The sequence below is a fragment of the Corvus cornix genome, chromosome 11, assembly GCF_000738735.6.
Source record: "Corvus cornix cornix isolate S_Up_H32 chromosome 11, ASM73873v5, whole genome shotgun sequence".
NCBI classification, from domain to species: domain Eukaryota; kingdom Metazoa; phylum Chordata; class Aves; order Passeriformes; family Corvidae; genus Corvus; species Corvus cornix.
Genome location: NC_046341.1, coordinates 14580718 through 14650696, shown reverse-complemented (window position 1 = coordinate 14650696; position 69979 = coordinate 14580718). Strand labels below are relative to the sequence as shown.

The following is a 69979-nucleotide window of genomic DNA, read 5'->3' as shown; positions in this document are numbered from 1 at the left end:
AAAAGGTTTCGCCTTAAGTACCACAGTGACATAAATTGGTGAAGTGCAAATTTATTTATTTAAAAGGTTTATTCTTTTAACTGATAGGGTAACTGTTACACATCCATTGTTGGGTTTGGGTGGGGAGGGCTTTTATTAATGTATCAGATTTAATTTTGCAGCAGATGTTTATGGAGAAAGGTCTCACTCCTTACAGGACTTGTAGCAATTGATATGCGTGTGTAATTTATTCTCATTACAGGTTTATTCTTAACTGGTGTTCAGGGGGTCTTCACTGTATCTCCAGTAGATCCTTGAGAATTAAATAGTTTAACGAATGTAATGAGCAAACCTGAAAGAAGTACACATAAAGCAGAATATGGACTTGGATATTACCTCTCCAAATTTGCAAATAACGTAAGTACGGTATTAAAAGGGAGTGAGAAATTGCCAAAAATAAATGTCTTCAAGTAATAAGTGCCCCGGATGGTATTTTGGCAAAGCAAAGATTAAAAAAAATTGATCTTTTCATCATTCTCATGTAAACTTGCTCATCTTTGTAAGTCATGCTTGTAGCTCTCAGGGGTGTCAAACCTAAAGCAGACAAGCCCAGCTGGTGGAAGCCTGGGAGTGAAATGATGAATTTTTTAGCAGATCTGAGTTTATTTTTAGGCTTTATAGAATTATGTTTCATTTCCCTGTGAGTGAAATTGTAGGAAGTAACTTAGAAGAAAAACAAATTAAGAAACTTCACTAGAACAGCAAAAAAATAGCAAAACACTGGACCCTAACTACAACTGAGCAAAACATATCCTGATTGCATTTGAAATTGTGGCTACAGTTTAGTCCTGCAAATATTTACATACATGTTCAGTTTAATGCATATGAGGATTCTTGAAACAAGCAGTAAGTCTGAAGAGACAGCAGACTACAAGTTAGGTTATGGCATGGGGAACTGAACAAAATTTCTAGTGTGAATATATTTCCTGTGGATGTATTTTCCATGGTGCTGAATGCAGGAGTAAAATTGCAGGTGTCTGGATTTTATTAGTTTATGCAGTAAAAGAAGTGCAGAAACATTTTTGGGGAGAGGAGGGTTCATAGGAAGGTTTTGGGTCTGGAATCTTGTTTGGTTAGTGAAGATAATTTCATTAACACAATCAACCTATTCAACCCTATAATTTCACACTATCCATTTTTTGCTGGCATTACAGAGCTGTTGACTCTTTCCTACAGTTAGAAAAGAAAAACTGCATTAGTACCTAAGGCAAATCTGGAAAAATGCCATGGACCTGGGATGAGAAGATGCATATGATAGTTACAGATCTAGCAAGGGCTGTTTTTTTGCAGGAAGTTTATTACATGCAGCTACACATCCCATGTCCACTAAGGTCACTCTTTTGAGATTTTGTTTTAAGTGGATTTGGCTTTTTGGGCTCTTTTCTGCTCCGTGGAATAAATAAGAGGCTGGCAACTGTCCTTGTTTATCAGAATTGGTGGTGGTGTTGCCGTGTGGTTGCCTGTGATAGAAACTGGATTAGTAAGTGACAAAGATGCCTCTTTGAATCCCATGTCCTAGAATGTGCTCCTGGGAGTGCTGGGGACTGCAGCCCTCCCCACTGAAACAGCCTCTCCTCTGTTCTGCTGTTGGAAACCAAAGGAGCCACCTTAAAGGATGAGAGAGTACCTCAGCTTCCAAACTGGCTCAATCTTTGTCTTCCCATGCTGTTTGCATCGATGCTAATCAATGTTAATTATGGTAGTGGGGCTTGTGATGTACTCATTATAAAAGCCATCCTATTTTTCTGTGCTTGTACAGTCTGTCACACAATAGAGCCCTGATTGGGGTTCCCTAGATGCTACAAATAGTAATACAATTTGTTATAATAATGAATCTGTGGTTCATGGTGTAAGACTACCAAGCTCAGTTCATGGAGCTTGGAAGCATCACTTGATAATTCTGTTTGCTGTTACCACTGCCTGTGGCATTCTGGATATGTCTTGACAGTTGGGGCCTCAGCAGTAAAGCAGTAAAGCTTTTGTTTGTATTTCAATAGGTGCTTCTTTTTAAATTTGCATCTGAGTCTCTGGGGTTTCAAGCATAAATATATGCTTGAGGTTAACTGTGCTTGAAAACTCTTCTGATTCAGCATCCTCACTGTGCTGGGTTCATGATCCCACCACCACTCCATTACTATACTGGGAGCTGGTGGGTGCTGAAGGATGGGGAGCCAGGGTGTTTCTTTCCTAGGCTGAGGTTTAGACGTGCAAGAGTGGGAAGGTGCTTCCTCCCAGGTGCTGAGCAGCTGCTGGGTGTAGTTTGCAGCAAGGATTCCCAGCTGCTGCAGGGGCTGGAAGTGGGTAGAAGCCCAGAGCTGGGAGCTGATGCTTTCCTTCCTCCCGAGGCTGCGACCCCCTTTTGGTGTCTGGGCCCCCTTGAGCCCCCCCTAAGAGCTGATGCCTGAGAGGTGCAGTCTCCTGTGATGAATTTGGTTCAGTCCTACTGTTACCCTCACTGGAAATTTCAGTACCATTGTTTATATTAATTAATTTGTATAAATACAATTAATCCCCTCACTCTGCACCCCCAGGCCTTAACTTTTGTGAGTTTTGGTGAGTTATATAGACTCTTTTTTCTTTTTTCTTTTTTTTTTTTTTCCAGAGCAAGTTTTCCATAATGTTATTGCTTGTTACCTGGTTTGCTATGGATATTGGTTCTAGTCCCATATTTTGAATTCCCACCAGACTGCATGATTGAATTCTAGTTACCTATGTGCAGTTCAGGTGTGTGATTATCTGCCTGACTCTAGTTTTCTGCTGGAGTGCTGACCAAGCCTGTGTACAAAAATATTTTAAATTGTTGCTACATTGTCTCTTGAGTGTGCATGTTGATTTAAGAGGAATTCAAGTCAGTGTAGAGCTGCTTCTCTGTTTGTAATTAATTTAAAATATTTATTATAGCAGCTAGATTTTTCCCTGTTAATGGTGCTTTACTGAAATTTCATGATCTACAGCACACCCTAGTGATATCTGGAAATCATGAAGTTACACCCACTCAATTTTATTTCCTTTGTGGTGAAACACATCTTAGGACTCCAATAAGCAAAGTCCAGGAAAGTAAATGCCTAAATGCCTTTGTATCCAGGATGGGAAGTGGGTTTATAAAGCAAAAAACAGCCTTAGAAATTGAGACTACAGGCTACTCCTCTGTGAAAAGAACATCTGTATAATGAGTTCATCTGGCTTGCAATCTATAATGTTTGACATATTTAACAACATGGGGAAAAGCAGCCCAAGGTTATGTAAGAAGAGTGAGGAATATCTGTTGGGTTCCCATTTAGACTGGAGAGAGCAACAAGATATAAATACAAGCATTGTGGAAGAAACCTGCAGGCAGATTTCATAGGTCAGAAGCACGAATCATCATTTACTCTCTTATAGCCAGAATATTAAAATTTATGCTATGTATTAAATTCCTCCTTTTGCAGAATGTTAGGCCTTGTGGTTTTTCAGGTGGTGGTAGCTGTATTTAGTTTTGACTGCCATCAGGCTCTGTATGATCCTGCAGAGCTGTGTGCACCTTCCTAACTTTTTAGGCTATCGTCCACTCAGTTTTTCCTGGATTTCCATATTTCAGTCATTTGATTTGTCTAAGCACACAGACTGTCAAGAGTTCTGAACTGGCTGGTGTTGACCCCATGATGGGGTGAGAGGAGAAAGCAGGTTTGAGAAGGAATCTGACAAAGAAGTGTAATTAAATAGTCAAGAAGGAAGGCAAATATTTATCAGAGGTGAAATCAAATTGGTGATGTGTGGATAACACTGAAAGAAAGTGAAACCAATGAGCTGCAGCTTGGCTCAACTGGAAGATCTGATCCCGTATCTGTGTCATATACAGAGCATTCCTTGCTTATGTAAGGCAAAGCTGAATATAGGGTCCTGCTTTCTGGTTCTCTCATGCATGAGAAATCTGTAATACTTTAGGGAGAGACAAGTTTCCTCTCAGATCTCTGCATTTCACTCTTGTCAGGTAATCCAAACAATAATGGAAATGAGTATTTTGTTTTATGTAAATAAAAACAAAAAGTTTGCAATAATTTATGGTATTTATTTAAATGACATGCAAATTACTTTGTGAAACTTAGGGGGGAAAGCAGCACAACTGAAACAGCACAATTGTTTCCAAGAACATTCATTTCAAATCCACATACAATATTTCATTCATGCTTAATTATTTCCCCAATGCTAGTCTAAGCATTACTAGTTTCCTTTGTCTTTTTGCTTTTGCATGCAGCATGATTAGCAAAATTGCTTGTGCTCTACCAACTCCTGCACATATGGGGTTTAGCCTCATTGTTCAATAGGTGGAGCAACAAGCAGTATGAACACTCATGCTGCCAAATTTGGCACATGTGAGCCCTCCAAAGTATACAGATATCACCTGTTTCATTTAAATCCCTGTCTATATTTTGCATTGCTACCATAATGGCAACTCCATTGTCTGGGTGTATTATTTGAAGCAGCTTTTCTCCCATTGTTTGTGCACTGTAATCCTGGAGGTTTTTGTAGTCATCGTGAGCAGCTTACGTGAAAGAAACCACTCAGCTCGCAGTGAACCTGCTGGCAAAGGAACAGGCCATGACTAAAGCATGAGACCTGTGATCTTTCTGAAGAAAATCTCTTCAATAGATTGCATAATTTCTTGCTTTCATGACACTCTGGTCTCAGGTTTGGACTCAGTATTTCCTTTCGTCACCTCTGAGGTATGATGGGAATATTGGCTGAAAAAAGAGAGTAATGATGATGGCTGTGGATGTATCCTTAACATTTTACACACATCTCAAATGCTAGCAAAGAGACACAGCTACTGTTTGACAGAAATTTTGGACAGTTGTTCATTCTAACTGCAGCAAAGTCTTGGCCTTTTATTGTTCCATGGTATTGACTGAATTGGCACATCCTGCTGTGAGTCTTTCCAACAGACTTTGAGAACTTAATGCTTGTCTGCTTAGGGAAGAATAAAGAATCTTCTGTAACTTACCTCAGAGAAAGGGCTGCCCAGTTCTTTCCCTTTGTAACATTCAGTCATCTGCCTGGACAGTGCCCTCTCCTCCAGCGGCACTTGCCTCCTGTGATTGTGTGTACGCACACTGTGGTCGGTACAGCCATTCAGCATTAGCTGTTCATGCCCTTTACTGGTTTTGCATGCACATCATTTTACTCCTGACACAGTCATTTGTGACATCTTTAAGGCAGTGGTTCCCAAGATGAGGGCTGCAGACAGCCAGCAAAAGGTCCCTTTGTAGTTTGCAAAGAGTTTCCAGTTCATTTTGTTTCCAAAGTCTAGCTCGTGTTAAAGGACAATATAAATGTTACATAAACACTGCCCTACTCTTCATTTAGCTTAGTTCTTCAGAGAACCCTGTTGCAGCTACATAGGCATTATGTGATCCCAAAGGGTGACACCTTTGTGGTTGCAAGTGATACTGAGAGGTGACCCAAGAGACAGTATTAAAATGTGCTTAACTGTGTAAGTTTGAAAATCCCATTTTAACTTGTTTGAGTATTTGCAGTTACTTCTGGAAGCTTCAAATCTGGTCCATCATTGTAGAGAATGATTCAAACTCGCCTTTTCATCTTTTTGCCTCCAACTTAGCACATGAGAAAAGATAATCAGGTAATGTAATCTGTACAAGCTGGCCTCTTCCACTCTACTACCCAGCTGACTGCAAGTTCCCCTCCTGCCTGCCACATTATCAGAACTCATCTCCAGGAATGCTGGAGAGAATTATTCTGTGTTCCTTTGTGAAACTGGGGCTCTCATTCAGCACCTGTGGAGTTGGGTGTAAGGTTGGAAGTGAAGTCAGCCAAGGGCCCTTGGCTCTCATGGGACTGAAATCAGCTTCTTTGCACTTACTGTGTGTCTCCAAAAGTAATGTGTGTTGGGGGCCAGAATTACACACAGCTGAACCCTTAGTATTCTCAGACTCCAGAAGCACCAGGACACATCTTGCACACCACTGAATAGTACCAAGTATGGAAATTTATCACTGATGTTGTTCTAGGCACCTTCAAATACTCAAATGTTTTGTTCCTTAACTGAATTTGCAATATGCATTTTAGATCTGATTTTGACATTTGTCTACTTTATGTATGCCCTTTAATTGGAGTTTTGACAAAACCTCAGATGCACTATTTTAGATACATTCTGCAAAAGAGTGGCTGTAGGAAATGGGGGGGGTTTTTTGCTCCTCTCTGGGAATCCTGCAGGTATTTTGTGTAGCTATTTTTTACCCAGGTTTTTATTTCCACATCAGTGTTCATCCATGCTATAACATATAAACATGTTAGCTAATTTCAGGACACTGACTTTTACATTCAGATTGCTGTAGGTTTTTTCTGAAAAGGTCACAAAATGACTACTCTGTACCAGTAAACACAATTAGTGAATTAGATTGCTGAGGAAGTAAAAAACAAGCATAAATGACTACTGTAAAAGAGGCTAAAAGAGCAGGAGATAGGTTATTCCATTTGCAGGTATGATCGTGCCTAAAGTACCTTTAGCAGCTTGCTTGGATAGTGCTAGCTAGCTCTGTTCCAAAGCACCAGCCTGTATTTTTGGATCATCTTTCAAGACTGAGATGATAAAAGGCAATTAATAGTGTTTTGTGACCTTCTGCACTAGTAGTCCATCTTTTTGGCATTGAAACTGATTTTGCCCAACTTGGCATTTTATCACCTAGGAGTACATGGGGAGATCAAAGAGACACCTTTTACAGCAGCAGTAGAATGATTTAGTTCTGCCACACTGTTCTTCAAATTCACTGTTTCTTACAAGCTGATGAGGAAAACCTCTTCTTTGCTTAATATCACATAAGGTACATTGGAAGGCTGTGAAGAGGCAGATGTTCTATAGCTTCACTTCATATGCAAAAACCTGTTATTCTTTATTTGCATTCAATTAGAAGTCAGACCCCGATGAATATCTAATGTAGGAAATGGGGAAAAGATTTGCCATCAAGCATATGCTTTGCTTGTAGTGGATCTCAGTAACCTGCTATTGCATCTTCCTGCAGTCATTTGGTCATTCCTACTGTATTATTTACACCTTCCAGCTCAGAGGTAAAGAGTGTTAATAGGTGACAACTGGAGTAACGTTCCTGCTTTTAGAAATGTTGCCTTTTCTTGTTCCTTTTAAAAAGCCATTCTGCAGTTGCAAGATTTCCCTTACTGAGTAGCTCTGTTTAAGGATTTAAATGCTGTAGCATTACTTTCATATTCATTTTCTTTTTTGGTATAGTTGTGCCTTGTTTGATCTTGTGAAGGCTCCCCATTCTCCTGGCAATCCTGATATAATATGAGGAGCTCAGAAGTTACAAAACTGTTGTGTTGTCAAGAATGGAAGGTTCAAATGATCACTGTATTATGAAGCAGAAGTGGCAGACTCTTCCAGAACAGCTGCTGTGATTGCTGTGACCCTGTAAGAGCACACATACCGGGGTATTACAGTACCAAGGGAGAGACGGAAGTTGTGTGGAGCCTGAGACATTAGACAGGGATAAGCAAAGCAGCTTTGCATCACTGCAGCACAAGATTTTCCAGACTTCAGGGGAAAACAACAGGAATCTTACACCCTCCTAAACTGGGATGTGATTAGAAACTTGCTTTGTTACATCTTCCGTCCCCTTTCTTTGTGGACCACTCCCACCACATGTTCTGGAGAACACATGAGATTTCTTCATCTTTCCTCTTTTCTCTTTGCTTTGATCTAACACTGTAAATTAAACCATCCTCACCCATATCCAAGCAATGCAGTGACACAAAAGAGAAACCTTGAGAATATTTTTAGGTGCTTTGCAAAGTTAAGCAAATAGGTCAATATTACTTCAAGCATGCCTCAGGTTTGGAATGGATTTTTGTCCTGCCATTGTGATAATAAATTTAAAGATTTTTAAGTAAAAAAAAAGGTGCAGCTAAATGACATCATGAAACTAATTCTGTCACATACAGTTGCCTAATTCTCATGTTTTCTCCAGGAATCTCTAGCACAGAATAAAATGTAGAGAAACAACTTTTTTTCTGTGCAACAAGATTAAGTGTCTAATCTTAAAAAAAAAGAAAAATCTGTCATGGTTTCCTGTGAAGGTAATAGGTATTTCAGATAATTGGATCAGGTGTTTCTGAACAGTTTCTCTAGAATGAGCTCGCTTCTGATGAGCATTTTCTCAAGATGCAGTAAAGGACAGGCTGAAAGCCAGAATGAATCATTGTTTTGGTAGCAACAGCCCATCTGCAGCTGAAATCATTCATGGTGCCCCCTTGGCCTATCTCTTAGTATGTCAAAAGCTGTGAAAACATGGGGCTGAGGACAGACTGAAGGGGCTTGCAGTCATTTTGGGTTCTGCTGCATGTTAGGGAAGCACTTGACAGAAATCTGCCAAGTGGCTCATCAAGACCAGAATGCGAGTGCACCACTGCTGTGGTTGATTTCTGATGCCTGCTTTTGACAGATAATGAGGTTTTGGGGGGGGTAAAAGGGAATGTAGTTTTTATCTTGATTTTTAAAAGCATGGAGTTCCTCATAACCTGAAGAGGAAAAATATGTAAAACATGCTGATACAGGAAATGAAATAGTGAATCAATGCTGATAAAAGGGGATGGGGGAAGAGCAATGACATCTAGTATTTATTAAGAGCCCAGCTCACTGCAGTGAATATGGAATCACAGAATGGGTCAGGTTGGAAGGGAATACAGTGGGTCTTCTGGCCCCACCTCCCTGCTTAAGCAGGGTCATCCCAGAGCTCATGGCACAGGATTGTGTCCAGAAGTTCTGGAATATCCACAGTGAGGGAGACTCCACACCCTCTCTGGACAGCCTGTTCAGTGCTTGGTCACTGCACAGCAAATAAATCCTCATGTTCAGGTGGAACTTCCTGGGCATCAGTTCCTGCCTATAGCCTCTTGTCCCACTGCTGGGCTCCACGGAGCAGAGCCTGGTCCCTGCTCTGACACCTCCCTTTGGACACTGACAGACAAGGATGAGGTCCCCTCTCAGTCATCTCTTCTCGAGGCTGAGCAAGCCCAGCTCCCTCAGCCTTTCCTCAGATGCTCCAGTCCCTAAATATAGAGAGAATACAGTGAGATTATTGACAGGATCGGATTTGCAGACACTGCCTTGAACTGCTCTCAGTCCACCAGCTCCTAGAATGAAAAAACACATGAATGTCTGTACCCGGAGCAAAGCTGTCCCTGCTTGTGTTCAGGAGGCTTTTCCCGAGGTGCAGGTGTGGAGGTGCGGGTTTTCCTCACATCCATGAGAGGAGGTGCGGGCTCTGCCGAGGCGCGGCTGCCGCCAGATGGAGCCGCCGGGCAGCGGGACCTGGGTGCGCCAAAACCCATCGCGGGGGTCCCGAAACAGCGTCGGGATCCTGCCCAAACCCACCGAGTGAGAGCTGTGCTGATACGCGAGCATCGGTGAGTGCTCACCCAGGAGAGGAACAGGCGTATTCCACCGGATACTGGCTGGGAACCACGGACCCAATCGAATCTTTAGCCAGCTGATGCAAGAACCAGATTCCCGGAAGAACCACATTCCCCTAAGAACCAGATTCCTGTTGACTGCAGCTGAGTTAAAGAGTGTAGTGCGATTGCAAGAGCAGGTACAGCATTAAAGGATACACCCTGCACAGTTTTCTTACATTTTGATTTTAGTAATTTCTACCATACTAAAAAGCAGACCTGATGAATACCTATTCATGTAGCCCTAATAACCCATGTGTATTTTTAACTGCAGTAGTGAAGTAATGATTCGGTTTGGCATAGTGATAAAAATTCCCTCTTTTGATGGTTGGCAGACTTCATTGCATTTAATTTTGCCCCTTGGAAAGCTGCTTGCAGCTGGAATTTGGGGTGTTACTTTTTAAAATGTACGTGGCATTTAGGTTCTTCGCTCATTTTAGGAATTACATTTGTGTTTTACATTCAAGTCATAAAAATCAAGAGCATCAGTAGACCTGTAACATTTTGAGTTGTTACACAGAGAGTTATTTTATGTGATCATATAAAGCATGGGGAGGTTAAGAAGTCCCCAGTGCAGCCACAGGAAAGGGACAAAAATTGTGAGTTATATTTCTCCTTCAGTTTCTCATCCTGCATTTTCATCTTCTGAACAAGGGACTGAGGGGAGATGGCTTATCTTAAATCAGAAATGAAATCATAATAAAGGCTTAGTTTACAAAGCCAAAAACCTCTGTTATTAAACCATTCTTGAGGAAATGGCAGCGTTTTTAACATGTGGCAGTAACTTTTCCAAGACTGTACTGGTATTATGAAGCAGTGTGATATTTCAGGAGCCATATGTGACACAGCTGTTTTAATGCTCGTTTGATTACTCCTGGTGCTCTATCAGACTAGCACACTGCATTTTACTGAGCTGGTGACTGAAACAAACCTGGATGACAAGAATGCAAAAATATTCTGACATTAAATTCTCAGAGTAGGCCGAGGCATGTCCTAACATGGTTCTGTGGCAGGCAGCCCTTTCCTCCTCCTTTATCCTAGCTCAGATGGGATTGGGATGTGCTGTTCCACAACCACATTCCTAAAACCATAGCATCATAGAATGGTTTGGCTTAGAAGGAGACCTTGAGGAACCTCTTGTTCCAACCCCCTGCAACAGGCAGGGACACCTTCCACTATCCCAGGTTGCTCCAAGCCCTGTGCAACCTGGCCTTGAACACTTCCAGGGATAGGGCAGCCACGATGCCTGTCCTTCCCTATTCCAATGCCTCACCACAATCAAAAAACTTTTTCCTAATGAAAGGAATGAGGAGGTGTCTTTACAAACTGTGGGCCTGCTGGTAGATAAAGCCAGATACTGATAGGTCAAAGAAGCAACGGGAGGAACCATCAATTCCAGAGAAATTCCACTAACTGACACAGACTATTGCTCACCCAAGGCCATGCTAAATTCCTGGACTTAGAGAAAAAGAACAGGGGTACACATTAGAAGAGAGTCTGTATTAGGCGATTTGGGAAGTCTGTACCTCTTAAGTACCTCAGCCAGTGGGGAAAGAGAGGGAAATGCGGCCAGGAAATTAGGATAAAAAGGAGGCTGCATCCTTTAGCAATTTGAGAGACCCCAAGTGACATGCCCCATGGCCTCTCTCTTGATTCGAATGAAGTTACAGAATTCCTCTGTTTCCTTTTTGGACATAAACCTCTGACATAATGAATTAATTTTACTGACACTAATACTTAATCTAAACATACTCTCTCTCAAGTGTGAACCATTCCCCCTTGTCCTGTCACTACATGCTCCGGTAAACAGTATTTCCTCTTAAGTTCCCTTCGTGTGCAGGAAAGCCACAGCTAGGTCACCCCAAAGCTTCTCTTCTCCAGGCTGAACAATCTCAGTTCTCCCAGCCTTTCCTCACAGGAGAGGCGCTCCATCGTTCCGACCACCTCGGTGCCTGCTCTGGGCCCGCCACAGCGTGTGACGCCCCGCACAGAGGCCGTTCCCAGCCACGCTCCGGGCGCCAGGAGCGGGCCGGGCGCGGGGCCGGGCGGAGGCGGTGGCGGCAGCAGGCGGCGGAGCAGGCGCGGAGGGCCCGAGGCCGCAGCGGAGAGTGCGGGCGCGGCTGCCCAGGCCCACCGCTCCGCGGCCGGCAGAGCTGAGGGCGGGCCGGGCGCTCCACGGGCTGCCCCTCCTCCGGCGCCACAGCTGTTTCCTGCCCGGCCGGCGGCGAGCCGGGCTCTCGTGGAGGAGGTAGGCGGGGGAAGAGGGGAAGGAAGGAAGGGCGCTGCGGAGCGCGGCGCTGGCTCTGTCCATGAGGGCCTCGCTGCCGCGGGGAGGGAGCGCCGGGAGCCGCCCCAGCGCCTGCGGCCGGCCCCGGACCTGGGGCCATCGTTCGGGTGCGGCGCTAATGGCCCTAAAGGCCTTCAGGCCCCACTGAACCCCCCTCTAGCTGCACGGAATCCCAGAGGCATTAGGGTGGGAAGGGAGCTCTGGAGATCATCCAGCCCAACCCTCCTGCCCAGGCAGGGTCACCGCGAGCAGGTGACACAGGAACGCGTCTGGGTGGGTTTTGAATGAACGTCTCATTCCTCATTTCTGCAAGTCACATTGTTGCTGGAGCGATGCTTCAGCAATAGTAAACCTGAAATTGGCAGGAAAATAAATAAAGAAATAGCAATAGTGTAATTAAATTTGGGCTATTTGAAAGGATTTATAATTACATTTTATGCTCAGCCTATTTTAGTCATAACATTTTTAATAAATTTTAAAACATTCAGAACATGTTGATTAATTTTAATGAGATGAAGTCTTATGTTTTTGCAATGAGTCAGGGAAAACATCTTTAATTTTCAGGCTTAGTTCAGATTTTGAAGATACCACTGCAGTGTGCTGCACTAAGTACCTCTACAGGGGAACAGCTCTGCTATTTGTGTTTCTGAGTGTCAGCTCTTTTCTCTTTCTTAAATGAATGAATGGTTATTGGCTTCAGTATCAGCTGGCTGATGAAAGCGACCTGTAACTTTTTTGAGTACAGCCTTCAAGAGGGAGAAACTGGCTAGGAAATGGGGAAAAAAAAAAAATCACTCCTGGTTTATAATTAGAAGGACAATGAGTAGGCCTATAAAAATTCAAGGGTAGAAGGAATTACAGCCATTCTTTCAGAGATACTTTGTAATTTAGCAGACCAGGTAAGCTGGGTATCCTAAGTGCCTAGACACGTTAGGTGCCAAATTTCCTTTTATCTCAGTGGAATTAATCACTCCCACTGAATATTTACCTGCATTTTTAGGCATCCAAGAGCCTTGTAAAATCAGTTTCTAGGTTCCTAGAAGGAGTTTGCTCATCTAATGAGTAAATTTGTTACCTCTTGTGTTAAATAAATGAATTAAGTGCTTTGATTATATTACATGCTTTGATAAATACACAGAAGAGCAATGCTATTACAGTCTCAGTTCTTACAAAACAATATTAAAGTGCTGTTTTATGCATTTCAATTGAACTCAGATTGTGTAGCAAATACAAGAGTTTCTTACCATCTCCTAATATAATTGAAACTAAAAGAAATCTGAGTAAATATGTAGTCAGTAACATATTACAGTAAATACTTGTAGGTACAGTGAATCCTCATGGTTAGGAAAGAAGAGTGCCAAATGCTGAGGTGATAATGGCAGTGAGCGTATTTTAACCTTTATGCCACCAAGCAGGAGTAAACCCTTTGTTAGGAAAGTAAATGAAAATTACAAGTGCAGAGCAGGTTCAAAACTGGTACATTTACTGGCTGCTGATGCCAGTCATCATTTATATCAGACAGACCACCTGCTTTGCAGGTTTCAAGTACTAGACCAGGCTCTAAAGGTAGGATTTTCAGAAAGGGATTATTTAGGAGCCAGATGCTGCTTGTGCTTAGAGGATATGTATGGACCGGTGATGAGATAGTCCTCCTTTGCAGATGGGAATATCTTGAGTCCCTGTCTGTCCAGCTGTTATTGAAATAATTGATGGAGTTCTGGCCTGTTTAATCAATCAGGTGACATCTTTTTGCACACTGTTGTTTGTAAAGTCATGTTCTTTAGTCTGTCTCAGTTGCTCAGTACCTTGTGCTTGGATTTGCTCCAGTGGTGTTCTCATATTTCTTATAAAAGGTTGCAGTACGTACAGAGCTGTTGCTGTACAGTTGGGACAGAAGAAATTGTCACCTCACATTCTTGTTCATCACCATATGGTGTCCACCATGATACAGACAGCTCCAGGTAAGAGGACTTAGCTCTATATCTTCACTGCCTGGGAGGTTTGGAATGTGTTGTGTTGGTGGTTTTTCGTGCTATGTACATGCACATAGCAGAGAGGTTCACGCATTTACCTCAGTGAGAAGCTGTAAGGAGCAGTGAGGACAGCTTGGCGGTGGGCCAGGCTGTGTGCTGGTGAGAATGTCCTGTGTGACTATTTGGGGAGAGGCTCATTTTTCTATAAGTGGGATAGTGAGCCCAGAGATAGAATGGCTTTTGCTTGTCTGAAGCCATCATTTAGTGAAGGGGGAAGTAGGGCGATGAGATGGGAATATTAAACTGGAAAGAGCTGAAATGAGGTTCATGCTATAGAGTTATCTGGGGACTCTCTTCAGTTATTTATATTAGCAGGACTTTCAGTGAGTTGGGTACGATGTTGTAGTTTTAATTCTTTCTATGGCATTTTTCTTCTTAAGAAAACCTTCTGGTTTTAGGTTCAAAGTTGAGATGTTGTAACATGATGTTACCATTCCCTTTGGATAGGGAGAGCAGGAGCATTGCTCACTTTATTCCCCTGTCCTTGGGGTGAGAGAGGGAGCATCAACTGAAGTACAGAATCTAAGACTTCGGATGAGTATTTGGGGAGACCACAAAGACACAAGGAAAGCAGCCACTGAACTGCAATAGAACAAAAAAGTTACACAGCAAAGGTTGGTTTCTCAGTGACTTCATGTTCTGGAACTCTTGGTTTTGGTTTTTTTCTTGCAGTGCTGAAGATTCTTGGTACCATGTGAAGTCAGTAGAAGCTGTGGGGACTCAGCAGCTCTGAAAGCTGCACACAGTTTTATGGATGGTGACATTTCTATCCCTTCATTAGACCAAATCCAGTATTTTACAATCATGGTGTTTCCTAATGTCTGGGTGAATTCAGTAGGGAACAATTTGGTGCTAGAATCAAATTGCATTTTAAGTTACTTGTCAGTTACACAATCAGAGTTTATAAATGCTTTTGGCTATCATGTGATTGTACTTCTAACACGCAAAGTTTACAGTTCCTTCTCTGTTATTCTGGGGTAGGATCCTTGCTCATTTGTAGCACCACCGGCATTTTGCAACATGCCTATTTCCTATTACGCTTGCTTGTGATTCTGATCTGTAGGTTGGTGTCAGATGCAACTTTGTGCACCACATTCTTGCAGTTGACTTCTTCCAGACCTTACCAGTCTGTGGGGTGTTAGAGGTTTGCAGCTGCAGAGCTTTATAAGCCTTTTGTTTGATTTCCTGAGCAAGCTGGCTGGCTGCTGACTGTTATTTAGTTGGTTTTTTGGTGGGGGCTGCTTATCCTAGTAGCAGGTTAAACACTTTAGTGGTGTCTGTGCTGCAGCTTGTTGGTGTATTGTCACAATATCCTTTAATGGCCTGTGGTGTGTGGTTCAATAAATACCTGCTCACTGAAAATTGCATGATTGATCATCTTGATTCTTCATTGGAACATCAATTTTTTCAAGGAATGCCTAATTCTATGTGCTGAATGTAGGAATCTGGGATTACTTTACATGTAGGACATTACATATTAGGATATGGTTTATGTTTCAGTGGCTCTTGCTAGTGCTCTGTATGTGCAGTTTAAAAAAACCCCTTGTATGTGCTGTGCCTCAGGTATTGTGTTCACTAATGTTCTCTGCAGGTCTTAAAATATGGTGAATATGACAAGAGATCATAAAAACTTTTAAGAGTTTAGAGAAAATGAGTGGTCCTTGTAAAGTCTTTGAGAATTTTGAGTGTGATGCTCGCATCCAGAACTAAGCAGGAACCGCTTTGCTATGCCAAGAACCTTGTTCAGAAAAGCCAAAAATGCCCAAATAAATGTTAATTTTGAGAGTGGAAATTTCCTTTGGGGAAGTTGTGAGGGGAGTGAAATGGTCAATAATTTAGTTTGGAAAAACTAGTTACAGTTTCTTGAGTTCCAGTATGTTTCTGCTTTACCTTGAGGCTGGTTTATAAGCAGTTAAAAATGTGTGTGCCACAAATTTGTATGCCACCAGACCACACTGTGATTACTACTTTCATTATGCCCTGGTTATCTTTCAAATTTAAGTCAACTGCACTTTGAAGCTAGTTACAAAAGAGGATTTTATTTATCCAGAGAAACCTGTGGTATCTCGTCACTTTTGCACTGTTTGCAGTACCAGGTCACCACGAGGACCCCTCCCAGTACTGGCCATATGGAGGATGGAGTAATGCAGGTGACTTTAGGCAGCCAGCTTCAACCCAGTGCAGGAGCCTGAGGCTTCAGCTGTGGGTGTGTCTGCTCATAAAACATCATTTCACATCTGTTACAGTTAGGCTGGTTGAGGAAATCCCCCCTCAGTTTGAGGGGGCAAAGCTGATGATGTTATTATCAGTGAGAGCCATGTGTTGTCAGCTCTCCGACTTGTGTTGTCCCACCTGTGCTGCAGAGCCGTCATACTGGAGAGCTTCGTGTGAGACATTCACTGAATTTAGCCCAGAGAGGAGATGTAAATCGATTTCAGCACATTGGGTTAGTCCGAGGACATGCCAAGGGGGCGAAGGACAAACACAAACCAGTGTCTGAGAGGAGGGAGTGAATCCTGCAGCACTTCAGACTGCTCAGGGCTGTCACTCTGAGTGGAAAGCTGCTCACGTTTTGTTAGAAAGGTAAAAACAAACAAGTGTCTCATTTTCCATCATTGCCAGGCCTGGCAGTGGGAGCTGTACTAGTTGTATATTTTGGGAGGGGGGGTTTCCCTACTGCTCTAGGACAGACAGAGCAGCCATTTGTTCATTACTTGGAGCTTGAGTCCTATTGAATGAGATAAAACGCAACTCTGGAAGCGGAGTGTGTCGCTCCTGCTGTTGCTAACCAGCACGCGCTGCCATTCTGAGCCACTGCTGTGTCATCAGCCTGCCAAAAACCCAAAAGCAACGGTGGTAAAATGATGAACTTGGATGTTTTCTTTAGACTGGCACAAAGATGAATGAAGTAGTGAGAGAAATCAACTGTTTGATGAATTTCCTACTGTGCCTCTTTGCAGCTATGGAGCATATGTGGTCCCTTCCCAAACCCCAGACTTTTGTTCAGTGTCAGCAGTGCTTGGATCCTGCAGTGACATGGATGATTTGCAGTCAGCCATTTTAATGCAAAAGAAAAGTTTCCCTGTTGCAGTAGTTAATTTTTAATATGAAAAATGGTGTGATACCACTCCACTTTCACTTTGCACTGAGGAGATCTGTTCAGGAAGGACTTGAAGACAGGTTGGCTTGGGCTGAGAAAGTATTGCACACACACTGGGATAAGAGGTTTTCTAGGGGCTGAAAACCAAATGCTCATCTGTTCTGTAGTGCTGGCATTACATGTACAACAGGAAATCTGAAATTTCTGTATATGTGATTTTATTTTTAATCCCATTGAATACTTTTTTTTCTTTACTTATCTCTGGAAGCCCTTTTCTCAGTTGGTGTGCATAGTGGAAAGTATTTACTTAATGAGCAGCAGCAGCAAGGGAATGAGGTGGAGAAGTTTTGGTCTCAGAGGGATTGTTCTCAGGGACAGGTCTCTATCCCTTGCTGAGGACATGTGACAGCATTTTACAAGCTGGGGTCCTGTGTCTCTGCTTCCTCCTACATGAGATTCATCTGATATCTCTGCTCTGAGTCCCGACTGCCTTATCATCCACCGCTGCATTTCTGATGGCCTGACTGCAGAGCACCCCATTTAGTCCCTGTACCAGCTCTCTCCTCCAGCACTTGCTCAGGCAGTTCTTGATTGCTACAGCCAGCCTCCTGCCTTCAGAAATCAGCATGGAAGTGTTTAAGCATGTAACAAAACAGGGAGATGAACCGATATGCAAAAATCATTGATTTGTGGTAAAAATTAGGAGAATGAGAAGATACTTGACAGATTTGTCAATTATAATCTGCTAGTTGTGGTAGGGTGAAGCCCTGTCTTTTTCCCAGAGCTATGTGTGATGCTGAACACACATGGGAATTGCTCAGGCCAAAAGCAATGTACTGAAGAATTAGATACTGTAGAACCTCTGAATTTGTCATAAACACTTTTTTTTTTTCTGGTCTACTCTGAGATCTCATTGACAGTTTCGGTAACCTTTGGCAGCTGGCTAATACGGGTAGTTTTCCAAGAATTGAAACAGAAAGTAGATGCTGTTTCCTGTGTTTGTCCTTGAGCACTAGGCATTTCTTTCCCCTAAAGTTCATTTAGCAGCTAGGTTTAGTCTGTGGTGCAGTGATCAAAAAATAATACAAGGCATCTTTTCCAGGGTTTGGACTCGCCGAGATGCCCATCCGTGTTGATGATGTGATGCAGCTGCTCGTCCGTATCGCCAGTGTGAAGGGCATGAAAGCTGCTGTCGCACATTCTGGGCGGGGAGCACTGCTGACGGGCGCATCAGCCTTTGTGGGGGGGCTCCTGGCAGGCCCACCTGGAATCGCTGCAGGTGAGTGTGCTTTGCTTTAGGAGCAAGAGGGTGGTTAAATCCCTGAGTGAAAAAATGAGGGAGTCTGTGTAGGAGGTGGGGGTTGAAGGAAAGGGACATTCAGTGTTGAGATTGCCTGCTGCATTGGGGGTGAGGGTGAATAAGTATTCTTAGTCAGCCTCAGCATAGGGCAGGATCATTTTCCAAATGGTCTTACTAAAAATGATGCTTATTTCTGTATTTTAAAAGTTCTGTGTCTTGACAAACTTACTTTTTTCCTCGAGGATTCATTATTCCTTGTCACTTAGCTTTTCTTCTTGTTACAGAAAGTTACAGGAAAGCCAAAGTCTAATAGTAAAGAATTGTCTCTGCTCTGTAACTCTGGGCTTAAGAGTTGTCTAGTTTGCATGCTGCCTTGTCACAGAAGTCATGGGGGTCCTGGCCCTTGAATGTTGAGCAGTTGCATGTCCTGTGAGCAGTTGCAGGAATTTCAACAGGCTCACTGATTCTGGAGTGAATTGCAGCATGCCTCCATCAGGTTGAGTTACAAAAACGAGCAAAGAATTTGTGAGGAGTGATAACAGAAAATGCAAAGTGAAGCTGTGTATTTACTCCTATTAGAGGTACAAAGCTTAATTAATAGCCAGAATACTATTTTGACAAACATATGACTGAAGTTACCAGGAACAAAGAAGGGAAATTAAGGTGTTGTAAGAAATTTGTAAGCTTAAAATCTGAAGTAAAGGTAATAATGTAACTGGCCTCATTCTTGAGTGAGATTAGGAGAAATACTGAAGTTATTCCTGGATGTATTTTCTTTTTTAAGTGTTTGTTTAAGCTTTCATAGGGTCTCCCAGTCAAGCTTGATGTTCTTCAGCCAGTGAGGAAGGCACTGGAACAAGTATACCTATTACTTTATACTGAAAGTATACAATAATAAGCATATATAATAAGAGTAATAAGTACTAACTAAACTGAAAGCCATGACTCAATTACAGTGCAACTAAATCATAACCCCCTCATTTAACTTTTAAAATTGGAATGGTAAATAAGCCAAATACGTTTAGGACAGTTAGGGAGGCATTTACAATCAAGTGCACTTGCACACACAGCCTGGATAGGTGTGGTACTGGGTGGCAGGGATTGTCCCTCTTGCTGCTTTGTACCAGGAACGAGGATGAGTTACCCGCCATGTGCAGCATTGCTGTAGAAGCTTGCAGTCATCATGCTTCCTGAGGACTGCCTGCTCTGAGAAGAGTGGGCTGTGGGTTTGTTGCTTGGGGGAAAAAGTGTGATCCTATAACAAATCTTGTCTCAATGGACGAGGAGCTTAGACATCAATACTTCTAGTGGCTTTTGCATTAAGTGCCCCTAAATCAGTTATTGATGTTCTCATAAAAGTCCCTTGAAGATGAATTCAGCCATTGTAGGCTTTCAAGTATTTCTGTGGCATCATGGGAAAAATTGCTAACTGAGTAAAAGCTGCAAATAAAGAATTTTTGTCTAATGAAAAACTGCATCCTTGTGAGCGCATAAATGGCTTTTTAGGAACAGTCACTGGGGGTGGCAGTTTTGGTGGCAGGGTCAGTTCTGTCACCTCTCCACTGTGAGGGTTCTTCCTTCCTTGCAGCAGGATGTGTGTGCTCTGGACAGTGGTGTCAGTCCTGTGAACTGCTGTGGTGCAGTCAGACTGCTGATGGAGCCCCTGTAGGGCTGCTGGGCTGGTTGCTCAGCAGCCACAGTCACATCAACTCCAGATGATCCATCCCTCTGCTGTTATCCTGATAACCTGGGACCTTCTACTTACCTGAGCATGTCTCGTCCACCTGCAGTGGGTGGGGGGTGGATTCGGTAGATGAGAGCATGGGGTGGGCTTCATGTGTGTAGGAGGCTGCAATCTGTGACTCTTAAAGAAGCAGAAAGCTTTGATCAGTCTGGGAGTATCTAGTAAGAGATTATGTGTTAACAACACTGATAAGGCGGTTGTTGGTCTGGGGTTTCCCTTGGGCAAGGTTTTATTTAGTACTAGAGCTTATCCTAAGAGAGTATCCCAGGGAGGGTTTTGTTTCTGGTTTCTAGCTTGAAGCTGTGTTGATTGTATAAAGGGTTTCTTTATGATTGCTGTGGATGTAAAAAGCTTTAAAATTCCTTTTTGGTGCTTTGAATATTGTGTATAAATCTAGTTAAAGTAGACACATATACAACTCTATGTTGATTTCTAATCAAGGTGTTGATGAAGGCTGTGGATAGAATTTCAGGCTTTAACATTAACTGGTAAAGACTAATGACTCACTGTCTTTCCTAGGAGGAGTAGTGGGTGGACTTCTTGGATGGATAACGTCTGGAGACTTCAAGCCAGTCCCTCAGATTTTAATGGAATTGCCTGCTTCTGAGCGGCAGAAACTCTGTGATGAAGCCATGGCTGTTATCAAGAACTTACGCTGGACTGATGCTGCTCAGCTGATTGCTCTTGTAATGGCAAATCCTGCTCTCAAGGAGATGGTGGTAGGAGTGCTGACCAATTACCTTTCCAGGGAGCTAAAAGCACAAGTAAAGTATGGAGAATAATCCTCTCCAGAGCAGGCTTTTTACGCTGGAATGAATTTTACTCCGATAGTTGTTAATCTTCAATGCAACAATTACTAGTTATCAGTACTTATCATAAATATAGGCTGATCTAAGTATTTTTTGGGTTTTGGTGTTTGGGATTTTTAAAATTTTTATTACAATTTTTGCTTTGTGTGGATTTGTAAGGATAGTATTAGATTACTGCATTATCCTGACACTGACTTGCTATGTAATTTTGGATTGCTCTGCACTGGCATTAATTCAAATCGCTGAAGGGAATTATGTCACTTGTGAATATTTTCAAAGTCATTTTGTTTTATGTGGGAGACTTAATTCTGTTTGTTTAAGTGCTTTAATTTTTTTTCCCTATGAATTACATGTAAGGTGCCAAAGTAGCTGTGGCACTTTGAAGAATTTTACCTATTGTCTGTTTCAGCTCTGCGAAGGAAAGTTTTATAGGAAAGTACATTGCTCTACTGTGAACTCAAAGGACTCAGTCCTTACTTTATTGTTTAGCACATTTTTATTGTAATTCTTGAGTTGTCTTTTTATGTAAGAAGTGAAGCAAATACCTAAACAAGATTTCAAGTAAAAGGAAAACAAACTGTGAACAATTTCAATTCAGTTTTCACCAAGCTCCTGTGCCCTAGAATGGGAGGGTGTGGCAAGAATACTCTTTTGAAAAATGAGGAGCTAAATCTGCCAGTTTTATATTAGCCCCAGGATTATGGTTGTCATTTCAGCATTGGTTTCTTGACTGAGTCTGAACAGCTGGTCCTCAGTTTTCATTAAAATATTCATAAGAAGCATCATAGTGGTCTGTGTGTTGCTTTAAATTAAATGAACTCTTTAAGAACTCAGCCAGGCCTGTACTGGGCACCCAGCAGTTGGCAGCAGCAGTGCTGGGGTGCAGGGGTGGGGTGATGTGTCAGCTGCATTATTGCTGTAAGCACCAAATGCCATGGTTGTTCACATTTGGTTTCAAGGCACTCAGAAGACAAGTTTGTAGGTAGAAAAATGTGCAGGTCTGCCTTCTTTTTATGTAAAGACCAGTGAAACTGCTCTGACAAGTTCTTTTTTTTGCCTATAAAAACAAAGATCTATCTGTGTGTGTGTGGTGAGGTTTCTAGAAGTTAAGGTTTAAATGGTAAAGCTTTAAACTCAGAAGTTGCTGTTGTATGCATTTGATTAATTTACTGCTGCAGGTACCGTTTGCCTTTGATAAATTCAGTGCAGTGCAGGGCACTGTTCTCAGCATTTGATAACACTTTTTCAGTGATGTGAAAGGGAGGTGGAAATGAATGGTAAGTGGGCACTCCTAACCTTGTCAGAGTTTCATAATGCCAAGCCTGAAATCAGTGAGGTTTCAGATTCATTGGCAGATTACACACAGTGCAACTTCTAAAAGATTTTAAAAACTACATCCCTTTAGAAGTACTATTTTTATGAATCCAGTTACTTTTATTTGCAATTTTCTGGTTATTTCACTAATTAAAATCAGTCTTTCCAAAACAACACACTGCTAGCAGTGGCAGATGATTGAATGATCCAGTGGGATGGAGTTGGCATCCTATGCTCAGCTGTTCAAACCCAGAATGAACAGAGCTGACAATTGTAAAGCAGACCATAGGAAAAATGGGGGTTCCAGTTCATTTCTAATAGTATTTAGTATTTAAACAGACTGTTACATGTTTCAGTGGTTTCTGACATCAATAGCATGACCCCCATTTTACAGGTATTCATAAACTTGGGCCCAAACGTAGATAGTGAATTGATTTTTATCACTTGTATCGGTGTAATAGATGTGGATGGAGTTTAGATCATATTATTCTCATCCTCTGCTCTCCTGTGATAATCTTTGAAATGCTTTTTATTATACCCTTAGCAATTATAAACCAATTAGAACTACACTCTTTTAGCCTTCACTGTGGTATAAAAGAGGCATCTGTCATATGGATGCCAACAGAACTTGAGTCCAAGTAGTTCAGAATTCTGTACACACCAGTCCTAGCTTATGTCAAACCCCACTGCTGCTGAGCTCCTGGGAAGCTTTATGCCACAGAGGAGCATGCCCTTAGTCATTACAATAAATTTAACTCCTAGAGATTTTCAGATGACTGAAGTAGAACCAGAAGAAATGAATTGAATTCTGTTTGTATCTTTATTTAACAGGTTTGATGCTCTTGGAGCTCCTTGGAAGGTGGCAGGTGCCTGTTTCCAAGTGGTAGCAATAGGTTTGCAGGCTGGTCTGAAACACATTTCACTGCTGGCAATGGAAGAACAGAAATGAGCTCAAGTGCTCAACTCGTGAGTTTGGACATAAGAGAGTTAGGAAATGACCACTCCTGATGGTGGACACCCTGATACTTAACTACTGAGGGAGAATGAGCACCCACAAAGATTTTGTTGTGTGTGTTTCAGTGGTTTATAACAGTTTATATTGCTGAATGCTGCAGAAAGAGCAAATTGTACCTTTAGTGCTCTGAGTGCAGCCCTATGCTGTCATATCGAGGTCACCATGATATTTGGTCTGTAGCCTTATGTGGAGATTTGGGCAAGTTAAAAGCACCCTTCAGCAGATTTGATCATCTGAGGGGAAAAGAGCAGCTGCACGAGAATATTTTAATATCCATCTGTTGCTATTCTTTGGTAGAGACATGGCTGTCCACCACTGCATCCCTTGTTGGTGTTGGAAACAGCCAAAGGCGGGGGATGGCATCTTCTGAAATCCATTCCAGCTGCATAATGTCCAGGCTGAGTGTGAGGCTCAGCCATTGCCTAGGAAACGAGGTAAGGCAGTGCCAGCAGTTTGGGAAGCAGCTGAAAGAGTCACTATGGGGAGATGTACATATTTGTATAAAGAAACCATCTGTGTTGCTGGTTATTAACCTGGTTTGGTTGTAGATGTGACAGAATCAAGCTAGGTTTTCACTGGCAGATGGTGTATTATTAGTTAAAAATTCTTTTTTTTTTATGTGGGTTTTTTTTAAGCTTTCTGATTTCAAAATAGAAAGCAACACAAAGTGTTATGTTAGCAAGGATAGGGACTATATATGCTTTTTTAAAAGGCAGTCCTGAATTCAGATACAGATTAGTAATTGAGATGTGCCATCTAGTGGCAATTAGATTAATTCTTAAACTCCGCTTCTCCAGGCTGCATCAGTATCTGGGTAACACAGTTAGTTACCTTTTTCCGTGAAAAGCAAGGTTACATTCTTTTTTTTGCTCTTACTCTGTCAAATATCTAGCTTTAGTGAATTTGTATTAGACTAAAAATATCAGCCCAGCTACAGATGAGACTAGAATTTATATGCATTCCCTGCTGAAGTTGGCTCTTGGATGATTATCATATGTGAGCTGTGACAGCACAAATATTTACTGCAGCTGCACGTCACATTTAATTATAGTGAGAAAATACAGAATCAGGCAGAGGAGGGCAGTTTGCTTCTTGATTACTGAAGGACAAGTGGATTTTGTGAGCTGTGCAGCAGCCGGTTTGTCCACAGTGGAATTGGCAAGCCGGTCAGGAGTTTGTTACTTGGAGGGCTGCATTTCTTTGTGCCCTACAAAGGAAGGTAGGTGGCTCTTGGCTCAGCCTGTTCACATCATATTTGTCACATCATCTCTCACCTCTTACTCCAGTATGAAAAGTAACAGGGAATTGCATTCCATGGGCAGTTTTTCCAAGGACAGCCTCTCTCCTTGCAGGGCTGCACACCCTCACCTGCAGAGGGCTTTGCTGGGAAGAACATTCCCAAAGGAGACAGTCTCCTTCTCTCTCAGAGAAGCCTCCAAAGGGCTGCTGGCAGGAGGAGGTGCTGTGCAACCATCTGTGCAGGGGCACACACGTGTGTCCTTGTCCTTCCCTTCCCGGGCCGTGTGGGCTGGGTTCTCCCATAGGCTGCTGCTGCCCTGCCCGTGCCTGCTGGCTCTGAGCAGGCGAGGCTGGAGAGGTGCTTTGCTGCCTGAGTACGTTCATTTAAGGAGGCTGAATGTTCTCCTGCAGCAATAGTTGTTGGATGGCTTTGGACATTCACACAGCTTCCCCATCAGCTGCTTTGGTGTGAGGGGGTGAGGACAGCACCCAGCTGGTGATGATAGCAGTGGGGTGTGATACTACCAGCGTGTTGTTAGTGTTTGATTGTTCCTCAGCATATCATTTCAGGTGGTTCCAGCAGCAGGATGTGTGCTACTCTCTGCTGTAGCCTGATTACAGGCCGCTGTGCCCTGGCAGAACCCTTGCCCCTCTCATAGGTCACAATTTATGACTCCTGCCATATGTGCTCCAGCACATGGGGCACAGGTGGGGTGGAATGACTGCCATCACCTGCTCCCAGTAACACTCATCTCTTTAGGGAGGAAACCTTGTGCTTCAGAGGGCTGGGTGGGCCGGGACAGCTGCTCTTCTGAGGCACAATTCTGTTTAGCACACATGGCATAAAGCTGTTGAGACCCCGTGTGTGTCCACTCCCCTGATGATTGCAACCCAGTGGAGGTAAGCATGCCTTTTCTCACTTTGGTTGGTTTATAGGAAATTAGGGTTACAAAACTCACTGAAAGATTATTGGAAGGGGACTGTAATATTCCAAGTCATTAAGCAAATTGATTTTACACAGCCATGCTCTCATGGCATACCTGCTCAGAGGGTCTGGCCAAGTTTGCTTGTGCACAACATGGAAGATGAGTCAAATCCTCACTTCATGTCCTGGTTCTTGATTGTCAATGATTAGCTAACTTTTTGGACAAATCTTTTATATCCTACTGCTGCTGCCTTCCTGCTAGCCATCCTGTGAGCCCCTTGCCCTATTGGGCTGACAGGAAGACTGGCACATGTGGTTTGCTGAAACTCCTGTCACTGTCCTGCTGTCAGTGCAGGGTCTTTTTCAGGAGCTGCCTGTGCTCTCACCAGTGTGGGACCCTCTGGGGCTGGACAGCAGGAATGAATCCCCCATTTGGTGGAATGGCATCCCTCACTATCCAGAGAGGCCTCTCTGTTAATTGTTCTGGTGCTTTCACATACACACACTTCTGGTCATACATAATTTATTCCAATATTAATATTCCTGTTAAAAACCATGCAGATTCATGTGGATATTAAATTTTCCTGTTTTTTCATCGCAGAGTTGCAGCAGCTCCAGCAGTGCTCACTGGTGACATGGGGGCAGGCTCAGGGGTTTGATCCTGTGTAGCTGCAGTGGTAGGACCTGCTGAGCTCAGTCTTCATCAGCAGTTTGGCAGCGCTGGTGCAGCCAGAGGATGTAAAAGCAATGCGTTTTTACCCCCAACTAAAAGCTCTTACAGAGAAAGCAATAGCTTAGGCTGTCACTGCTTGATCAGCTGATGTATAACACCAGACTAATTGAGTAGCAGCCTTTCAGCTGGGTTGGAAAGCTTTTAAAAAACCAAAGGCCTTTGCATTGAAGTGAACTAAAGCTATTAGCCCCTAATTAAAACAAGAGGTTTCATCTTTACCTTTCTAGAGATCACAGAAATCTATGTATTTTTCAGGCTGTAAGCCAGAAATCAAACATTCATCATGTAATTGCAGTAAGTGTGGGCTAATACTTCTCATTAAGTGTGATTTATGAATTCCAGAAGAGCCTACGAGGTAAATATATAAAATTATTCAGAAGTCTGCAAAAATGAAGGTATTCATTTCTTTGGATGACTATTTAGCAGGAAGAATTTAACGTGAACATTACAGCTTTCAACATTCAGTGCAGACACTGCATTTGGACACCTGTACCTTTGCAGTTCCCTTCGTGTCACTGCTGATCTTTCACCCGAGATCACCCTTCAGCTCTCAGCAGGGAAAGCAGTGTGGCTTTGAGGCAAGCCCATTCTGCTGGGCCTCAGAAGAAGTATCACCTTCACTGGCTTTTCTTCTGGTTTGCTGGGTGACCTTGAGTAACTTCCCATCCAGATCCTGAATGCACTTTTTGTTAAACACTTTGTAATCTATCAACAGGAATGTTGTGTTACAGAAATGTGATAGCACTGTTCTACAGCTAATCACTCTCTGATCCTGCAGTCAGGACATGAGCATCAAAGAAGGAATGTAATAAATATTAGTAGAGGTTCACAGCAATCAGGACAAAGAAGAAACTGCTAAGTTTTGAAATGTAGCTATTTTCTTTGTGGTAGGGGAGTGAAAAATTTACACCGATGTTTGACCTTAACTAATTAGACCCTGTACAGGAGTGTCTAACAGGATGCAAATGTTTTGTATTCCGTATTTCCTGCTCAGCTTCAGTGGGCAGGAGTGATTTAGGGTGAAATTAAATCTGTCCTATGCTCTGACATACTGCTTTGGAGTAGAGCACTCTCAGATTACTTTGTATGTGCAATCTAAGGACAGAATGAAGGGTTTGTTATTTCTGTATCAGTCAGTGAGATATGATGATAATCTTTGTAATTTGGGTTCATTCTAACAAAATAAAAGCTTTGAAGGTCTTACCTCACCCTGCTGCAGCTCCCTGAGCAATTCCTTGTGCTGAGATGTTAAGGCAAAATAATTGGAGAATCAGAGTCAGAATCAGCTCCTGAACATTTACAGAGACCTGAGTGTTTGCAGTGGGAGAGACCATGGAGCCATGGTGTGTGTTTAGCCTCAACTGTTCCTCCTGAGGCGCTGGCATTGCCTCACTGCCAGAGGGGATCTGTGTCTCCTTACAAAGTGGGTAAAGCCTGTCCTGGGTGTAGGTAAGCTCATTCTTCTGATATCTGTATAGATTCTCAAAATAACCTTTTGTGCTCACCCAGCTAACTGTCCAATGGATATTGCCTCTACAGTTCTGCCCTCTCCTTGGCAGACAATTCTGCTTGATACTAATGGAAGTTTTCTGCAAGAAAGAGCCCGGGGCCGCTCTGACTTTTGACTGCCATCTGCATTTACCCAAACCTCTCTGGCTCTACAAATCCTACTCCTTCAGGGTAAAAAATGAGGGGGCCATCTCACTTTTCTACCTTGCTCTTCCAGGTAAATTTTAAGCCCTACATAACCAGATTTTCAAAACATTAAGTTAAAAACTTGCTCCCTTTTAGAGCAGTGAAGGATACAAAAGACACAACAGCTGACTGTAGTATTTGGGCTCGAGAGAGATGGGGTGCAAGAGCAAATGCTTTGTTACTCAACAAAGCAGGGGACAGGGCAAAATGATCCAGAAAATACTGCATTGAAACAGAATACTTGCTGGAGTATCAATAGAAATCAGCTGCCTGCTCTGTGCCTGTAAGCCACAGCTCGTGCAGCAGACTTTGACCAAACTGCAGTTTATTAATGGCTTATGCAGGAACAAAGTCAGTAATAAAAGTCTAACTAGGGTGCTGGTGAGGAAGGCTCCTGGATCTGATTTTGCTGACTTCCATAAAAGGGGTTTGCATGTTTTTTCCCAGCCATTCTCTCCAGGAAGCTGTGTATAAAAATATTTGTTCCATAACCACAGCAAACAGCCTCCCATCGTCTGGCAGCCGCCTGCATACTTGAGGCTTCCTGCGCTCTCTGAAGTTTAACTCTGCAGGAGCCTGTGCTGACGCTCAGTCTAATCCTAATTTCGGACTTTGATGTCCTCAACCCGGCCCGGTGGGACTGGTGCTGCTCACAATGATAGCAGCACATCCCTGGTGAGTATGGGGGTGAAGATTAGCCTTCACATTGTGCCACTAATGGTAAGTATCAGCGAGGATAATAAAGAGCACTCTTGTCGTGCTTTAAGTCTTCAAAGTGCTCTGCTCTTACTAACTAATTAAGCTGCCTTCTGACAAAGGTACGTATTTGTGTTGTGCCTGATGTAACTGTGCTGTATTGTTATGCAATAGACCAAAGTTGGATGGTGTCTGCAGATAGCCATCAGGAAATCAATTAACCAACTACTGGCTGCTCACACCCCAACAACCGAGCCAGCTTCAAAGCTGCCGCATGTCTTTTGGTTAGCCTTGGCGCGTCTTTGGGAACCTCGGATATTCATGGAAAGCTGCACGTGCCAAGTGTTTAACGATGTGGTTGCAGTGTTTTGCAGCAGCTCAGTTTTCAGCCGCACCATCTCTTAACCCTGCCCAGAGGATGCACTCCCAGAGTTAAACCCAGGCACTGCTGGGCTTAGCCAAAGAGCCCCAGCTCTGTGCTGCTGGTTCTGTGTTCTAAGAACAGGATCGTTCTGGTGTGTACTGGTCACAAAGGAAAACGGGGTCACGCTGTGCTGTGCTGCCACAGCGAGGAATAGAGGGGATGTTCTGCTTTATCTTCAAGATTTCAAAACCTTACTGGGAAGCCACCTTCCCACAGCACCCCAGTGCCTGCCAGCAGCTGCAAACATTGCCATGAACCTGCAGTCAGCAGAACCCTGGGTATTGGTAACCTATTTTCTCTCAGGAAAGAGCTTGAGGTCACTGAACAGATAGTACAAGCTCAGTGCTCAGCAGTGAGTCAGAAGGCAACAAGAAGGTTAGGACAGATGGGAAAGGAAACCAAGAAGGAAGTAAATGTAGGTAGGTCATTGAATAAATCCAGGGAGCAGCCACATCTTGAATAGTCTGTGCAGCCTGCTTGGTCCACTCGGGTTTGTCCTTTTGGAACCAGAGGGCATTGCAGAGCTGTGAAGGATACAGAGAAGGATAACACTGTATGGGAGGGCACATGTGTAAAGAGAGATGGGCTGGTTTAAACTGTTCGACCTGGAAAAGGCACTAATGGAGGGAGATTTGGTCACAGCTGTGATTGGCACAGAGATGAATAGGAGGAACAATACTGTGGTATAGAAGGCAGGGTCCATCTCCTGAGCTGGCAGAGGTGAAGGGAAGTCCTTGTTCACACGGTGTGACAGGGAATTGTGGAGCTAATTGGCACAGGATGCTCTAAGTGCCAAAACAAAAATGTGTTCAGAAAGTGATTAGGCAGATTGATAGTGAGGACTGGTCACACGGGGCCCAGAACAAACACTGTCTCCACGAGTTTCTCACCAGGCTGAGAAAGAAATTAAAGCAGCAGAAGTATTGCTCTGTAGGTGCCTCTTAGATACTGTCCCTCATGATTTTGGATAGGTGAACTCTGGCTCTGGTTTAGTAAGACTGCTTTCATGTTCTCCCAAACCCATGCATTCCTGGAGTGTTGTGCTACTCTGAGTAAAATACAACATATGAGCTGCCAAAGCAATCACGTTCTGAAAAAAGCGTGGCATGTTTTGTGTTGTACAAAAGGGGTTTCCTGTGCTAGGGAAGACCTGCCCATTTGCCTTTGTGTCTTTTATTCTGCTCAGGAGGTGAGCCTTCCTCCCTGACTGCTTTCCCACGTGCAAATAAGTGATTAAGCAGAGGACCTGATCTCTCCTGGTCTGTCAGTTGCAATCAGTTATTTCATGATCTCAAAATTGCAATATCAACTTAAAAATTAAACCAAATGCCTTTATTACTTGCACCACAGACAAAATGTCTCCATGCCACCAGAACCCAAAGCACTAGGCCATATTTTTAAAGAGGGAAATCTTTATTCACATCCTTATATAGTGGAAGTTGTATTAAGATAGGGTATTGCTATTGCTTTGTTTTGGAGAAGGGAAAGTTGTTTGACAGAGAGAGATTACATGAGTCAAGTTTCTTCTTTCATTTTGAATGTTTAAGTATTGTCACAGAACAGATTTAAAATTTATATATATAAAAGCTCATTCTCTTCCCCTGTCTTGCTGTCATTCCTAAACCTTCAGCCAGGAGCCCTCCAGCTCACAGAGGTGCCTGTTGGGCAGGGCTGGTATAGCTGGGAGGGATGCCCTGCTCGCTGCAGCCTCGTTCCAAGTGTAGCTGGATGAGCTGGTCCCAGGAAAATCCAACCTCCAGAGGCAAATTCTGGTGGGGAGGATGAGCAGGAGGAGAAAGTTCCAGTGCCCTGAGTGGGAGGCAGAGCTGTACTGGAGGTGATGAGCCTGCTGTCCACCAGACAGCTGTCACCACCACATCTGTTCTGCAGCAGCCTGTCAAAGTCTGTGTCTGGGGCGCTGTGTTGCTTGTGCTTGGGCAAGGACCAGCTCCTCTGCCAGCTTCCAGCACAGGACCCTTCCTCCCTCTCCCAAAGGGAGCAGCATTTCCAATCCTGGGGCTCCCCCATTCTTCATGCACTGCCCAGATGGTTCTCCTGAGGGCTGAGGGTGCTGAAATGGGGGGGGAGCTCTGTGGAGCTCTAACTTGCAAGGTCTCAACCAACAAACACATCCTTTCAGATCCGTTCTGTGACACAGCCATGTGCTGGGCTTTGGCTGCTGCGTGCCCCTGAGGAGAGAGGGAGGATGTCAGCTTGTGTGAGGGGTGCTTACTTGCTGATTGTTGGGTGCCTGCAGCGCTGCTGCTCCAGGGGGCTGTCCTTAGGCTCCAGGGTATGCTGTGAGGGCTGGCCCTGCTCGAGGGCTGCATTCCAGATCCCCTTTTTATGGAGGTAACCAACTGCTGTACTATAGAGAGCAGCAGCAGTACTGTTAAGTCCTGAAGTAGCCAAGTGTGACAGTCTCCATTTGTCATCCTCGCCAGATTAACACTGTAGCTGTTTGCCAGCGGATTTTGTAGAACCTCTCATCGTTAAAGCTGTTTCCTTGCAAACAGATGGCTGCAGCGTGTGACATCCCGAGTGCCTGTGGGACCCAGCGCAGACAGAGGGGCTTGCTCAGCCCGCGGGGGCTGTATCTGCCTCCAACCTGGTGCTGGAGAGTGAACAAGTGCAGCTGCAGCCTCACACCCTGCAGGACGAGGCCACTCCCCGCGGGACGGATGTGACTGACACCAGCCCGTCTCTGCTGAGGTTTGGGGGAAAGGCATGTGCCCTGTTCGAGCGCAGCACAAAGCTGTGCTGCAGAGGCCCCAGCAGGGCTAATGCACAGCGCCACTCCCGCCCCTGCTCCCCTGGGCTCTACAGACAGCTGTGGTTGGGAGCGTGGCAGGGAGAGCAGCTGGATCCTGCTAAGCCAGTGAAAAGCCGCTTTTCCCCACAAAGGAGACAGCCCTGCAGGTGGGGTGAGGCTCCCTGCTGCCCACGGAGCTGTGCAGGGGGAAGATGCTGTCCAGCCCCAGAGGCTGGACTGGAGGGCTGGCACTGGGTGCCTGGGGAGCAGGGCGGGCTCACAGGGCGTGCAAAGCTCTACAGTAGCATATGAAAGACCTCTGGACTGTGAACACACCTGGCTCTTAGAGGCTGCTCAAACAGGAAACAGGCGTGCTCAAGGCCATTCTGGGGAGGTTCTAGAGACTCCCGTTGGTTTGCCTGGAACTTGCTGCTGAGCACTGATCAAGTCAGGCTCTGACAGAAGCCAGGAAGCTGTGACCTGGGTGCTGGTGGCTCTGGTTTGTGGGTTGGTTCCAGCTCTCACCCCGCTATTGGAGCTTGGTTGAGCCATCTGAGAATGATTGTGAGGGGCACTCCTGAAAGCACTCTGGAAGATCCTTTTTATATGAAGCCATTAAGGCTCTGGTTTTACCTTGTGTGTAACTCTTCCTGTAAAAAACGTGAATTTTTTTTCTTGTTGCTGTTAGAGGGGAAGAGACCTGTCTGGCCTTGAGTTAATGCTTTTTCCTTCTTAAATCCATTTTTTCCATAAGTTGTCACCAAAACACATTGTGTTTTGGATTAAAAAAATGGAGAGGTTGGCCAAAGCTCAGCAATCCCTTGCTGCATGGGGCAGTCAGGGCAGCAGGATCACAGGTAGCAGGATTCCTGCCAGCAGATGCTCTGCCCCAGGGTGTGTGCAACACAAGGCGCTGCACGAGAGAGCTTTGCTAAAGCAAACCCTTGTATCTGGCTCCCCTCCTCCTTTTTCTCTCCCTTCCTACAGCAACAGACTGGGGAGGTTGTGTAACTCACTCTGGGCCGTGAACCTCTCCATAAGAGGTTTACAGAAAACCTTATTGCTTCTTTGCGTTTCTGGCTCTTACTGGAATTGAAGTCAAATGCCAGCTTTGGTGTTGCTGTGTTCACCAGCACTTCACACCACCTCCCTGCCTGCCTCTTCTCCTCCAGCTGCTGCACAGGACCACAGCACTGGCTGTGTCTGGGGGTTTTATGAACCACTTCACAGGCAGGAGAGGCTCCCTCCCACAAGCCTGCACGCACTGGGGTTGTTCCTGCCTGTGACAGTAACATAAAGCAGACCTGGCTGGGTATTGCCCCTGCAGTGCTTTACACCCTGGTGTGCAGCCTGTGCTCCTCTCCAGGGGCCCTGGACACCAGCTCCAGCATGCAGGTCTTGGGCAAGGGTTTCTTGCAGCTGTTTTGTGTCCACCATGGATGGGACAGTAATGTAAAATCTCCTTCCTGCCAGCACCATTCTTAAAGGTCCATGACCTGCAGCAGAAAGAGTGAGAAACAGAAGCCTGTACTTTTCCTTGGAGACACCACTTTGCAGCTCATGAGCAGCTGGGACCGTGTGTACTCCTCAGTTCCTCCTCCTCCTCCTAATCAAAAATCCAGACTGAGTGAGGAACATGAGAAACTGCCTTGCAGCAGTAGTGAGCCAAAGAGGCTGTGAGCTGTGGCAGAGCCAGAACTCTTGGATAGAAACTGAGTGTTTGAATAACTGGGAGCAAGACTTGGTTGGAGCAGCTGCCTCACTTCTCCGGAGTGCTTGTGAATGCTGAGTCAGCACTGTGCTGGGAGCTGGTGTGTGCCTGGCCTGTGCCTTGGGACAGCAGAACACACAGCTTTCATTGAACTTCTTTGATCCTTTCAGCTTATTCACAGAGCAATCTCCCCATTACCTTCTCTTAAGCTTTCACAACTGGCTGCTGCACCAGTTCCATCCTCTTCTGGCCTTTCCAACCAACTCTGGAGAGCAGAAGAGGACGGTGTGAAATGGGGACACCTTCACCCTGCTGTGCCCTTTGGGCCTTGACACCTTCAGGCAGGGGCTGAGTGAGGAGCCTCTTCTGGCAAATGATGCCCATACATCATGTCTGGGAGCCCTTCAGGAGGAGGATGTGACCCCACAAACCCTCCAGCCTGCAGATGTTTCCCAAGGTGGGCATTAGAGCTGCTGCTCTTCCTGGTCCCCGCAAACTATAATGAATCTCCGGTAAGGCCTTTATTCCGCTAAAACAGAACGAGCAGAAACCATCAGGAAATGCCCTATTAATGCACTGGAGATAGAATCAGGCTGGAAAACTCCAGGCTGGACTGTAACAGCACACAGCCTGTGATTTAAAACCCATGTGTTCAGCAGGCCAGAAGCCAGGAGCCCCAGGCTCTAATCCCAGTGCTGAGCTCCGCAACAGAACTTCAGGAAGTGGGGGAGAGGCTTTGTTTAAATTTCCCCATGTTTTTCTGGGCAGGATTCTTTTACCATAAGCATTATTAGTTTAAGAATTGCTTGGTTTCTTGGGGCTTCCAGTTGGTGGAAGGTGTGTGCATTTCCCCAAAAGCCATCAACAGCATGCACCAAAAACAGGAGCTGGGCTGGTTTTGATGTTTTGGGTGGTTTTGGTTTTTTCTGACTTTTTCCCTGCTGTGATTAAGAAAGGCTCTTGCTCACCAAGAAGGCATTCGTTAGAGGCGTGCCTGTCCCTCATTAGAGCATACAAGCAGTTCATAGGTCTTTTGGGGCTGGTAATAGTAAGACCTTCGAACACATAAAGTAAGGTGATCTCTAACAGAACTAAGGATTAGGTTCAAAGCTGCAATACATTTCTGCAGCCAGTTACTAAGAAGAAACTGGGAGTTTCACCTCAGGAGCAGGGAACTGGAATGTCAGCTATGGATGCAGATTCAGCAGCTGGGCTATTTTTGGCTCGTGAACCACTCTAATGGCTGTTTATTTTTAAGGTCATTTTCTGTTTGCATAGCATGTACACCCTTCTGGTGGGTGGGAGGCATTGTAAAAACAATCACTGCTGTGCAGAGTTAGGAACTGAGCCTGGAGAGGAATGGAAAAAACAGAACTCAGTGTACTTATTGCTTTAAAGACCAAAAACATCTGCTTAGGTCATAAGGTTTGCTGGCCCACTCTAAGCTGTGTCCCCACCGGAAAAATACCGTTCCAGTTAATACAGACTACTGCAGGGGATTGCAAAAGACTTGGGAATAGTCTGTCAGACGATAACATGATATAAATAGAAAGCAAGCATCAGATTTGATGCCCTTACCTTCAAGCAGTAAACAGAAACCAGAGCAGTCTCCCCACAGCTGAGGAGTCACAGCTTGCGCTGGGCTGGCCAGGCCTGGATCCCAGCTCTTGTTAAAACTCTTGTTCAATAATAATACGCTTTATTGTCCTGTTTTCCTGGCTCCTTCCTGTTGGCCATATCTTTATTCACACACAGTCAAGTGATACAAATTCACTGGAACAGTAGCAGTTTATAAAAGACAGTAACAATGATTATCTTGAACTGAAATTTAAAAAACCCATGGCCATCTGTCAAGCAATGCACTGCTTGTAAGAAGTCATGGTAAGGAAACATTTTAGAACATTGGCAGTGTATTCCCAGCCATGTTGCTTTTCCAGACCACAAAATACAAAAATATACTAAAAGCAATAACGGAGTTTGTAGAAATGTCTGCTGCAAAACAATTGCTGTTGTCTGATTTCCTCTATATTTACTTCCACACTATATTATGATATAATACTTGAATAAACATAGTTTATTTCTAACTGAATTTGAACTTCAAAGTTGATCTCAAGTAAACTGTAAGGTCTTTGGCTCCCATCTTTGAAGTACATAAAGGACCTTAACTTTGGACTCATGAGACTGATAAGGCAGGAGGTGAGCCCACAAGTGAGAATCCAATGCCTTGGGCAGCAGCCCAGGAGGGAAGGGGAAGTTGAAGTGCTGTACTTCACAGGATCTTCATTTGGGGCTTTTTCCTGGATTTTTAAAGACTTTTAACAAGTCTTCCCTGGGATATCCTTTTACCTGATAGGCTTGAGTTCTTCAAGTTTCTAGTAATCTGGTATAACTGCCTGTGTTTGAGATCTGGGCTCTGCACTTAGTTGAGTGAACTGCAGTACCTCTCTCCCTCCGTATTTCACTGCTCAGTGTAATTTTACCTGTCCCTTTCCCCTCTCCTTCCTCCCCTGGCCCGGTACCACTGGCATGGCCTCTTTCCATCTGAGAGAGCTGGATGCTCCAGTGTTTGCTAGGGCTGCTCACACTGAGCCCCACACAAGCTCCCCGCATCCAGAGTACCATTCTCTTAAGCGCTTCCAACCTTGAGAGACCCAGGTGTAGACAGGGAAGCCGGTGCTGGCCTCACTATGCAGGGAAGAGCAGCTATTCCCTCAGGCTGGCATGCTCACAGTGAGAATCTCAAAAGCTCATGGAAAGCGGCATCCAGAGTGCCCCTTGCTGTGACAGAGGAACGCACTGTGAGCAGCCAAGTGTGTTCAGCTCCAGGATTTCTTGTTCCTTTTTCTCCCAAGAGCCAATCTCAAACATCTCAAACAAGAAGTTCATATTGCTGTTTTTTAGCGGAGAGGAAGAATAAGGCACCGGAGGGTAAGCTCATTTGGCCAAGACTGATCCACAGGGCACTGCCCCCACCCTCAGTGCTCTTCGCTGAGCTGTTCTCACTGTGCTCACATTGTATGAGATGTTCTCAGAGGGGCAACCTCACCTCTGCTCAGACACCACACACAGGGCCAAGATCCACCTTCCCAGGCACGGCCTTCAGAGGAAACATGGAGAAGGACATGCCTTGGAGGCCAGAGATTGGCTTCCCAGTGTCTAAACGTCACTGACTCCCAGGGAGGTCAGCTGTGGAAAGAAGACCAGGATACTTCTGAGGTATAAAACTCTGTGTCTGCTGGCCACTGCTCAGCTTTCTCATCATCAGACTTGTCGCTGTCATCGCCACTGGAGGGTTCATAGCCCTGGGTGGCAGAGCAGATCGGCTCCGTCTGCCTCTGATCTGCCTCTGCCTCCTTCTTCTTGTCTGCCAGCAGCTGCCTGTAGCAGAGGTTGCAGACCCTCAGGGGCTTGGGGGACAGCCGGGGCATCAGGAACCTCTGCCTGGAGCAGTCTGCGCACACGACGAAGCCGCACTTGCGGCAGTGGTGCCTCCGGGTGAGCGTGGAGAACTTGGTCTGCGTGCAGCGCATGCAGATGTCCGTCGCCTTGTCTGGGATCCAGGGAGCCGCGTGCTCCGTGCAGGGCTGCCGGCCTGTCTTCGTCAGCAGGTGCTTGATGCACTCCTCCAGATGGCTGATCCACTCCTTCCTCTCCGTGAGGGAGGCCGCGGAAACCACAAAGGACTTCTTGGAGGTTTTAATCATCCAACGGTTCTTCATCTGCAAGGTGTCTGGCAGCGTCTCCAAAGTGACATCTTCAAGGGGGATGATGTGCTGGGAATTGTACTTCCTTTTGTTGATGACTATGCTGCCATAGACGAGGATGTCATTGAAAAGGAAAAATATGCGAGGCTTTGGTTTCTTGCGGCATTCTTTGGTTAAAATCCCTTCTCCCAGAAGGACCCTGCCCGGCAAGGCTAAGGGCTGTCCCGAAGCCCCAAAGCAATTTTCCACAGCAGCAATGCGCTGGCTGTTGATCTCTGTATTTGCAAGATGGTCCATCATCTCCAGCTCACTCTGAAGAGAGGAAAACAAAGAAGGAAGTGGTGAAACTGCAAACATCTGCACCGGGGTGCAGGTGAGTAGCCAGTGTATACACAGGTGAGATGTCCTAATGCGATCTGAGGGTACAGGTAATCTCACAAGCACTCCTCACTTGAGTTTGTTACCTTTCTAAATTAGATCTTCAAACTTTCTGACCTCACTTTGCAACAGCCCAGGCTATACTGAGATAGTTCAGTTTGCAGCAATGGAAGCCCTTGAAGGCAGAGCCAGGTCTTCCTGGTTGTGCTTTTTACCAGTCTCACTGTGTGCCCTTAGAAGAGAAAGCTGCTTGGTCTGAGCCCAATTTTATGCAGATCCATAGATCTGCATAAAAGGGTCTTGAGAGCAAGCCTCCCGTTTCTGACTGCACACCTGCTTTCTCAAGGATTCATTACAGACACACACACCCCACAGCTCCCTTTCAGGCCAGAGCTGAGGCAGGAACAAAACAAAACTCTGTGGTATCACTTGTTCCTGCTGGTCTTCCACGCATGACAAAAATGGTAAAGAAAAAGAAAAGCAAAAAGCCCCCATGATGTGAATAAACCCACACAAGCTAAGCCTTTCCTCCATTATCCCAGGGCTGATGGTGCTTCCAAATGCAAGACACATCATTCTGAAAAGTATGATCTCTGCTGAACAGGAAGTGGAATGCAGCACGCTCATCTCTCCCACACCTCTGCATCCTCCTTCTCACACAATCTGGGGGTTTGATAGTGTGCTGGGTTTTTGTTCCAACAGGAAACACAGGTAAGGGTAACTCTGAAGCAAAAGCAGCTGCTTGCTCTTGGCAGTCTGCAGTAAGGAAGGTGCTCTCTGTAAGATGATTTTTCATTGCCCCTTGCAGGCTGCAGGGTGCTGCCCCAAGGCCAACTGGCCATGGGAATGTGAGTAATTTCCTCCTGCAACCATCACGAGGCAGCTCCGAGATCACAGGGACATGTGTTGTTGCCCTGGTTGCTGCTAATGGTTCATCGAACCACTAATGCAGAGCTGCTCTCCACTGTTACCCCTGTGCCCCTTGTCCAGAGTCCCTGCTGCCAAGGAGGCTGGAGGGAAAGGGAAGAGGAGGATGACAATATGCCTGTTCCTGTGGTGGGGGAACATTCTACCCTTGCCCCTCACCTCAAATCACCCCTTTGCTGTGCTGGAAGGGAAACCACAGAGCTGCTGCTGAAGGCTGCTGCACACCATGTGCCTCTCACCTGACCCACCTGGCAGACGGACCGGGCAATTCCTCTGAGTTCCCAGAACCTCCTTCTCTAGGGTGAAAAGGCACAAGGCCAAGGCACAGGTTTAGCCATGGGAGATCTAAACGAAGTGACCTACCCTGAAGAAATTGCTTTCACTGAGAGGCACTGAGCAGTCAGTGCTCCTGAAGAGCTGCCTTCCTCGGGGTCCCCCTCGAGCTGGAGGGAAGGATGTGTATCCTCAGGGCCTCAGAGCACTGCAATGCACTGGATGGAGCTGGGCAGTGTTGGGCACATCCACTCATGTGTGTGGGCAGTTTACATTTAACTGAGTGCTCTGGCCAGGCTGCAGCCAGAGGGGGAATCCAGGGGCTGACTCCAGCAGCAGCAGCTGAAATCACACCCCAGCCAACCTGCCACGGCACAGACATGCAGCAGCTGTGCAAAGGGTTTGTTACTTGTCATCAGAGAGGAGAGAAGCTCCATTCCCTTCGTGGATCCAACAGCCCGAGCGGACCTGTGCACGGAGAGGAGATGCCCTGCTCCAATAAGCACCAGGTGTTTTTACCCTCTCCCTCTTAAATAGACAAATTAGGCTGAAGAACAAACAGGCAGGGGAAACCATTGTCCACAACTGCACACCAAACTCCCTGACGAGGGTTACCCCTAGTAAGGACTCTCACCTATCCTGGGATGTGGTCTGTCTACAAATCCCTGGATGAAGAGTTTCTGTGTGAAAGAGCAAGATGAGCACACAAATAATAAAGGAAAAACTCAAATTACAGCTTGGGATCCTTGGTGTGCAAAGACTGTGAATGCAATAATATACTGTCAAGAACTTTTGGCACCAGCAACACCAAATGGAATAAACCAAAGCAGTTCCACCAGTTTAATTTCCTCAGGCTTCTGGGTTATGCAGCTCTTAGCCTACTTCTTTTACTTTTATTTTATGTAATTTAGAAGCATGGTCCAACCTCTCAAGAATGTATGGCACTTGACATGACTGTATTTCAAGGGATCTCTCCACACCAGATCCCAGTGGAAATGAAAATATTTTGTCAGATATAAAGACCGTGCCTGCACAGAGCCAGGAAACCCGAGCTCATTTTCAGAGGGGAGTGTAAGCTCTGCTGCTGTGAAAACTTTAGCTGTTGCATTGATGTAGTTCCCTGCACAGGCCAGAAAGCTCCAGGACTTACTGCATGGAGCAAAAGGAGAAAGGGCTGGATACAATTCTGCAGTGTGAAAGAAATGAAGGTGAGCTCTGATTACACATCACACTTCTACCTGCAGGTATGTCCTTACTCCTCTGGTTTGCTACCTAGTTAAAATGCCCCAAGCTAACCAAAGAAAAGCCAACTCTGTTGTGGGAAAATCTCTGCTAAGACTAAAATTGTTGGCTGCTCTAGCACAGGGTATTTCCTGAACGAGTTTTCCTGGGATGCAAAAACAGAATGTTTTCCTTCCATCTCTCTCCCCTCAGGTGTGACTGGAGAACAGCACATTCACATAATAAAAAGTAAAAAAAAATAGTAGGAGTGGGACTTATAGTGCCTACCTTTAGTCTGGGACAACTCACTCTATCCCTTTATGTGCTCCCTGTTCAGGAAGGGGGGGAGAAGCAGCCATCTGAGGGCGTTACTCATCACATCCCACCACAAGCCAGATCCATGGTGCCCCAAGTTCCACACAGCTCTCAGCTTGACTGACCACATAAAACCCAATTTCATGTCAGTACTGTGACTCAGTGCAAATAATCCACAGTTTGGCTTTGGAATGCAAGCGCTTTGTGAATCTGGCAAATAAAGATAGCTGCTGAGTGTTACAATGGTCTCTCCTTTCCTGGGAGATGAGAGCCTCTCCCTTTGGAACAGATATGAAGTCTAATCTATTTTATTCATTTGGGTAAATACTTTTTTTCCTGTTTGCTCAAGTTTGCTGTGTCAGGTCAGCAGGGTCACAGTGCTTATTTCCAAGTGCTACCTATGCCCACGTAACACATGCAGTAGCTTACCCAGCTGAAATGAGGGTGGCAAGAGGTGCTTTGCTGGCGTGCTGCTTTTCACAGGGGTTTTTGGCATGGCAAATTCTGGGGTTGTTTTTTTCATCAAGATCTGCTGGTCCTGCATGTGATCAAACACTATGCAGTGAATATGACTGATATTCAAAGGAAAAAAAAATACAGCTTGGCACTCCACTCCAGAACAAGCATGCCACAACACTTAACAATGAGCACTTGTTCACTTGTGATTATAAACAGCCATGTTGATGCCTGCCAGGCACAGCATTTCAACTTAAGCTCCTGGGTCAGCGAGTCTGGGGTATGTTTTTCAAGTCTGTATGTATCTAAGGCTTAGGTGTACCGATGTAGCGAGCTGTTCTACCTGATCCTTCCGTTCCTGCCATCAGGCAGAACCGACAGCCATGGTATCCACTGCACACCTCGTGCACATACCATGCATGGGATGGTCCATGAGTGTCAGCACACCGAGATCCGACTGCTGAAGGCTGCCAGCAGAAAATGCCCCAAGCCTCATCTCTCTGCAGCTTTCCCTGACTCCCTCTTTCTGCTTTGCTCAGAGAAATCTCTCCTGGAGTTAGGGCTGGCATAAGCTCTTGCTCACCAAGGACAGCAAGTAGGATGAAGCTGCCCGAGCAGGCATTTAAGCCAGAAAAACAAAGCTCCTCTCCTTTTACTGCCTGAGGGCATTTCAGCTTGCTTCTCCCTCTTTCCCGGCATGCTGTAATTGCTGGGGTAAGGGGGGCAGGTTCTGGCAACCCCCTTCCTGCCATGCTCATGAGGAACCCAATTCAGCACACGTACATTTTGGGGCTAGCTGTGACATTAGACCTTTGAGAATGTCACCAGTCCCAGTGGGACAAGGACTGACTGAGCTACCAAGCTTCTCGCCACTACTGCTCAGCGTAGGGCCAGAGCAAGGGGACGGCCGGGCAGTGGCTTTTGAGGAGCTCAGACTGATGCTAACAAACCCAGCTGTTGGCAGCCTGAGCTCAGCTGTGGCTCTTGCGAGTGCCAGCCAGGCTCAGAGGCGCCCAAGTAGCAGAGGAAGGGAAGGAAGGGAGGAAAGGAAGGGAGGGAGGGAGGAAGGGGGAAAAACCACGAAACTCGAGGCAGAGCCTCAGCCCCTCCGTCCCCCCGCTCCCTGTCCCTGCACTCATCCCGGGCAGCGCCCTCCGCGCGCAGCTCCCGCCCCGCTGCTCCCGGGCCCGTGGCCGACACGGGCTGGCTGGCGAGGGGGGAACGCCGAGGGAAGCGACAATTCCCCGTCCCTCCCAGTGCCCGAGAGCTCACGTACCCCTCTGGAAGAGGCGCACGGCCCAAGCGGGGCTCCGCTTACAGCTCTGCACAGGAGCAGGGTCCGGGGTTTTGGCACACGGGCAGAGTCGGTAACTTAAAGAGTCCCTCTAAAAACCCCAACACACCCGCCCCTCTGAGCGCCGCTCGGGCCGCGCACACACCGCGGGGCCGCAGGCTCCGCACACGACCCGCCACCCCGCCGCTCTGCCCCCCAGCTCCTGTCCCCCCAGCTCCGGCCCGGCGGCTGACAAACCCCGGCTCTGCCCTCCGCACACGGGCCCACCCCACGCCGAACCCCCGCTCGCCCCGTACCTCCCGGCCGGCCCCGGCGAGCGCTCCCGCGGCCCGCGCCGCCCGGCTCCGCTCCGCTCCGCTCCGCTCCGCTCCGCTCCAGGGCCGGGCCCCGCCGCCGCTCCCCGCCCACCCCCACCGCCGGCCAATGGGCGCCCCGGGGCCACGGCGCTGCCGGGCGGTGCTGGCGGGGGCTGCGTGTGAGCGGGGGCCGAGTGTGCCCCAGGGGGCTGTGTGCCCATGGCTGCGTGTGAGCGGGGCCGAGTGTGCCCCACGGGGCTGTGTGCCCATGGCTGCGTGTGAGCAGGGGCCGAGTGTGCCCCACGGGGCTGTGTGCCCATGGCTGCGTGTGAGCGGGGCCGAGTGTGCCCCACGGGGCTGTGTGCCCATGGCTGCGTGTGAGCGGGGCCGAGTGTGCCCCACGGGGCTGTGTGCCCATGGCTGCGTATGTCTGATGGGTACGTGTTGCCCAGGTCTGCATGTATCCCATGACTGCGTGTGCCCGACTGCGTGTGCGCCACACCTGTGTGTGTCCCATGGCTACCTGTGTCCCATAGCTGCTTGTGTCCGATGGGTGCATGTGTCCCTTGGCTCCGTGTGCCCCTTGGCTGCGTGTCCCCGGGGAGCCGTGGGTGTGCCCCATGCCTGTGTGTGTCCCATGCCTGCGTGTGTCCCATAGCTGCTTGTGCCCGTGGCCGCGTGTGCCCTGCTGACATCCACCACCCTCTTGCACGCTCTTCACTTGCCCCCACGAGCATAACTCAGTGTATTTGGTTTGCTCACAGTTTCAAGTTTCATCATCCCCTGCTCACAGTATACTCTATCTAGCAGAATGGTGCTCACGGATGACATGGCATAAAGATGGTTTCGGCGATAAAATGCCCCCAGTGTTTTACAGTTAAGAAGAGGGATATAAATAGAACTACACGTTACCCTGGTCCAACACAGAAACCAGACCTCTTCCCAAGCTTTGGACCAGGTCTTCTAACCACTTTTGTGATTACAGTTACAGACTTCTGTGAAAAGAGCAAGCTATTAACACCGAAATTGGTGTTGCAGGGAAGTCCTTTGCATTCCTCTCTCCCACCCACTCATCCCTCCCATGTGTCACTGCCAGGAGGGTGGTGAGATGAGTGGGCAGAGGCTGTGAGTGTCCCTCAGCCCTGCTGAAGGTGCTGCAGCGGAGCTGAGCTCTGGCCCTTGCCAGGTGCAGTGACACTACCCCAGGCCTATGCTGATCTATAATTCAGGTGCTTGCTCACTTTCTGTAATAGCTTTTCTATTTTTAATGGAAACTGATGGACCTGTCAAGGTATTAGAAATATTTTTTTTTTCCAGGTTTTCATTTTCTTTGGTAATAATAATGTGGGCTGGGAAGCTCATGGTGCACTTTAGAGCTAAAGTGCTTAGCAGTCATGGGAGTTTCCACAAGACTCTACTTCTTTACACTTCGTATTTGTGTCAGATGAGCAGACAAATGAGGACATGGACTAAGTTCTAGGCATGGCTGCCTAGCAGTGTATGAGGGTTACAGGGAGAGCCATCAGGTCGTTGACAAACTCCTGAAAACCTGGGAAAAGAGAGCTCAGCACAGAGGGGAGGCTGCTGGGCTGAACAGACTCAGGTTGTCATTATCATTTAGTCTGGGGTCTATTCAGTCCTCCTACCTTTTCTGTGGGAGAGCAGGACTCAGTGGTCTGTTGGTGGAAGGAGCGTGGTCTGCCTTTGCAGACTGGTTCTCACAACTGGGAGCTGGTTTGTGTTGAGCCTGGACACCAGCTGTCTCTGTCCTGGCTGCCTTGGGAGCAGTCTGCTAACTCTGGGGAGATCTGCCCATCTTAGAAATTAATTCTCTACAGAATGCTGGGGTTTTTTTTAACATGATCTAACTGTAAATATTTGTAAACTATAAATAGATGAAGGACTGAACTAAATATGCCAGTTTGTCTTAGCTGTCAGAATAATTCACTGTGACTAACCAGTCACAGATTATTACTCTGAAACTGTTTTTTTTCCTCCTATGTGCTAAAATTATTCTGAATTCGCTCTCATGTTATCCTAATCACAGTCTTTATTACTGAGATGTAATACTTCAGTTTATTTTTCTTGTTGTTTCTCAGTATGCTCACTTGGACAACACATCAGCCAAACACAGCACTGAGTTGGCCAAACCGCCTGGGATGTGAAGGATTTTTTCTTTGTCCCTCTTCAGTCAGAAGTGGAGGTGTGTTCAGGCAACTGTTGCATAAGGCAAGGGAAGACCCAAGATACACTTTGGGCTTACAGTCAGTATTAAGCAGTTGCAACTGAGAGCTGACTTTCTGTTGGTATTTTGTTTGTTTGTTTTGGAAGCTCTTACACACTTGTTTGAATTCCTTACTGAGATGCAAACTCGGAGTTTCACCAGTAATCTTAAGAGCTGTTTGATAGGCAGGCTCAGGAGCTCTGTTTTTCCTGGTTGTAAACCCAAACATTTGTGGGACCACTTGAAAAAGCTGCAGCCTAAGTTACCACTTTTAGTGCAACTAGAGCAAGGTGAAGAGACTTCTGATTGCCTCTGGCATTTTCTCCAAAGCCACTTTTTTCTCAGTAGCAGAAATATCTTGCCCAACTGGGATGCAATAATTTCAAAGCAAGTAAAGGAAACTGCAGCTGCTCAGCTGAGTCAGCCAAAGGTAAGCTCTGCAGGGGAGAAAATGTTTTTTTATTATCTTCTAGTGGCAAAGTTACTACAACAGCCTGCAGGAAAAGATTAGATTATAATAGTAGCAAAAACATCTGTTAAATTCTCAGCTCAGCCTATGTTTAGGACATGTTTGAAAAGAAGAAAAAACAACCCAGACATTTGATAAAATTCTTTTGAATAAAACTCAATATTTAGATTCAGTTTGGGATGTTAGGAGCCCACTGTGATCATAGGGTAGATGGTGGTTTTAACTAATTGACTACATAGGGCATTTCATCAGTGGACAAGACAGCTTTTAGCAACGGAGATTTTATTGAATTGAGCTTGGAATACTATGACATAGTGAAGGAATAAGACAACTTGTGTTCATCATACAAGTTACTTATAGGGATGAATGACCTCTGTTCTGAGTGAGAGTGTGGTGTGTGTGTGGGGATGAATGTCTGATCTGGCTCCTCAGGAATTCAGCTAATCAGCCTCTTCTAGAAAAGTGTGACTTGCCATGATTGAATTGTGTCTCTGAAGCCCTACCAGCTTCATCTGCCTGCTTTGGAAATTAGTTGTTCCCAGTCTGACAGTACAGAAATCAGATTCCTGCTCAGCTCTGTCAGTACAGACTGAAACTTCAGGGTGCCAGTTTCCAAATTCTCACTAGGCCACACACCTCGAGACTGCTGCCCAGTAAACCTGTTTCGGAGGGTGCTTGTGTCTTTGGGACATCTCTCAACCCTCGTGCAGGAAATTACCGATGTCTTGAGTGGCTCTGGGAACCTGGCTGCAAAATGACTGTCTGACTGATGAAAGTATTCCTTATTCCTGAAAGCAACCTTTGCTTTCTCCTCTGACTTTTGCCTTCTGCATAAATCAATACTCAATGTGCTCTTGTTTTTTACAGAGGCATTGCCGTGCTTTGCATGTGTGCAGCACTTTATTCTCAGGATCTTGAAGTGCAGCAAAAATTCTATTAACTGTGTGAGGGTTTGTACCCTCCTCACAGGGAGTTCCATGCTTGAAGAGTTACATTTGGTCACATGGCTCTTGGTCACCGACATAGAACAGTGGGTTATTTGCTGTTGTCTTCAGTAGCAACAGGCTCTGGCTCGGAGTGAATCACTTGGGGGCTGAGGAACATCCCCCAGAGCTCCTGACTCACAGCCCCATGTGCCTCACCACAGGGCCATCCCCAGCTCACAAATCTCAGTGATCCTTACAAAAGCTGTTGTGTGCAAGGACCACAAAACCTCTCACATTTGCAGATTCTAAAGTTACAAGTTTGTCTTGGTGTTTGCTGCACCCTTCCCTGCTCAGACCTCAGCCCTGCTCCTGGGTCACATGAGTACAGTGCAGTAGAGTCGGTCATTCTTGAATAATCAATAATGAGCAATAATTTCTGAGTGGATCAAGTGGGCTGGTTGTGATGAGTCTCCAGGCTGCACCCAAGAACTACCCAGTGCAGGGACTCACAACAGGGGAAGCTCGTACGTTTGAGCTCTCCTGAGGAGCAGCATGGGTGAGCACACACTGACAAACAAGCAGGAGCTCTGACATGCTGCCACACCACTGTTTCTGAGTAGTGTTCCCCAGTAGTAGGAACAGGCTCGAGTTGAAATACAAACGGTGAAGGTGAGGAAAAGCTGAGGTAAGAGAATATAAAATGCCAGAACTGTGAGGAGGTGCAGGTGTTTGGTGCAGAGCAGGATGTAATATTAGAACAAAATGTGTGAAATTAATGTGGAAATAAAGAGGTGTGTGTATAAGTACTGCTGAAGGCATTTTGCAGCATGCTGTGAGCGAGTGCTGCACCTTCTGAGCTCCGCCTTCCTTCAGAATGCACCATTCTGTGCATGTTCTTCTGATCTCTTTTCCTACTGTTGCTATTCTGTCTGAGCAGTGATCTCGTATTCAGTGTGCTTTTATTGCACAAGATAAATCATGGTGAACAAATAACTGGTGAACAAATGTTTCAAACACTAAACTGAGGTAGATTAGCCATTTCAAATATTGAAATAGGGAAAAAGCATGGGGAGCAAGAGTGTGATAATCACTGGTTAATGCAAAAAGATGTAAATGACTGATGGACTGATTAGTCAAAGACAAATAAAAGTTTCATTCCTTAACCCTGCTTTGCCTATGGATATAGCTTCTATTTATGTGAAGAACATGCTTTGGTTTCCTTCCTTTGTAACTGCTACCCAGGCTGAATGTGCGTGTTGCTCAGAAGGGAAAAATCCTCTCTTTGTAAGGGACCTTGCCCCACATCAGTGCCTTTTGTGCAGGAAGGCATCTGCTGCCATTGCCTGGGGAAGTTTCATGTATTGAGTGCATGTGCAGAGAGCTCCATGAAAGGGGAACAAGAAAGAAAATCTTTGTTTCCTTTTGTCATCTTCAAATATAAGGAAAAACAGCCAGGTGGTCTGGTTTTTTCTGGGGTGTTCTGCTGACATCATGGAAACCAAGAGAGCAAACCTCAGCTTGGCTGAGATCCCCATCCATTGGCATGCTGGATCTTTAGATGGAGAGGTGCTGATCTGAATGAGGAATTGGAGATTTCTTCTGAGGTAGAAGAGGTTTATTGGCTTTTAGAGATTGTGTTGCTGCCTGGGCTGCGCAGGATGTGTAAGATGTGACACAGAGGATGCATGAAGGTTCACACCTTAATTTGTGAAGGGCAAAAATCATTGTCTGGTTGAGAAACCAGAGGGATGCTGTGTAACAAGAGGTGTGTGGTTGCTGTTGAGGGACATCTGAAGGAGGAGTTGAGGATTCTGCTCTGTACTTCAGCTCAAGCTGTGCAGAAATTGTCCATGTTGAGGTGGTACCATCCGGTTTTTGGGAGAGTTTTGCAAGGGTTAATGTTTTCCTGAGATTTCTCTCTTACTGGTGTACTGAAATGCAGGAAGCTTCAGGTTTTTCTCTTTTTCTTTTTCTTTTTCTTTTTCATTTGTTTGTTTTGTTTTTGTTTTATCTGTTCTCAGAATGAAATATTTAATCTCTAACCTCACCCCTGAAGAGCAGCTGGGGGGAGGCAGGGGAAGGCACTGCAGGTTGGCTCTGTACCATTTGGGTTGTTTGATTTCATTAGCTTGGGAGCCCTCACAAATGCCTCAGGCCATGCACCTCCTCATGGACCCAACTTGGGAGAATCTCTTGCCGATACCACATGCATTAGCCTTCATTAATACAATTAGCATAATAGTGATTAGGATTCATTATTCCCAACAAAAAGATAAAGCCTGTAATACATATCTCTGAATCAAATTCCCAGTTCCTTGTCTTGGGATTGCTTTATTTTGGAGTTGTTTGCTGTTTATATCCTTCCATCTTCTAGAAAAAAAAGAAAGCCACTTAATTGTAAAATTGTTTGGGTCAAAGAAATGCCCTGAGATGATCTTTCACGCATGCTAAATTAGGTGAAGTGATCTATGAGACCCACACAGCTCACACAGCCACTCAACAGTCGAAACTGCAAACTTCATCTTCTTCAAGCACAAAAGCTACTTAGTTTCCCCATGTTGAAGACTTTTTATAATAGCAATAAGACAACTCTAGAGAGAGCCATCTAATATTAACTCCAGGGAGTAATCATCTAATCACAATCTGGGGGTGATTTGAAGCACTCATCTGGACCAAATGCCTCACAACACCCCAGGAGTGGTTTTATTGCATGATAGCAGTACCCCATTGAGCCTTATTGCTTAATTAAAAACGAATTCCCAAGTAATTTTTTTGCCTTTCCATAAAAACACAGTAGTACATAGCATGTATAAAACATCCATTAAATGATGGTAGATGCAAATTTACATTGTGAGATACAATCCGTTTCTTTACCACTTGGGGTTGAAGTTAAATGTAAAACCATTTCCTATAATCTGTGCACTGCTGTGTTTAGAGAGGAATAAATATGGGAAAGAGAGGTTCATTGTAGGATGCCTTGTTTTTATTAAGTGATATGTTTGGTCCCTTACAAAGGAATTCAAATTCTCATCCATCTTGCAGACACAGGAGTCAGTCATCAGTGTGGCCTTTTCTGCTTCCTCCTGGAGCTTTCCTCAGCTTGCACCATTTCAGGGCAGTACTTCACAGGAGTCCTGTCCTGTCTGGGGATGCCGTGGCTCTCTGAGCAGCGAGAGCACGGGCAGTGCTGGTGCTGTGTTTGGGATCATGCAGCACACTGAACAGGTGCTGCCCACGTGTCCTTTGTGGCTTCTGCCCTGTCTAACAGGGATTGAGCCTTGCAGGTTCATCCACTCGTGGTGGGGCTGCCCACAGCTGACCTCGGCCTGCACTGGCTGTGGCTGAGCTGTCTGCAGGTCCTGCAGTTTCACTGGGAAAGCTGCTACAGCTGTGGCTGCTTTGCAAGGGACCCAGACTGCATGGGAAGAGTGTGAAAGTCCTTTGAGTTTCTGTAGAGGAGTGCCTGGGCTCCCTTTCACCTCTACAGAGTGTTTTCATAGCGCCAAGGACTCTGAGTGTTGTTTACATGTGAAAGGAATAGGATGAGAATCTGCTTGTAGATAGGGCCAGGAACTTACAGATAGGGGAGTAACAGAAGAAACCATCCGTTCTAGAAAATGTTACTCTTGACACAGACTGCTGCTCAGCCAAGGCTGTGTTAAATTCCTGAACGTACAGAAAAAGAACAAAGGCTTAATACAATTCTGAATAGTGTTTTGTTACAAAAGAAAAATTAAAGGGGTTGTATATTAGAGGGGGGTGTGGAGTCAGCAGTTCGGGGTCTGTACCTTCTGAGTACCTTGGCCAGTGGGGAAAGGAAGAGGGTGATGTGGCCAGGAACTTAGGATAAAAAGGGGGCTGTGCCCCCCAATAATTTGAGACCCCATGGGAAGTGCCCCATGGCCTCTCACTTTATTCAAATAAAGTTACAGGACTCCTCTGTCTCCTTTTTGGACATGAACCTCTCACATTGTGAGTTTTTCCACACACATTACAGGCAGAGGAAGCAAATCCAAGTTTTTAAATGTTCATGTGAACAGGGAGTGATGGAGCCACTGCTCAGAAGTCCTGGCTGCCAAAGCTGTAATTGGGCTTTCGGCCACAGCACTGAAATAAATGGGGACAAAAAGGGTTGATATGACATTTTCTTCAGATTTGTTGCTCGGGTTGCCTTTAATTGATAGAGATAATCTTGTAAGTACAATTTAAAAAAAAAACCCTGAGAATTAGTCGTAACTATTACTCTGGTTGTTCCAGATGCTGGAGCCTTCTCATGGTATCTACAAGCTCAGGATAGAGGATGACACTTGTGTCAATCTCTCCTATTGTGGGCCCCACTCAGTGTTGTGCACTTCCTTCTGGTTTTCCCTATCAAATGGTGGTGCCCCAAGGAAGCCATGTCTGAATATCTACTGCTGATAGGTTGCAGCATTTGGGGTTGTAAAGGCAGCGTGCTTTATCCTGTACTTAGATTTTGTAAAAAATAATGAGGGTTCTTTTTTTGTGAACACTTTGATAGAATGCTTTGCTGACTTCATTTTTAATGTCCCATTAGAGAGATGTTAGCTGTTGTGGTGGAGGATTTGTTATAAAGAGGTTATGAAATTGTGCTGAGAAAATGGGTGAGAATAAACTACTGCCTGTTTCTGCTGCCTGAGAACAGTCTGAAAGAGCAGCTAAAAGAATAATTAAACCTGAGTATTTAAAACAGTTCTATGCTAACTTGGAACATTGCCAGGTTTGGAAAGGACATGAAAGGATCTGACAGTGTTCTTGATCAATAAACATTTTTACCTGAAAGATCTCTGCTGGCATTATTAGGAATGCCATTTTCTTGCTTTGATCTGACTCTCTAGGACTGGCTGCTCATCCAGCTGACACAGAGCAAGCAGCCAACAAAGGCAAGCCCTAATGGACTTTAATACCTTTAGCGAAGGGTTTCTCTTCCTCTCAGATGTGTGTCATTTTACAAAGGCCCCTTTCATCTTAACGTGGAGGTGGCTGGCAGCAGTGGGACCAGCACAGCCCTTGGCTAAGGGCAGGGTTTAGCAGAGTGGCCCTCACTTGTCCAGCCCTGTCCCCCCTGTCTGGCCCAGGGTGGAGTTTCTGGGGGTCAGCGGTGCTCCCTGGCTGCCCTGCCTGTGGAGCAGCTGCCACTGGCACTGCTACAGCCTGGATGCTGGGCAGGGGATGGTTCTGCTTCAAAACCTACTTGCAAAAAAACCCCAAACAGACAGTGGGAGATACCCTACCATGGCTGGTTTTTGGGTGGTTTTTTGTTTGTTTGTTTGGGTGGTTTTTTTGTTTTGTTTTTGGTTTTGTTTTTTTTTTGGTTTGTTTTTTGTTGTTTTTTTTTTTTTTTTTTTGCAAGTAGGTTTTGAAGCAGAACCAGGGGTTTATTTGCCTGCTGGGGTGGGCAAAGGCACACATTGGTCATGTCAAACACCTGCCTTACTCTGACTGCAGCAGAGCTGAAGGGTTGGCAGAGCACAGACCTAGCCTGTTCTGCCATCTGAGCACATGCTGTAGGACACAATAAAAATGATGTTGTATCTGCCTTTATTTAAGATGGGACGTTTGGAGTCTTATGTTGATGGTTCTGGGATATTTATGACTCCCTTGAAGAGTATATCCTTCCACCGAGGAAATGAAAAGTGTGATATTTTAGCCATTGGAAATGCCTGGCTTAGTTTGGTTCTGTTTCCCGATTTCATTTTGACGTGGTAGGCAATTCAGAAAATATATTTGCAGCAAGGAAAATGGAGTTGTTATGGAAACATCTGAGCGAGGCGGCTGACACGGGGTAAGGCAGGCTCCAGATTCGCTGTACACACAGACACGCTAAAACAGCAAGTTCATGTAAGGTAAGGGAGCAGTTTCTAGGCACTGTCTGCTCGCTTCATGGGTGGGTTTTCTGGCGCAAGAGGAAAAAACCTGCTTTAAAACTGTGAGCATGTGGCTCCATCTTCTGGTATCAAAGCAAAGCGTGTTGCTCTGGATATAGACCGAGGTGAGATTTCTGTATCATTTTTATGTTAGCTTCTGCAAAAGCAACAACAAAACCAGCAGCAACAATAATAAGAATAAATTAAAATACCTGTGCCCCAGAGCCAAGCTACGAGTTATTAGTGTAGTTTTCCTGAAGCTACAAGCCATTCTGCTGCATGGGAAGAAAACTGCCTTTTGAAACATTCTCTTAGATGTTTAGCCCCAAAGTGGCTTGTCTTCTAAAGCACGACAGTGCTGTCCTATGTGAAAACAGTGTCTGCTCAGGGTGTGGGCTCTCCCAGTGAAGCCTCGTGCCTGTGTAGGTGCTATTCCTGTCTCCTGCTCGTGGCTGTAGATGTATTTCTTTGTTTCCCTCCGCAACAACATCTTTGGCAAAGTTGCTAAAATCCATGATGCATCCTCATGGAAATGCTGCCTGGGTAGAAGCAGGAATGAATGGCTCTTGGAGGTAGACTGCCAGAAGTCAAAAGAAAATAAAGCTGTTTTATTACTTCACCAAACAGTGAATGTTGTTACAGCGCATATTGCGCATGCTTAATTGAGCTTGATTACTCAATCTGTTCACCTTAGTAACTCATTTTGGTTTAATCAGAAGTAAGTAATTGTTCAAAACCAGGAGGTGTTATCACTTGCTGGTTAAACCTTGGGTTTTCTAAATAATCCTAAAGAATTGCCCCAACTTTGTTGCTTTGGAACAACTCCCAGCACAACAAATCAGAGCAAAAGGTAATTATCTTGATGTGGTGTTGTCCTAAAGCTGTTGTTTGCAAGTCATTGCAAATAGGAGGCACTGCTCTGTAAATGCAACATTAAAAATATGGACCGTGTGTTTTACTTGGTTTAATTCTGTGTACATATGTAAGTATTTTCTTTTTTTTCCCCTCTGGATAGTGAGCCTAGGATAAAAGGACCCCAAATTCTTTGTACAAAGCACTAGTTTTCAGTCCAAAGTACTTTGTGGCTGAACTGTGACAGTGAAGGTGAGGGAATACAAATTTAATGGCCCCAGTGCTTCTGCCCATACTTGTGCCACTCTAAGATCACTAACACAAGTGATGAGTTATTTGCATGCAGCATTTATCCATGGGGAGGGTTGTGTGGAGACCTGCTTGGAAAGAGTGCATTCCTGTATGGCAGGGAATCATATCACAAAAATCATTCCTAAAGTAAGGCTTCTCATCACAGTCTCAGCAGCAAGGCTGTGGATCAAAATGAAGTGGAACCAGCCTTTACTCTTCACTGTGGTGCTTTTAAGCCCCCACACAGATGGAAGCATCTTAAATGGCCACAGATTGTGCTGATAAAATACAATTGCAACCTCCATGCTAGCATTTAGTGTTTCTAACCTGTCCCTGAGGCTGGGGTACACTGGACTTCCCCTTGGCACTACCTGAGGTTTTCTCTGGAGGCTGCCTCCAGTTCCTACAATCTTTTTTCCCCTCTCCCTGTAGTTAACCTTTAGCTTCATCCTGTTTAATTGGTGATTCCAAGGTCTAATTTCTAGGGTCTCTATCTCTCTCCATATCCTGTGGGTTATTCAAAATGGATCTACTCACCTTTCTGAAAGATGCCACAAGGGTAGCACCTTTCACTGACACTACCAGTAAATAAATACCACAGACCTCTTTTATTAGGGAGTACAAGCCCACAACAAATCCTGCCCGGAGTGTGTTTGATAAATCAGATCTTTTGCAGACATCTGGAGATTGCATTTGCAAATCCCCAGCCAGCTTGTTTTGTAGTCATTGTTACCATAATTCAGGTTAATGTTGTTGCCACTTTTTACTTGCTAAAACACATGTGGTGCTTTATTGCTTAAGAAAAAAAAAGTGGCTGCCTTGGAACAGAAGTTCTTTTAAATCCCTCCCTGAAAGTTTGCTGTTTGGAGAAACAAATGTCAAATCAATTGTCCTATCTTTGAATTGCCATTCTGAAAATGCAAGCTGTGAAAAGAGATTACTTGGGTTCTGCGATGGGGAGAGTGTAGGAATCTAGACTGAGAGTTATGTACCAACAGAGACCTAAAATAACAAGTGGAACAAGTAAACTTTCAGCTTTTCCTGTAAAGATTTGCTTAAAAAATATTAGATCCCAAGTGAGAATGCTCATGCCAAGTTTTAAATCTCATTTGAATTTTTATAGCTGTTATAATCTCTGATATATAACCTTGGAAATAGGGTCTCGTAACAGAAATGCCGAGTCCCTTGACTATTGCCTCGCAAAAAAGAGTTGCTATAATAGGCTGCAATTCTGAGACAAGTTTACAAGTCTGGCTTATGTCTGCATATCATCATTCAAATGGGTCTAAGCTGGGCTCTTCACATTATTTGAGGTTATTTGTGTGTACGTGATCAGCCGCGTGCAGCTGTCCCAGTAATGTCAGCCTTCCGAGTATAACAGGCAGAAACCAGCACATCCTTAGCCACTGAAATGTTGCCACAGGGAGAGGCTTGGAGCTTGGACGTGCTGGTAGCAAAAGTAAAGAACAGCTTATTTTCTGTTTTGCTGTCCTTATTCCTCTGTATTTCTGCACAGAAGAAATGGAAGTTCCCAAGGAGCCAAAAGGATTCCACATGCCAGTGATCTTTTCCCTCTCATTATCATACACTTGCAATCAAACTCTAATTTTTGAAATAAAAACCTGCAGGATTCTTTATTGGGACTATTAAACCTTCAATCTTCATTATTTAGGACGGCTACTTACCTTTTACTCAATGAAGCCATAATGCAACTGCTCCTATAAAAACTATCGAAATGGCTACTGTGGCAGTGAGTAGATTTTCCTCCGTGTAAAATAATCTTCTGTGAGTAAGACATAACTATCATTCACATTAATTAGGCAGCCATATAATGGGGTGTTCAATAGCTATTACATCATTTAAATTCTTCAGTGAGCATCTCAGCCACCCAAGAACTATCCAGCTGAACATTTCTGAGTCCATAATTTTGAAATAATCCTGTAGAGGAAGAATATGCATGGCAGAGTGTTGCAGACAATTTCACCAAGAAAAAAAAATTAATTTTATTCAGATTTATGGAATTATTTTAACATGTACAAGAAGTGCATAATCCTATTCTTCCCTCCCTCCCAGAATAATGTTGCTATAAAGTGGAGTCTCTTTTGGGGCTGTACTGTGTGTACACTAGGGAATGTCCAAGGAGCTTGTAGTCAGAGGCCAGTGATGGTAGCTGGACACACACACACACACAACAAGCACATTTCCCGGCACATTCTGTTATAAACCTGGGGCCCTGGAGCCATGAGGCTCAGCTGAAAAGCCCTGACCCATGGAAAAGAGAGTTCAGTCATGCTTGAGGCTTTGGTTTTGAAGTCTTTTGCCCTTAACAATCATATAAGCCCTTAAGCATTTATATTCAATTTTGGTTATTGATTTAAAATTTTTGAGGTGAAGCTGAAGTTCTTTGATTTGAATATTATAATTAATGTTCTAACTATATTATTATACATTTTTGTACCTTTTAAGATTAGTTCCTCAGTCAAGAGTACATATGCCATGAGAGTAGGAGCTTATTGTGAGACTTGAAAGAAATAACTGATACAGCAGGGAGAGGTTTCTATTAACAGGCCTGGATGCAGATCCTTGACATGCTGTTTGGATGCCTGTAGAAGGGAATGGTTATTACAAGATTTGTCAGTTGCTGAAAGTATATGAAAATAACATGTTTTAAATCAGTGTGGTTTGGCAATATGGGAGTAGTTCCTAGCAGAATGAAAAAAAGGAATAGCCTAAAACAGGCTGGGGAGCAGGGAGAGATAGACTGTAAAGTTTAGGCTGTGCCTTTTCCTATCAGTTATATTATTTTAGCTAATTGTGTATTCATTTTTTCTTTTCTTCATGCTTATAAGGTACTGTGCCTTATCTGACTAATAGTAGAAAGCAGCTGAGAGCTCTCATAACAGGGAGAGCTCTTAATTCAGTATTAAGCGTTGCTGGGTTCTCTGTAGTTTTCCATAATCTCTATCCAACAGGCAGAGCCTGCAGAGGTAGGTATCAAAACCCATCTGCAGGTAGAGTATCAGGTACTGCTTGTTCTGCAGCCCAGGAGGTTTGTGTTTGCCAGATGTAACTGCTCCTCTCAGCAGCAGATCCTCTGTTTTATAGATCCTCTATTTTTCACATTTGCTTATTGATTTAATTAAACCAGTACACTGAGGGAAATTTCTGCCTTACCAAAATAATACATTTTCATCACACACTTTAGGGACAGTGACTTAGAACTGGAGTCACCATAGGAATGACAGAATTAAGGACGGGGAGCAGGAGACAAAGGTAGGTCAAACCTGTGTGAAATTCCACGGAATCAGCTGTTGCTGTATAATTGGGCTCGGTATGTGGGACCATGGGCTGGTGAATGTTGTGGTGTGACAGGCTTGATCAGGTTTTGGGTTGTATAACAGCAGGAATGGTGAGCATTTGTTATGGGGAATGGGCACATGGAGCTGTTCTAGTAAGGGGCTGAGGGACTGCCCTGTTCAGACAAAATCAGGACCACCCTAGTTTTGAGAAAATACTGCTGCTGTTTCCTGAAAGCATGGTCTGGATCAGAATTTTATGCTCTCTCTTACACATCTCTAAAACACGGAATGAATTGAATATATAGAGTTAGCATCAGCTACATGCTGCTGTTATTTCAGTGATTTAATATGAGTTTGTCAGCCACAGACAGTTTGTGAGGGTTTCTGCTATATTGCTGTCTAACACATTTTTTAGAGGAAATCCCCCTCAAAGAGAATAGCCCATGTGTTTTCTTGGATGTGACTTGGCTTTAATTTCAAACATTTCCTACAGTGAATTATTCTGAGGTTTGAAAGAAATTGTGGGATTTTTGTTTTTCTATTCTTGCTTAAGCGTTCAAAATTCAGTAACTAAATTGCTTACAATTGTTTTAGTTCATATTAGTTATGAATATGCATACACAGTAATAGGAAAGCAGAAATGTGTGTAAGGTAGTGAGACATTGCTCACTGCTGTTCATTATTCCCTGGTTAGTGAGAGTTCAGGTGTAAAAATCATTACAGAAAACGTGTCTCTGCTGAGTGCAATCCAGAGTTGGAACATATGAAGGACAAAGCATATTAGCGACAGCTGTGATTAGTTCTCCAATTTTCCAATTAAGTAGTTACTGTCTCAGCCAATGAAGAGACAGGGAATGGCCATGAATGGGCGGGGGAGGACAGGTGAGCCGTCATTTTCACATTTCCCAGTTTCTAAGGCAGGTCCTTGACAAGGCCCTGGGGAGTTTCATGTGTTCTAGGAAAAGTGACCAGAGAGCCCTGCACAGAGCCCTTCCCATTTGCTGGGGGGTGGGCAGTGATCCCAGCTCTGCAGGGTGATTCAGCTGCAGTGAGTTATGGGGCTGTTTGGAACACCTGGAGGCATTGCAAAAACGCCTCTCAGGTGATTTACCAGCTGCAGTAAAGGATACTGAATGCCTGGGCTGTTCAGCTCTTGTTACTGTTTATTTGTCACCTGTCTCTCTGTGCCACTAGCCTGGGATTACCTGGGGAGCCCTTTGACATCTCCTGGGTACTCTTCACTGTAAATAATGAAAGCATTGCTTTTACCAAGGCACTGCCAAGGCAGCATTTGTTTTTGTGGTTGCTGAAATAGTTTAAAAAATGGAAGCACCAGTAGCTATGGGAAGCTGTATCGTGCTCATCTATGTGCCCATATGGTAGAACATGTTATGTCCTTCACAGCACAATGAGACATGATTGTGCCTAATTCCGATTTGTATGGCATCCCCATTAATGCCTCTTTAAGCCCTCCATTAAAGGCCCTTAATGTTAATTAACTGGACTATGCCAATAAAGTTCCATTAGCTTCCCCCTATTAATTTAATATTATAGGCATTTAACAGATGTCTTAATTAGATGTTACACTGAAGGCTATGAGCAAAATTGAAACTAGGTCATTGTCCCGAAAGTTTCTGCTATGATTTATGCTTTCTACAGCTTTGTTTGTTTTTCCTTCTGACCTCTCACAGGAAACCGAGAGATTTTAGAGAATGTTGAAAGGAGTAATGGGTGCAAGGTAGAATAATAACTTGTGTCTACAACTTGAACACATATTGTTCTTACTTCACAGATAAAAATTCTCATTGGTGTAAAATGACTATTTCCTCATATAAAATAGCAAAAACACTGTTTTCCCCATTTCAAGGTTATAATATAATTGCAACAAAGATTTTTATTTCTGCACCAAGTGGGAGCTTTGGAGGCCAGTTAAGTGTTTTTGTAGGACTGGGGGTGGAGGTGGTGATGAGCTCTGACTGCCCTCCCAACCCCAGTTACTCAGCTTTGGGGTGTGATTATGTGAGGAACAGCTGTGTTCTATTTAAAGAAATGACCCTGGTTGGCTACAAATGCTTGAAAGGTGACAGGGAAGAACTTTTCCCAGGTACAAGTCTTTCATTTGATATTGAAATTGATTAAAAGCTTCTGAAAATTACGTTTGTAACAAAACCACCATAGAAGCACTTTTATAACAGAAAAATGTTAAGCAATCTAAATACAGGGGTCACTTCCACCGCCCAAACATGTCAAACCTACCTAGTCAATGAGAGATTGTAATCTGGGCAATCAAAAATGAAGTGTACAGTAAAAAATGTGAAGGGGCTGAGGATACCTGAAGCACAATAGCTCTGTGGACAGAGGTTAAACATTCACAAGGCAATTCCATGGGTAACTGAAATACAAGATTGAACAGGGTCACATCTGTGAATTTCTAGCTTCAAGTGCTTCCTTCCCTCTGATGTGTTCCCTGCACTCTGCCATGACAGTGTATATTTATTGTACAGACATATCTCAGTTAACCTCAAAGTAGCAGGGTGTTAGTGAGCACTGGGGGACAGACACCTTGCAGGGCTGTGTGGCACGTTTGGCATGGTTACATTACACACACCTGGTCTCTCTGTAAGAGCATCAACCCCAGGGAAGGAGACACTCAAGGTAAAACCTGTCAGCTGAAACAATTTACTTGCATGTGCCTGCAGCAGGCAGAGATGCTGATGTTGGCCCAGGCACAATGATTATAAAAAGCAGCTGTCAGCACCTGCAGTCTCACTGCCAACATATAACAGGCAGCTAAAGACCAATTTATACAACAGTAACATTTATTACAGAGTTACAAAATCTAATTTTCACTGTACAAATTCACAATTATACACTGAAACAGAAGTCAGATAATTAATACTAATCATATAACTTTAATAAAAGCCAGAATATTATATACCAATAACAAAACATACAACCAATTTCAACAGTCTGAGACTGCTTAAAGACAGCAGATACTGCTCATTCTTCATTAAGAAGAAATGCTTTATAAATATTTCACATGGCTGTTGCTTTTTCCATCTGCCAGAAAACCTGGTCTTTGAACTGCAGGAAAACAGCAGACATTTCTGTGAATGCTTCTGACTTTCCATGAAATTATAGGTCAATAGTTCCTTTCAACTTGAATTTTTTTGCAGATCGCTCACTTGCTCTGAGCAGGAACTTGCTTCCATAGATGTAGGAAATGAATCCATCAAGCTCCAAGCTAAATACGTTGTTAAGTTTGGGAACAACTGAAAATGCAAAGAGACACAAACTGACCAAAGTTGGCTAACATAAATCCCTGTTATGAAAATACACTGACATACCAGGGGATGTTATTCACCTGGAGATTTGAGCCTTGACACATTTCAAGGTTTTTATACTTTATCAAGAGAAGAAAAATAACCCAAGTCTCCAAATTTAACTGGAATTACCGAAGTTAGTCCTCTTACAGGAGCATACAGTTAAGTGCTGCACTTTTTTTAAATTGCTCATTTCTAATGAGATCTGGTTTTGGTAAGATATTGGGCTGCTGGGTGGTGACTTCTGCCACTCTACGCAAAGCCAAAACCACTGATATAAACCAATGTACTCAAGAGGTGCAAAATGAAGAGTGTGATCAAGGATTTTTTTTATGATTCAAGTCGTGAAAAGAACTGAAAAAAAATTCTTATATACCTTTTAACTTGTCCTCTTTAGTGATAATTTTGAAGACATGTTTAAATTCCTGTAGAATGATTCCTGTTATCCCAACATAAGAGGGGCACTTTGATTTTGTAACTGCAAGAACAGAAGTATGTATTAGAAAATTTCAGATGGAGTTTATTTGCCCTTCTCCTGTTGCCTCATGATTTTAAAAATTAGTCTGCAGTATTCTGAAATAAAGAAGTTACAGTAATCACTGGTAAAATGTGCAGTTAACCTTTGCAAACAACAATATGATTTTCAAGAGTAGTTGTAAAGCAATTAGCATTTTAAGGAAAGAAATATGATCTCAACTATGTGATTCTAGAGTTAACAATACTGAAAAGAATTTAAAAATAAGCACCTGAACTACTTAAGTGAAGTTAAGCATTACTTAACTGCAGATGATGTTATACAAGCAAACAAACAGAATACCTGTAACAATGGCTCCATGGAGATCAGCTTTTAGCAGCTTGCCCTGAATCATATGGGGTTGCCTTGAAGAGGAGAATGGGATCAAAAAGGAGGGAAAAAAATCCTATGAACTGTCAGGTTTACAAAATGTGACCATGATTGTTGTAATCATGGTCAAAGCTTACAGAAATAGTACTTATCAACTGTAGAGTTTCAAGCAGTAACTCAATAAAACTGGAAGCATCTACTGTATAAAACCCAGACTAAATTTAAAATATGTCAACGTACGCATCAGGTTTGAGTCCATGGCACAGGTCTCTGATGTACTGTTTCCACAGCTCATGGAGTGGGAGGAAGATGGCATATCTGCAGTAAAAAGAGATCAAAAGTATCATACAAAACTTAGTTATGAAACATCCATTGGTTGATTATTGAAGTAGTCTGTATTTCCACAGAGTTAAGACTGACATTTGTAAGTTACATAACCTTAAGTTACCCTGCAAGGTGACCCACTCCAAATAGCTGGTTTACTTTATAAAACAAGCACAAAGTATGCTCCTCTCTACCAACCCAAAACAGTCATGTGTTTTAGAGAATCAGGCTAAGACTGAAGAGATTTCTACTTTTTTTTCTACTCTTTTATCTCCTTGCTTACTTTGTTAGCAAAGCTGGGGCTTCATTCAACATGATCAATTCAAGGGACCTTATGCAGAATTTTTACTCTCTGGTCACAGACAGTCCAACTTTGAAAACTGAAATCAGAGGGAATTGTGTTTGGGTTTGATTTGTTGTCATATTCAGGTACACAAAATGAAATGCACAGAAATGAATCTTGCACCTATACAGACAAGAGAACTCTTTTTCTCATGGTGAAATGCCACAAGTAGTGTGACTTTACATACTGAAGGATTCCTATCCACATGCATGTGCTGCTGCTTTTATACACTTCTGATGTACTTCACTACACAAAGAAGACATTCAAGGTCTTACCTTTGCTGTTCAGGTTCAATTTCAAACAGACGCAGCTCTCTCCTCTGCTTGGCAGTAAAACCTTTTGTCTTCTTCCTCTTTTGCTTGGTCTTTTTTTTGGGATAATGCTCAAGAACTACAGCTTTCCGAGTTAACATATCCTGGATAGCTTCATCTTTCATTTTGGGCATACTACGCTTCAGGAAGGCATGTACAAATGTCTTGGCTTTTTCTGAGCCCTGGGGCTAAAGACATATGAAAGGACACTTTAAAATAGTACATTTTAATTAAATTAAAACTTGCTGCTGACTAGTGGTTTTATCAAGTCGGCAAAATCTCCGTGGGAATGGGAGATCTTCCCGTCAGTGCCAGTGGAGGGAGATGTTCCCACTCCGAAGCCCCGCCTGCAGTGCCGAGCGCGGACACAGCTCGGCCCCGGCTCCGGCCCGGAGTCGGACTCGCATTTTGGAGGAAAAGCTCTTTTTTGCATTTCGTTTGAAACGGCGAGTTCCGAGGGGGATTTACAGGGGAAACCGGGGACTCAACCGACCCCCGGCGCTTCGGTGCCTAACGGGGTTTAAAGGACCGCGTAGGAGTGGGAATCGCCAGGTAACCCCCGGCGTGGAGTTCCGGGCCCCGCGGGCCGGGGCAGGTCGGTACCTGTAGGCGCAGCTCCCCGGCCTCCTCGGGCGGCAGCCGGCGGTACAGCTGCCCTGCAAGGCACGGCGGCGCAGGGTCAGCGGGGGCGGGCGCTCACCCCATCCCTCACCCTCCACCCTCGCCCCGCACTGCCACCGGCGCCCGCCCCATCCCTCACCTTCCACCGCCCACCCTGCATCCCTCACCCTTTATCCATCCCTCACCCTTTATCCATCCCTCATCCAGCACGCTCTCCCTCCATCCCTCACCCTCCACCCGTCTCCCCGCTCCCCTCACCCTCCCTGTCCCCCGTCCCTCTCTCTCCCCGCTCCCCTCACCCTCCCTGTCCCCCCGTCCCTCTCTCTCCCCGCTCCCTCACCCTCCCTGTCCCCCCGTCCCTCTCTCTCCCCGCTCCCCTCACCCTCCCTGTCCCCCGTCCCTCTCTCTCCCCCGCTCCCCTCACCCTCCCTGTCCCCCGTCCCCCTCTCCCGCTCCCTCACCTCCCTGTCCCCCGTCCTCTCTCCCCGCTCCCCTCACCCTCCCTGTCCCCCCGTCCCTCTCTCTCCCCGCTCCCCTCACCCTCCCTGTCCCCCGTCCCTCTCTCTCCCCGCTCCCCTCACCCTCCCTGTCCCCCGTCCCTCTCTCTCCCCGCTCCCCTCACCCTCCCTGTCCCCCCGTCCCTCTCTCTCCCCGCTCCCCTCACCCTCCCTGTCCCCCGTCCCTCCCTCTCCCCGCTCCCCTCACCCTCCCTGTCCCCCCGTCCCTCCCTCTCCCCGCTCCCCTCACCCTCCCTGTCCCCCGTCCCTCTCTCTCCCCGCTCCCCTCACCCTCCATGACGCCGCGGCGCAGCCCGCGCGGGGCGATGACGGGCGGGCGCGCCTGCGCACAGGGGCGCTCCCCGTGCCGGCCACAAGGCGGCGGCGCCGCCCGCGGAACGCGGCGGGCTCCCGTGAGGGGAGCTGTTCTATTGATCTGGCTGGTATTTACTGCTCTTGTACTGATAAATTCTCTAAATTGGGAGACACTGAGCAGCAGATATTTCATTTACTATCATGGGGGAACTTCTTTTTAAAAAGCCCTGTCAGTCATACCTTCTGTAACACAGGCCATTTTCTGTAGTCATCCACCACCTGAGCATGGTCATGGACACACGGAGTACACGAGTCTGTTGTTGGAATATTGACGTGTTAGTGTCCTTCCCATAGTAACAGCGGAGTCTGGACTCTCGTGATGGGCAGCCTGGCCACGTCAATCCTCACTTCTCTCTCATCCTGCGGTCACTCCTACCACAGATGCTAGGATAGACATTTCTATGTTTCCATCCTGCAGTCTCCTCATCTCCCTCTTTTGTTGCCTCCTTTGTTCTGGAAATTTCTCCCAGGATTTACAGATGTGGTACTGGAGCCAGCAACCGCCCAAGCTCTGGGGGCCACGGCAGGAGCAGGTCCTCTCTGCCCTTACCAAAGTTCCTGCTATCCCACTTCCCTTGGTAGGAGAGAGAAGTTTTTCCTAGTCCCGTGCAGTCCTACAAGGCCTCTCCAGCCGTAGCCCTGGCTGCCGCTGCAGGCAGTGCCTGGCTCTGTTCTCATCAAGTAACAGATCTGTTCCTGGAACTGCACACCCAGCAACATGAGATCTTTGGTTAAAACCAGCCCTCATGTTTCTAGCAATCAAGGTCAAGACATAGGAAGATGCCAATCACTGCGAGCTTTACATGCTCTGACACATCAGGGCCTCTTTCCTCCCGGGATAGGACAGAGTCCTGCTCACTTACAACACAGAAGTATCTTGAAACCAGTGTCCAGTTCTTTTTCCTTGCCAGCCCAGTCCCAACTCCTGCAGCCTCTGCTCAGGCATGATTGTTCTCCAAATACAGAAGAGATTTATATTCTTGTCACATGTCAATATTGGCTTAGCAGATAATTAAGCACTGCTTGGAAAAGGATATTTGGGGAGGGAGTTACTGAGGCAGGGTATAGGAAACGTGATGATTTTGTTGAGTGGTGTTGTGGGGCACAAAGATACTAAAGTGATCCCCAGTATGAAATAGTAGACCTCTCTGGACGTGTGTAAAGGAGAAAGGGCCAGTCTCTGCAGAGTACTAAGCATGAACAGCAGCTGGTTTGTATCACAGACCTCCTGGCAGTTAAGTACATTACCACAGCAAGTGGATCTCTTGGTTTTACAAAGCATGGACTCCTTGAGTTGTCATTGCTACTACGAGAAGATCAATTTTCATGAATGGAGTACCAGGATAAGAGCTATGGGTCTTTAGGGCCATATGAGTGCTCCTTCACTGGATTTATGCTGCAATTCTTAGGGCTCTTCAGGGATTAATAGTCAAATCAGTGTTGGCGGTGCTGGTGTTGTAAATCCAATGATCCAAGCTAAACTGGTGCCTGGGGAAACCAGTCTGTTCCAACAGCTCTACATCTTCATTCCACAATTTATCTTCAGATACAATGTCTGAGGGAGAGAGATCAGCATTAGTGTGTGTCCCAGCAAGAAGGCTCTGTGTCACATCAAATAAACATGAAAAAGAATAGGTGAAGAAACTGAGAAACCACAGAATAGGCAAAGGCAGTTTGTAGATAAGAAAAAGAAGGCTCAGAGAAACGAGGAAAGATGGATAAGAGGTAAATATAAAGTGATGTGGAAATATGCTAAAAAAGTAACTGTAATGCGTGTTTCGGGATGTGCAGCACCCTGTCTTAGAGTTTTGAAGCTTTTTACTTTGAGTAAATCACCTTGGAATAGGTTTGTAGGGATAAAATTCCCTGACATAGATTATTAATACCATGTTATAGGTGCCAGCATTGGCATTTCTTATCCAATTAAATCTATGTGGCTTTATTTATTGCTCTCCAAAAATACTAACACCCCCCCCACACCCATGCAAACTTCTTCCATGGACACAATCTACCTGAGTAGGGTAGGGGAGGATATTGCTGTACCTGTTGGGGCTGCTGAGCTGCAGAGATGGGCTGTGTATAGGCCAGGCTGGGGGCAGTAGTGTCTTTGGAGAGCTGGGTGGCTGTGGAGCAATTACAGAATGAGCTTTATAGTGACAGTCACAGAAAGCTAAAACTTGAGATGTGAAGTGACCAAAGACAGTATAATTAAAGATATTTGTGTGACACAAGAATAGCAGATCAGTGAATTTTTAAAAAAGAGTAATTATGAACTGAAGCGAGAGATGAATGTGAAGTTAACTGGTGTGTGCAAAAAGTCACTGGGCTGTAATCACTGTTATACTTTTGCTGACTGTCAGTGATGCAGGAAATAAATACTGTAATTCTCTAGAAGGACTGTCTCAGCAAGCATTTGAGCTCTCAAGATCAATATAGTTTATTCCTCTTGGCCAAATTGTATTAGCAGCTGAAGTTGGTCCTTAGGGACATCTGTACTGGTGAAAATAATTTCCATTTAAAGCCCTCTGATCTGATTTCCTCTATCCAGATAATGTAATTCCCACCCCCTTCCCATGGCTGTGCTGAAGCAGCGTCCATTCAGTCTGTGTCAGCCCTGCCATCATCCCACCAGCTGCTGCCTGCACCTGGCTGTGGCATCCTTCTCCTGACATCTCCTTTGGGCCTGGAGGGAGCTCCATGCCAGCAGTTTTAGGGCCCCTTGGCTGACCATACCCAACACACCTGTTCCCTCCCAGGACTGGCTGTGCAGCCAGGACCTTTCCAGGGAGTCAGTACTCAGGGTTCCCTGGAAAAACCCAACCTGGAACAGGTCATGTCTGGGGGATGGTGGTGGGTGGGCAGAGTTAAATCTGCTGTCCATCCCGGTGGGTACATGGAGCAATTGACATGAATAGCCTGAATTTTCATCTCGTGTCAGTGTAGGTTTGCCAAAGGAAGGTTTGCAATATTTGTGTGTGTAAGCCCAAACTCTTGCATTAGGGACTTGGTTGACTGATTCTAGATTGCTGTGGCTGACTGAAGAGCAGCATCTTTTGAAGTGCCCTGTATCCCTCAAATGTTTTCTTTCCATATATTTTTCCATTAATTTTTCTGCTTTATCAGCTTGCCCTTAACTCATGGCTTGTCATCGTGTTCTGCCCCGCCCCAAGCTGATAAACTGTCCTTCCCAGCTGAAAGTTCATTATTTCCTTGCAGTCCTGGCTCCTTCTCATCTCGAATTGCAGCTGCCACTGCAGGGCGCAGACAAAAGACTGGCTTGTCTGTGCCTGACAGAAACAAGAAAGCGCTCGGAAGCATGGTCCAAATCTCAGTGACACAGAAATCAGAAGCAAATAATAATTCAAAAATGTTGTCAGAAAATCCCAATGATTTAATAGCTGGGTTTTAAAAAAACTGAAACATGGCAGGTTTTTGGCAGGCTATGCCCTGTCCCCACAGCTGCTCACACTAGAGGGCAGCCCGAGACTGTCTGTACAGTGATGTTGGACTCCAGCTCACTGTTTCAGGGTTAAAGATAAATTAAAAAAAGTTTACAAATTGTGTCCTCTTTTGGAAGAAATGGGCCTGTTTGCAGCTTGGTTTAGCATACAGGACTCCAGTTCCCCCATACACCAACCTCTTCTGCATCACAGTATCAGGGAAAAGAGGCTTTTGAAGGAATTCAATTTCACCACAAGCTAAGGAGGCCACTTTTTAAACACCAATATATTCTTATGTCAAAATAAGAAGCTATATCAGTTTTAAAATATTTAAAATATGGGCAACCCTAGAATACCTGGAGATAACTACTAAAACTACAACTACCCAGCCTTACCTCACAGAGCACCCCTAAAATAGCAACACTTGCTCCCCAAAACATTAATGAGCAGTCAGAAAAGCTGAGGCTTTGGCAGCTGACATTTGGTTTCCCTGCATGCTGGATCACGTATGATCCAAACACACATCACCATGACAGGCACCACTTCTGCTCCTGAACAGCTTGTATTTACTAATTAATACCACCATTCAGCATTCATGTATTATTCCATGACAGTCTGTCTCACAGTCATTACTTTTGTTATGCTTTGAGTCTCATTTAGATCTTGTTGAATATTCTATTTTAAAACTTAATTAACATTGGCTCGTTATAGGGATGTATGATGCAAAAACGAGGATTAAGAATAATAAATTAGAAAGTAATAATAGTCATTGGAGTTATAGCAGACTGACTAGTTTAATTTATTTCATTTGGTTTTGGTTAAACTACATAAAATTGACATAACTCATTAAATTTTGAATATAATACAGATGTATTGAAAATAAAAGGTGTATGTTAAAGTAATTTGTGTTTCACTGAAGCATCTTTTGCTGTGTTTCCCAGCAGGTGCTCGGGTCAGAGGTGGGGGAGGGTACCCTGCAGCTCATGGGGGCTCTGGCTGGGACCATGGGCACTGCCTCTGACACCCTGACCCATTTGGGAGCAGGAGGCTCCAGCCACACTGGTCAGTGCCTGCAGCACAGCCACGTCCTGCACAGCTCCCAGCCAGCAGGTGCTTCCTGCCCAACAGCCACCGTGCCTGGAGTTACAACTGCTGTGAAATCCCAGGAAAGTGAGAAGGTTCATTAATGGAACAGATAAGAATTTCTCATTTTTCCTCTCTAATGAGGCATCCTTCTCAAAAGCATCACTCTCAGCAAAGCCCTGTTCCTGCTAGACTCTTTGAAAGCAGCGTGCTGGGGCTGTCAGGAGTGAGCCATTCCTTTCAACAAAGCAAATCTGCTCGTGCACCTCCAAAGGATGCAGTTGCTGAGTACACACGGGAAGGGCTCCTCTGCACCACACAGCTTCAGGTCCCAGACATTGGACCTACTCACGAGAGTGCTGCCCAGGGGACCTGTGTGTCTCAGGTAGTGTGACCCAGAGAAAAACAACTGGGAACTATTTGTCTGTTGTAACTGGGCTGAGGGAGCCCTGTTGCCACAGTCAGCACCTGAACCAGCAGGGTCCTGAGCTGCTGCCTGAAGCAATCTGAAAGGAGAGCTGCGATTCCCAGCTGTTATGGAGTGGTGCATACTCACACAGGGTACTGATAACCCATAATGCTGCCTGGGACCATGTTGGTAATGCATGGAGGCAGCATTACTTTTATAACGTTCCTTGTACCTACATTGGTGTTTTATCAACCAATTATAGAGACATCCATGACTGTATAAAGTGTGACCCAAACCATCAAGAGCAATTCAGCTAAATCCCCCTCACTGGACTGCAGTGGAGGGCACTGAGCTGTGCTCTCTCAGCTTTTCCACTTGAAGTTTTCATCCATGGGAGTGTGAAAAGCAGTCACAGCATCCGAGGGCTTGGACTCCCACTGCAAGCAGAGTCCTTATGAGCAGTGGTCAGCTGCTTGCACAGAGCTGGTGATGAGGCTTTCAGCTCCCTGTCTGTAGTCCCATTTCTTCAGAGCTGCTGGAGTGTGGTGGGCCAGTGAGAGGGTTAACGCTGCAGCAGTCCTTTGATAATTGAAAAAGAAAAAAGCCCATCCAAAGCTAACCAAAACAACCCCCTGTGTGAGGTCAGGGCTCTAGTAAGTGCCTTTTAAAGAAACAATAACCTGGTGCAATAGAAAATATTCTGTCCTTCTCTTCAGTAGAAATCTGATAAACCACGGAGGCAGGTGTCCAAGGAGATAAAAGTAATAAATGTGGCTGCAGTTCGGGAGTGAGTTAGGCTGTCAGGCTGGTAATTAAATGAAAGCCCTCTCAGGAAATGCTGGAAGCTAACAGATATACATGGAGATGCCAATTCATTTGCCTCAGCAATATATGTTAATTTTAGCATGGAATTAATTTATACATTTTGCAGTGGGATGAAATGGCAAGGGTGGGAGGGGGAGACCTTTCATCCTGCCTGTGATTATTTCAGGTGGTAGAGATTATTAAGCACCTTATACTTGTTAAAGAACAGTGTGTGAAAATGGGAGAGAGAAAATGTTTAATTTAAGTACATTCTCTAAACAGAATTAACTAATCACAGGCTTATATCTGACCCAAAGCACACTTGCAGACAGCTGCCAGGGGCTCCTTGGCTTTGCCACAGCTCAGTAAGTACAGAGCCCTAGTTAGCAGGTAGCTCAAGTCACTCTGTGTTGCTGTGGTTTAAAGGATTTCTGAGAGTTACATGAGTGTGAAATGAGGAGTGCTGCAGGGGTGGATCCTGCCACAGGAAGAACACCGGTTATTTGGGACTACAGCAAGCTCAAGGATGGATGCTTTGGCAGGTGTACAGAGGAGCTGCAGGAAAGGACAGACTTGTATGTAAAAGCACACTGATAATCACTGAGAGAGCTGGCAGTCACCAAGAGGGATAATCTTCAGCAGAGCTGGTAGTCACCAACAGAGCTGTGCATGCCATGCAGGCTCGGGGCAGTGAGCAAGTCACTGCTCAGGACCCTGTCAGCTTTAGCCATGTGGCACACACTGGCCCCAGAGCTGCCCAGCTCCTTCTGGTTTGTGGTTGTCCTGTTCTGGAAGAAAACTAATCTGAGGCCAGGCAGATACTGAAGTGGGGGAGATGTTCTCCTGGGGCAGAAGGCAGTGACCCAGCTGTGCACTCAGGACGTGGGTGTTTGCATGTTACTGTCCCTCTCTGAGGTCATTTTTGAACCTCACATCACTTCAGTGCTGTTTGTCACAGGCACTGAGCTCTCACGTAACATCCCTGCAGCTCTCAGGTGCACAGCTGAGGACAGACATGCTGCTCCCAGTGCACACTGGCCCGTGGTGAGTCCGGAGCTGCCGGTGCTTGTGGTGGTGTCTGCCAGGGCCCTCCACTGCTGGCAACACCAGGTGCTGCTGGGGACACGAAACAAGGCTCTGATTTACATGTCCAAGTGTGGCTTTAAGGGCCTGACTACAGGTATTTCAACACTGAAACACACACTGCAGCACAGCAGGCTTCTTTCTAAAAAAAGCCCTCTGATCTGTAATATTATCAGCATTGAGGCAGCAGAAGCAAAGCAGATTTCCCTTTATTTTCTTCTGCCTTAGAGGAGGAGTATTCACTTGCCCTTCAGTATGATTACAGCCCATTTACCAACACTTCTATTTTTTTAAATTTCAGGCCTACATTTTGGAACAGTCACAAGGTAGAAGTGTTTCTTTTCAGAGCCTGGAGCAGTCAGCACAAGGGTATTTAACAAAAAAAAATATTTCCAGCTGAATACATATTGTGAAATTACAGGTCCATTTAAAGCAAA

The 69979-nt window shown here is 45.1% G+C and overlaps 3 protein-coding genes and 1 long non-coding RNA gene across 7 annotated transcripts in view; 2 read left to right on the top strand and 2 right to left on the bottom strand.

The window, feature by feature from the left end:
* The first annotated feature begins 11657 nt into the window (after positions 1–11657).
* C11H19orf12 (chromosome 11 C19orf12 homolog) lies at positions 11658–21556 on the top strand. 3 transcript variants are annotated; one of them, XM_010396539.4, is made up of 5 exons: positions 13658–13746; positions 14266–14432; positions 16182–16401; positions 18021–18197; positions 20482–21556. In XM_010396539.4, exons 4-5 carry the CDS (start codon positions 18038–18040, stop codon positions 20742–20744), a joined length of 423 nt encoding a protein of 140 aa, XP_010394841.1. In that variant the 5' UTR covers positions 13658–13746; positions 14266–14432; positions 16182–16401; positions 18021–18037; the 3' UTR covers positions 20745–21556. The 3 variants fall into 3 exon arrangements, with proteins under 3 accessions (XP_039414433.1, XP_010394841.1, XP_010394840.1); XM_039558499.1 differs by lacking the exons at positions 14266–14432; positions 16182–16401 and adding an exon at positions 11658–11746 and having other exon boundaries at positions 13639–13746; XM_010396538.4 differs by lacking the exon at positions 16182–16401.
* Positions 21557–34957: 13401 nt separating this feature from the next.
* Positions 34958–42194, bottom strand: PLEKHF1 (pleckstrin homology and FYVE domain containing 1). Of its 2 annotated transcripts, none has more exons than XM_039558500.1 (2): positions 42140–42194; positions 34958–37291 (listed from the first exon to the last, which is right to left on the bottom strand). In XM_039558500.1, the coding sequence occupies exon 2, from the start codon at positions 37277–37279 to the stop codon at positions 36458–36460; it is 822 nt and encodes a 273-aa protein (XP_039414434.1). In that variant the 5' UTR covers positions 37280–37291; positions 42140–42194; the 3' UTR covers positions 34958–36457. The 2 variants fall into 2 exon arrangements, with proteins under 2 accessions (XP_039414434.1, XP_010394842.1); XM_010396540.4 differs by lacking the exon at positions 42140–42194 and adding an exon at positions 40523–40642.
* A 16692-nt stretch (positions 42195–58886) lies between these two features.
* On the bottom strand, positions 58887–62682 carry POP4 (POP4 homolog, ribonuclease P/MRP subunit). The gene is made up of 7 exons (XM_039558338.1): positions 62640–62682; positions 61834–61886; positions 61195–61418; positions 60493–60570; positions 60226–60287; positions 59785–59886; positions 58887–59357 (listed from the first exon to the last, which is right to left on the bottom strand). The coding sequence occupies exons 1-7, from the start codon at positions 62644–62646 to the stop codon at positions 59221–59223; spliced, it is 663 nt and encodes a 220-aa protein (XP_039414272.1). The 5' UTR covers positions 62647–62682; the 3' UTR covers positions 58887–59220.
* LOC104687436 overlaps positions 61586–69979 on the top strand; it is a 9349-nt gene continuing 955 nt past the window's right edge. Inside the window, exons 1-2 of the long non-coding RNA XR_751512.4 lie at positions 61586–61782; positions 67105–69979. The exon at positions 67105–69979 is cut by the window's right edge and continues 955 nt beyond it. This is a non-coding gene — a long non-coding RNA (uncharacterized LOC104687436). The remainder of the gene's footprint in view (positions 61783–67104) is intronic.

Bases quoted from the DNA above. Each gene is read 5' to 3' on its own strand.
- C11H19orf12 (XM_039558499.1), top strand. From the start codon at position 13,716: ATGGTGTCCACCATGATACAGACAGCTCCAG. The intron at 13,747-18,020 runs GTAAGAGGACTT...CATCTTTTCCAG, and splicing joins CATGATACAGACAGCTCCAG to GGTTTGGACTCGCCGAGATG. The intron at 18,198-20,481 runs GTGAGTGTGCTT...TGTCTTTCCTAG, and splicing joins CCCACCTGGAATCGCTGCAG to GAGGAGTAGTGGGTGGACTT.
- PLEKHF1 (XM_039558500.1), bottom strand. From the start codon at position 37,279: ATGATGGACCATCTTGCAAATACAGAGATCAACAGCCAGCGCATTGCT.
- POP4 (XM_039558338.1), bottom strand. The intron at 60,571-61,194 runs GTAAGACCTTGA...TTTTTACTGCAG, and splicing joins ATTGAACCTGAACAGCAAAG to ATATGCCATCTTCCTCCCAC. The intron at 59,358-59,784 runs GTATATAAGAAT...TTGCATTTTCAG, and splicing joins TAAAGAGGACAAGTTAAAAG to TTGTTCCCAAACTTAACAAC.